The sequence below is a fragment of the Bactrocera dorsalis genome, unplaced genomic scaffold (assembly GCF_023373825.1).
Source record: "Bactrocera dorsalis isolate Fly_Bdor unplaced genomic scaffold, ASM2337382v1 BdCtg036, whole genome shotgun sequence".
NCBI classification, from domain to species: domain Eukaryota; kingdom Metazoa; phylum Arthropoda; class Insecta; order Diptera; family Tephritidae; genus Bactrocera; species Bactrocera dorsalis.
This window is the reverse complement of record NW_026038087.1, coordinates 19,209-91,297: the sequence shown is the minus strand read 5'-3', so window position 1 is coordinate 91,297 and position 72,089 is coordinate 19,209. Positions and strand designations below refer to the sequence as shown.

At 31.8% G+C, this 72,089-nt stretch overlaps 2 protein-coding genes across 2 annotated transcripts; one reads left to right on the top strand and one right to left on the bottom strand.

Annotated features, from left to right (window-relative positions):
- The first annotated feature begins 33,688 nt into the window (after positions 1–33,688).
- LOC125780017 (uncharacterized) lies at positions 33,689–34,108 on the top strand. Its single transcript, XM_049461456.1, has one exon. The coding sequence runs from the start codon at positions 33,689–33,691 to the stop codon at positions 34,106–34,108; it is 420 nt and encodes a 139-aa protein (XP_049317413.1).
- Positions 34,109–37,781: 3,673 nt separating this feature from the next.
- LOC125780016 (uncharacterized) lies at positions 37,782–39,901 on the bottom strand. Its single transcript, XM_049461455.1, has 2 exons — positions 38,590–39,901; positions 37,782–38,011 (listed from the first exon to the last, which is right to left on the bottom strand). Exons 1-2 carry the CDS (start codon positions 39,899–39,901, stop codon positions 37,782–37,784), a joined length of 1,542 nt encoding a protein of 513 aa, XP_049317412.1.
- Positions 39,902–72,089: the final 32,188 nt, after the last annotated feature.

The window sequence follows — 72,089 nt, the reverse complement described above, 5'->3', positions numbered from 1 at the left end:
TATAGTTCATATTTTTACGCAACTTGGTATCGATTGCTTAATGTATATGTACTAAAAAATCGATTCTACACCTTAATATAAGATTGTGAAATTTTTCCAAATACACTGTCGTTATGGCTATATGACAACTCCAATAACCTCAAAACGGTTAATTAGCATAAATATGTATAGTTCATATTTTTACGCAACTTGGTATCGATTACTTAGTGCATATGTACTAAAAAATCGATTCTACACCTTAATATAAGATTGTGAAATTTTTCCAAATACACTGTCGTTACGGCTATATGACATCTCCAATAACCTCAAAACGGTTAATTAGCATAAATATGTATAGTTCATATTTTTACGCAACTTGGTATCGATTGCTTAGTGCATATGTACTAAAAAATCGATTCTACACCTTAATATAAGATTGTGAAATTTTTCCAAATACACTGTCGTTACGGCTATATGATAACTCCAATAACCTCAAAACAGCTAATTAGCATAAATATGTATAGTTCATATTTTTACGCAACTTGGTATAGATTGCTTAGTGCATATGTACTAAAAAATCGATTCTACACCTTAATATAAGATTGTGAAATTTTTCCAAATACACTGTCGTTATAGCTATATGAAAACTCCAATAACCTCAAAACCTAATTAGCATAGATATGTATAGTTCATATTTTTACGCAACTTGGTATCGATTACTTAGTGCATATGTACTAAAAAATCGATTCTACACCTTAATATAAGATTGTGAAATTTTTCCAAATACACTGTCGTTACGGCTATATGACATCTCCAATAACCTCAAAACGGTTAATTAGCATAAATATGTATAGTTCATATTTTTACGCAACTTGGTATCGGCTACTTAGTGCATATGTACTAAAAAATCGATTCTACACCTTAATATAAGATTGTGAAATTTTTCCAAATACACTGTCGTTATGGCTATATGACAACTCCAATAACCTCAAAACGGTTAATTAGCATAAATATGTATAGTTCATATTTTTACGCAACTTGGTATCGATTGCTTAGTGCATATGTACTAAAAAATCGATTCTACACCTTAATATAAGATTGTGAAATTTTTCCAAATACACTGTCGTTATGGCTATATGACAACTCCAATAACCTCAAAACACCTAATTAGCATAAATATGTATAGTTCATATTTTTACGCAACTTGGTATCGATTGCTTAATGTATATGTACTAAAAAATGGATTCTACACCTTAATATAAGATTGTGAAATTTTTCCAAATACACTGTCGTTATGGCTATATGACAACTCCAATAACCTCAAAACGGTTAATTAGCATAAATATGTATAGTTCATATTTTTACGCAACTTGGTATCGATTGCTTAGTGCATGTGTACTAAAAAATCGATTCTACACCTTAATATAAGATTGTGAAATTTTTCCAAATACACTGTCGTTATGGCTATATGACAACTCCAATAACCTCAAAACGGCTAATTAGCATAAATATGTATAGTTCATATTTTTACGCAACTTTGTATCGATTGCTTAGTGCATCTGTACTAAAAAACCGATTCTACACCTTAATATAAGATTGTGAAATTTTTCCAAATACACTGTCGTTACGGCTATATGACAACTCCAATAACCTCAAAACGGTTAATTAGCATAAATATGTATAGTTCATATTTTTACGCAACTTGGTATAGATTGCTTAGTGCATATGTACTAAAAAATGGATTCTACACCTTAATATAAGATTGTGAAATTTTTCCAAATACTCTGTTGTTGTGGCTATATGACAACTCCAATAACCTCAAAACAGCTAATTAGCATAAATATGTATAGTTCATATTTTTACGCAATTTGGTATCTATTGCGTAGTGCATATGTACTAAAAAATCGATTCTACACCTTAATATAAGATTGTGAAATTTTTCCAAATACACTGTCGTTACGGCTATATGACATCTCCAATAACCTCAAAACGGTTAATTAGCATAAATGTGTATAGTTCATATTTTTACGCAACTTGGTATAGATTGCTAAGTGCATATGTACTAAAAATCGATTCTACACCTTAATATAAGATTGCGAAATTTTTCCAAATACACTGTCGTTATGGCTATATGACAACTCCAATAACCTCAAAACGGTTAATTAGCATAAATATGTATAGTTCATATTTTTACGCAACTTGGTATCGATTACTTAGTGCATATGTACTAAAAAATCGATTCTACACCTTAATATAAGATTGTGAAATTTTTCCAAATACACTGTCGTTATGGCTATATGACAACTCCAATAACCTCAAAACGGTTAATTAGCATAAATATGTATAGTTCATATTCTTACGCAACTTGGTATAGATTGCTTAGTGCATATGTACTATAAAATCGATTCTCCACCTTAATATAAGATTGTGAAATTTTTCCAAATACACTGTCGTTATGGCTATATGACAACTCCAATAACCTCAAAACGGTTAATTAGCATAAATATGTATAGTTCATATTTTTACGCAACTTGGTATAGATTGCTTGGTGCATATGTACTAAAAAATTGATTCTACACCTTAATATAAGATTGTGAAATTTTTGGAAATACACTGTCGTTATGGCTATATGACAACTCCAATAACCTCAAAACAGCTAATTAGCATAAATATGTATAGTTCATATTTTTACGCAACTTGGTATCGATTGTTTAGTGCATATGTACTAAAAAATCGATTCTACACCTTAATATAAGATTGTGAAATTTTTCCAAATACACTGTCGTTATGGCTATATGACATCTCCAATAACCTCAAAACGGCTAATTAGCATAAATATGTATAGTTCATATTTTTACGCAACTTGGTATCGATTGCTTAGTGCATATGTACTAAAAAATCGATTCTACACCTTAATATAAGATTGTGAAATTTTTCCAAATACACTGTCGTTATGGCTATATGACAACTCCAATAACCTCAAAAGGGTTAATTAGCATAAATATGTATAGTTCATATTTTTACGCAACTTGGTATCGATTGCTTAGTGCATATGTACTAAAAAATCGATTCTACACCTTAATATAAGATTGTGAAATTTTTCCAAATACACTGTCGTTATGGCTATATGACATCTCCAATAACCTCAAAACAGCTAATTAGCATAAATATGTATAGTTAATATTTTTACGCAACTTGGTATCGATTGCTTAGTGCATATGTACTAAAAAATCGATTCTACACCTTAATATAAGATTGGGAAATTTTTCCAAATACACTGTCGTTATGGCTATATGACAACTCCAATTACCTTAAAACGGCTAATTTGCATATATATGTATAGTTCATATTTTTACGCAACTTGGTATCGATTGCTTAATGTATATGTTCTAAAAAATGGATTCTACACCTTAATATAAGATTGTGAAATTTTTCCAAATACACTGTCGTTATGGCTATATGACAACTCCAATAACCTCAAAACGGTTAATTAGCATAAATATGTATAGTTCATATTTTTACGCAACTTGGTATCGATTGCTTAGTGCATATGTACTAAAAAATGGATTCTACACCTTAATATAAGATTGTGAAATTTTTCCAAATACACTGTCGTTATAGCTATATGACAACTCCAATAACCTCAAAACGGTTAATTAGCATAAATATGTATAGTTCATATTTTTACGCAACTTGGTATCGATTGCTTAGTGCATATGTACTAAAAAATGGATTCTACACCTTAATATAAGATTGTGAAATTTTTCCAAATACACTGTCGTTATAGCTATATGACAACTCCAATAACCTCAAAACGGTTAATTAGCATAAATATGTATAGTTCATATTTTTACGCAACTTGGTATCGATTGCTTAGTGCATGTGTACTAAAAAATCGATTCTACGCCTTAATATAAGATTGTGAAATTTTTCCAAATACACTGTCGTTATGGCTATATGACAACTCCAATAACCTCAAAACAGCTAATTAGCATAAATATGTATAGTTCATATTTTTACGCAACTTGGTATCGATTGCTTAGTGCATATGTACTAAAAAATCGATTCTACACCTTAATATAAGATTGTGAAATTTTTCCAAATACACTGTCGTTATGGCTATATGACAACTCCAATAACCTCAAAACAGCTAATTAGCATAAATATGTATAGTTCATATTTTTACGCAACTTGGTATCGATTGCTTAGTGCATGTGTACTAAAATATCGATTCTACACCTTAATATAAGATTGTGAAATTTTTCCAAATACACTGTCGTTATGGCTATATGACAACTCCAATAACCTCAAAACGGTTAATTAGCATAAATATGTATAGTTCATATTTTTACGCAACTTGGTATCGATTGCTTAGTGAATATGTACTAAAAAATCGATTCTACACCTTAATATAAGATTGTGAAATTTTTCCAAATACACTGTCGTTATGGCTATATGACAACTCCAATAACCTCAAAACGGCTAATTAGCATAAATATGTATAGTTCATATTTTTACGCAACTTGGTATCGATTGCTTAGAATATGTACTAAAAAATCGATTCTACACCTTAATATAAGATTGTGAAATTTTTCCAAATACACTGTCTTTATGGCTATACGACAACTCCAATAACCTCAAAACGGTTAATTAGCATAAATATGTTAAGTTCATATTTTTACGCAGCTTGGCATCGATTACTTAGTGCATATGTACTAAAAAATCGATTCTACACCTTAATATAAGATTGTGAAATTTTTCCAAATACACTGTCGTTATGGCTATATGACAACTCCAATAACCTCAAAACGGCTAATTAGCATAAATATGTATAGTTAATATTTTTACGCAACTTGGTATCGATTGCTTAGTGCATATGTACTAAAAAATCGATTCTACACCTTAATATAAGATTGTGAAATTTTTCCAAATACACTGTCGTTACGGCTATATGACAACTCCAATAACCTCAAAACAGCTAATTAGCATAAATATGTATAGTTCATATTTTTACGCAACTTGGTATAGATTGCTTAGTGCATATGTACTAAAAAATCGATTCTACACCTTAATATAAGATTGTGAAATTTTTCCAAATACACTGTCGTTATGGCTATATGACAACTCCAATAACCTCGAAACGGTTAATTAGCATAAATATGTATAGTTCGTATTTTTACGCAACTTGGTATCGATTTCTTAGTGCATATGTACTAAAAAATTGATTCTACACCTTAATATAAGATTGTGAAATTTTTCCAAATACACTGTCGTTATGGCTATATGACAACTCCAATAACCTCAAAACGGTTAATTAGCATAAATATGTATAGTTCATATTTTTACGCAACTTGGTATCGATTGCTTAGTGCATATGTACTAAAAAATCGATTCTACACCTTAATATAAGATTGTGAAATTTTTCCAAATACACTGTCGTTATGGCTATATGACAACTCCAATAACCTCAAAACGGCTAATTAGCATAAATATGTATAGTTCATATTTTTACGCAACTTGGTATCGATTGCTTAGTGCATATGTACTACAAAATCGATTCTACACCTTAATATAAGATTGTGAAATTTTTCCAAATACACTGTCGTTATGGCTATATGACAACTCCAATAACCTCAAAACAGCTAATTAGCATAAATATGTATAGTTCATATTTTTACGCAACTTGGTATCGAGTGCTTAGTGCATATGTACTAAAAAATCGATTCTACACCTTAATATAAGATTGTGAAATTTTTCCAAATGCACTGTCGTTATGGCTATATGACAACTCCAATAACTTCAAAACGGATAATTAGCATAAATATGTATAGTTCATATTTTTGCGCAAATTGGTATCGATTGCTCAGTGCATATGTACTAAAAAATCGATTCTACACCTTAATATAAGATTGTGAAATTTTTCCAAAAAAACTGTCGTTATGGCTATATGATAACTCCAATAACTTCAAAACGGATAATTAGCATAAATATGTATAGTTCATATTTTTACGCAACTTGGTATCGATTGCGTAGTGCATATGTACTAAAAAATCGATTCTACACCTTAATATAAGATTGTGAAATTTTTCCAAATACACTGTCGTTACGGCTATATGACATCTCCAATAACCTCAAAACGGTTAATTAGCATAAATATGTATAGTTCATATTTTTACGCAACTTGGGATCGATTGCTTAATGTATATGTACTAAAAAATGGATTCTACACCTTAATATAAGATTGTGAAATTTTTCCAAATACACTGTCGTTATGGCTATATGAAAACTCCAATAGCATCAAAACAGCTAATTAGAATAAATATGTATAGTTCATATTTTTACGCAACTTGGTATCGATTGCTTAGTGCATATGTACTAAAAAATCGATTCTACACCTTAATATAAGATTGTGAAATTTATCCAAATGAACTGTAGTTATGGCTATATGACAACTCCAATAACTTCAAAACGGTTAATTAGCATAAATATGTATAGTTCATATTTTTACGCAACTTGGTATCGATTGCTTAGTGCATATGAACTAAAAAATCGATTCTACACCTTAATATAAGATTGTGAAATTTTTCCAAATACACTGTCGTTATGGCTATATGACAACTCCAATAACCTCAAAACGGTTAATTAGCATAAATATGTATAGTTCATATTTTTACGCAACTTGGTATCGATTGCTTAGTGCATCTGTACTAAAAAATCGATTCTACACCTTAATATAAGATTGTGAAATTTTTCCAAATACACTGTCGTTATGGCTATATGACAACTCCAATAACCTCAAAACGGTTAATTAGCATAAATATGTAAAGTTCATATTTTTACGCAACTTGGTATCGATTGCTTAGTGCATATGTACTAAAAAATCGATTCTACACCTTAATATAAGATTGTGAAATTTTTCCAAATACACTGTCGTTATGGCTATATGACAACTCCAATAACCTCAAAACAGCTAATTAGCATAAATATGTATAGTTCATATTTTTACGCAACTTGGTATCGATTGCTTAATGTATATGTACTAAAAATGGATTCTACACCTTAATATAAGATTGTGAAATTTTTCCAAATACACTGTCGTTATGGCTATATGACAACTCCAATAACCTCAAAACAGCTAATTAGCATAAATATGTATAGTTCATATTTTTACGCAACTTGGTATCGACTACTTAGTGCATATGTACTACAAAATCGATTCTACACCTTAATATAAGATTGTGAAATTTTTCCTAATGCACTGTCGTTATGGCTATATGACAACTCCAATAACTTCAAAAAGGCTAATTAGCATAAATATGTTTAGTTCATATTTTTACGCAACTTGGTATCGTTTGCGTAGTGCATATGTACTAAAAAATCGATTCTACACCTTAATATAAGATTGTGAATTTTTTCCAAATACACTGTCGTTATGGCTATATGACAACTCCAATAACCTCAAAAGGGTTAATAAGCATAAATATGTATAGTTCATATTTTTACGCAACTTGGTATCGATGTCTTACTCCATATGTACTAAAAAATCGTTTCTACACCTTAATATAAGATTGTGAAATTTTTCCAAATACACTGTCGTTATGGCTATATGACAACTCCAATAACCTCAAAACGGTTAATTAGCATAAATATGTATAGTTCATATTTTTACGCAACTTGGTATAGATTGCTTAGTGCATATGTACTAAAAAATCGATTCTACACCTTAATATAAGATTGCGAAATTTTTCCTAATGCACTGTCGTTATGGCTATATGACAACTCCAATAACCTCAAAACGGCTTATTAGCATAAATATGTATAGTTCATATTTTTACGCAACTTGGTATCGATTGCTTAGTGCATATGTACTACAAAATCGATTCTAAAATTAATATAAGATTGTGAAATTTTTCCAAATACACTGTCGTTATGGCTATATGACAACTCCAATAACCTCAAAACGGTTAATTAGCATAAATATGTATAGTTCATATTTTTACGCAACTTGGCAACGATTGCTTAGTGCATATGTACTAAAAAATCAATTCTCCGCCTTAACATAAGATTGTGAAATTTTTCCAAATACACTGTCGTTATGGCTATATGACAACTCCAATAACCTCAAAACAGCTAATTAGCATAAATATGTATAGTTCATATTTTTACGCAACTTGGTATCGATTGCGTAGTGCATGTGTACTAAAAAATCGATTCTACTCCTTAACATAAGATTGTCAAATATTTTCAAATACACTGTCGTTATGGCTATATGAAAACTCCAATAACCTCAAAACGGTTAATTAGCATAAATATGTATAGTTCATCTTTTTACGCAACTTGGTATCGATTTCTTACTCCATATGTACTAAAAAATCGATTCCACACCTTAATATAAGATTGTGAAATTTTTCCAAATACACTGTTGTTATGGCTATATGACAACTCCAATAACCTCAAAACCGCTAATTAGCATAAATATGTATAGTTCATATTTTTAGGCAACTTGGTATAGATTTCTTAGTGCATGTGTACTAAAAAATCGATTCTACACCTTAATATAAGATTGTGAAATTTTCCCAAATACACTATCGTTACGGGTATATGACATCTCCAATAACCTCAAAACGGTTAATTAGCATAAATATGTATAGTTCATATTTTTGCGCAGCGTGGTATAGATTGCTTAGTGCATATGTACTAAAAAATCGATTCCACACCTTAATATAAGATTGTGAAATTTTTCCAAATACACTGTCGTTATGGCTATATGACAACTCCAATATTCTCAAAACGGTTAATTAGCATAAATATGTATAGTTCATATTTTTACGCAACTTGGTATCGAGTGCTTAGTGTATGTATGTTCTACACCTTAATATAAGATTGTGAAATTTTTCCAAATACACTGTCGTTATGGCTATATGACAACTCCAATAACCTCAAAACGGCTAATAAGCATAAATATGTATAGTTCATATTTTTGCGCAACTTGGTATCGATTGCGTAGTGCATAAATACTAAAAAATCAATTCTACACCTTAATATAAGATTGTGAAATTTTTCCAAATGCACTGTCGTTATGGCTATATGAAAACTCCAATAACATCAAACAGGTAATTAGCATAAATATGTATAGTTCATATTTTTACGCAACTTGGTATCGATTGCTTGGTGCATATGTACTAAAAAACCGATTCTACACCTTAATATAAGACTGTCAAATTCTTCCAAATGCACTGTCGTTATGGCTATATGACAACTCCAATAACCTCCAAACGGCTAACTAGCATAAATATGTATAGATCATATTTTGACGCATCTTGGTATCGATTGCTTAGTGCATATGTACTAAAAAATCGATTCTACTCCTTAATATAAGATTGCGAAATTTTTCCTAATGCACTGTCGTTATGGCTATATGACAACTCCAATAACCTCAAAACGGCTAATTAGCATAAATATGTATAGTTCATATTTTTACGCAACTTGGTATAGATTGCTTAGTGCATATGTACTAAAAAATCGATTCTACACCTTAATATAAGATTGTGAAATTTTTACAAATTCACTGTCGTTATGGCTATATGACATCTCCAATAACCTCAAAACGGTTAATTAGCATAAATATGTATAGTTCATATTTTTACGCAACTTGGTATCGATTGTTTAGTGCATGTGTACTAAAAAATCGATTCTACACCTTAATATAAGATTGTGAAATTTTTCCAAATACACTGTCGTTATGGCGACATGACAACTCCAATAGCTCAATACAGCTAATTAGCATAAATATGTTTAGTTCATATTTTTACGCAACTTGGAATCGATTGCTTAATGTATATGTACTAAAAAATGGATTCTACACCTTAATATAAGATTGTCAAATATTTCCAAATACACTGTCGTTATGGCTATATGACAACTCCAATAACCTCAAAACGGTTAATTAGCATAAATATGTATAGTTCATATTTTTACGCAACTTGGTATCGATTACTTAGTGCATATGGACTAAAAAATCGATTCTACACCTTAATATAAGATTGTGAAATTTTTCAAATACACTGTCGTTATGGCTATATGACATCTCCAATAACCTCAAAACAGCTAATTAGCATAAATATGTATAGTTCATATTTTTACGCAACTTGGTATCGATTGCTTAGTGCATATGTACTAAAAAATCGATTCTACACCTTAATATAAGATTGTGAAATTTTTCCAAATACACTGTCGTTATGGCTATATGATAACTCCAATAACCTCAAAACGGTTAATTAGCATAAATATGTATAGTTCATATTTTTACGCAACTTGGTATCGATTGCTTAGTGCATAGGTACTAAAAAATCGATTCTACACCTTAATATAAGATTGTGAAAATTTTCCAAATACACTGTCGTTATGGCTATATGACAACTCCAATAACCTCAAAACGGTTAATTAGCATAAATATGTATAGTTCATATTTTTACGCAACTTGGTATCGATTGCTTAGTGCATATGTACTAAAAAATCGATTCTACACCTTAATATAAGATTGTGAAATTTTTCCAAATACACTGTCGTTATGGCTATATGACAACTCCAATAACCTCAAAACGGCTAATAAGCATAAATATGTATAGTTCATATTTTTACGCAACTTGGTATCGATTGTTTAGTGCATATGTACTAAAAAATCGATTCTACACCTTAATATAAGATTGTGAAATTTTTCCAAATACACTGTCGTTACGGCTATATGACATCTCCAATAACCTCAAAACGGTTAATTAGCATAAATATGTATAGTTCATATTTTTACGCAACTTGGTATCGATTGCTTAGTGCATATGTACTAAAAAATCGATTCTACACCTTAATATAAGATTGTGAAATTTTTCCAAATACACTGTCGTTACGGCTATATGACAACTCCAATAACCTCAAAACAGCTAATTAGCATAAATATGTATAGTTCATATTTTTACGCAACTTGGTATCGATTGCTTAATGTGTGTACTAAAAAATGGATTCTACACCTTAATATAAGATTGTGAAATTTTTCCAAATACACTGTCGTTATGGCTATATGACATCTCCAATAACCTCAAAACGGTTAATTAGCATAAATATGTATAGTTCATATTTTTACGCAACTTGGTATCGATTGCTTAGTGCATATGTACTACAAAATCGATTCTACGCCTTAATATAAGATTGTGAAATTTTTCCAAATACACTGTTGTTGTGGCTATATGACAACTCCAATAACCTCAAAACGGTTAACTAGCATAAATATGTATAGTTCAAATTTTCACGCAACTTGGTATCGATTGCTTAGTGCATGCGTACTAAAAAATCGATTCTACACCTTAATATAAGATTGTGAAATTTTTCCAAATACACTGTCGTTATGGCTATATGACATCTCCAATAACCTCAAAACGGCTAATTAGCATAAATATGTATAGTTCATATTTTTACGCAACTTGGTATCGATTTCTTAGTGCATATGTTCTAAAAAATCGATTCTACACCTTAATATAAGATTGTGAAATTTTTCCTAATGCACTGTCGTTATAGCTATATGAAAACTCCAATAACCTCAAAAAGCCTAATTAGCATAAATATGTATAGTTCATATTTTTACGCAACTTGGTATCGGTTACTTAGTGCATATGTACTAAAAAATCGATTCTACACCTTAATATAAGATTGTGAAATTTTTCCAAATACACTGTCGTTATGGCTATATGACAACTCCAATAACCTCAAAACAGCTAATTAGCATAAATATGTATAGTTCATATTTTTACGCAACTTGGTATCGATTGCTTAATGCATATGTACTAAAAAATCGATTCTACACCTTAATATAAGATTGTGAAATTTTTCCAAATACACTGTCGTTATGGCTATATGACATCTCCAATAACCTCAAAACAGCTAATTAGCATAAATATGTATAGTTCATATTTTTACGCAACTTGGTATCGATTGCTTAGTGCATGTGTACTAAAAAATCGATTCTACACCTTAATATAAGATTGTGAAATTTTTCCAAATACACTGTCGTTATGGCTATATGACAACTCCAATAACCTCAAAACGGTTAATTAGCATAAATATGTATAGTTCATATTTTTACGCAACTTGGTATCGATTACTTAGTGCATATGTACTAAAAAATCGATTCTACACCTTAATATAAGATTGTGAAATTTTTCCAAATACACTGTCGTTATGGCTATATGACATCTCCAATAACCTCAAAACAGCTAATTAGCATAAATATGTATAGTTCATATTTTTACGCAACTTGGTATCGATTGCTTAGTGCATATGTACTAAAAAATCGATTCTACACCTTAATATAAGATTGTGAAATTTTTCCAAATACACTGTCGTTATGGCTATATGACATCTCCAATAACCTCAAAACGGTTAATTAGCATAAATATGTATAGTTCATATTTTTACGCAACTTGGTATCGACTACTTAGTGCATATGTACTAAAAAATCGATTCTACACCTTAATATAAGATTGTGAAATTTTTCCAAATACACTGTCGTTACGGCTATATGACAACTCCAATAACCTCAAAACGGTTAATTAGCATAAATATGTATAGTTCATATTTTTACGCAACTTGGTATCGATTGCTTAGTGCATATGTACTAAAAAATCGATTCTACACCTTAATATAAGATTGTGAAATTTTTCCAAATACACTGTCGTTATGGCTATATGACAACTCCAATAACCTCAAAACGGTTAATTAGCATAAATATGTATAGTTCATATTTTTACGCAACTTGGTATCGATTGCTTAGTGCATATGTACTAAAAAATGGATTCTACACCTTAATATAAGATTGTGAAATTTTTCCAAATACACTGTCGTTACGGCTATATGACATCTCCAATAACCTCAAAACGGCTAATAAGCATAAATATGTATAGTTCATATTTTTGCGCAACTTGGTATCGATTGCTTAGTGCATCTGTACTAAAAAATCGGTTCTACAACTTAATATAAGATTGTGAAATTTTTCCAAATACACTGTCGTTATAGCTATATGACATCTCCAAAAACCTCAAAACGGTTAATTAGCATAAATATGTATAGTTCATATTTTTACGCAACTTGGTATCGAGTGCTTAGTGCATATGTTCTAAAAAATCGATTCTACACCTTAATATAAGATTGTGAAATTTTTCCTAATGCACTGTCGTTATGGCCATTTGACAACTCCAATAACCTCAAAACAGCTAATTATCATAAATATGTATAGCTCATATTTTTACGCAACTTGGTATCGATTACTTAGTGCATATGTACTAAAAAATCGATTCTACACCTTAATATAAGATTGTGAAATTTTTCCAAATACACTGTCGTTATGGCTATATGACAACTCCAATAACCTCAAAACGGTTCATTAGCATAAATATATATAGTTCATAATTTTACGCAGCTTGGTATAGATTGCTTAGTGCATATGTAGTACAAAATCGATTCTTATAATATAAGATTGCGAAATTTTTCCAAATACACTGTCGTTATGGCTATATGACAACTCCAATAACCTCAAAACGGTTAATTAGCATAAATATGTATAGTTCATATTTTTACGCAATTTGGTATAGATTGCTTGGTGCATCTGTACTAAAAAATCGATTCTACACCTTAATATAAGATTGTGAAATTTTTCCAAATACACTGTCGTTATGGCTATATGACAACTCCAACAACCTCAAAACAGCTAATTAGCATAAATATGTATAGTTCATATTTTTACGCAACTTGGTATCGATTGCTTAGTGCATATGTACTAAAAAATCGATTCTACACCTTAATATAAGATTGTGAAATTTTTCCAAATACACTGTCGTTATGGCTATATGACAACTCCAATAACCTCAAAACGGTTAATTAGCATAATTATATATAGTTCATATTTTTACGTAGCTTGGTATCGATTACTTAGTGCATATGTACTAAAAAATCGATTCTACACCTTAATATAAGATTGCGAAATTTTTCCTAATGCACTGTCGTTATGGCTATATGACAACTCCAATAACCTCAAAACAGCTAATTAGCATAAATATGTATAGTTCATATTTTTACGCAACTTGGTATCGACTACTTAGTGCATATGTACTACAAAATGGATTCTACGCCTTAATATAAGATTGTGAAATTTTTCCAAATACACTGTCGTTATGGCTATATGACATCTCCAATAACCTCAAAACGGTTAATTAGCATAAATATGTATAGTTCATATTTTTACGCAACTTGGTATCGATTGCTTAGTGCATATGTACTACAAAATGGATTCTACACCTTAATATAAGATTGTGAAATTTTTCCAAATACACTGTCGTTATGGCTATATGACATCTCCAATAACCTCAAAACAGCTAATTAGCATAAATATGTATAGTTCATATTTTTACGCAACTTGGTATCGATTACTTAGTGCATATGTACTAAAAAATCGATTCTACACCTTAATATAAGATTGTGAAATTTTTCCAAATACACTGTCGTTATGGCTATATGACATCTCCAAAAACCTCAAAACAGCTAATTAGCATAAATATGTATAGTTCATATTTTTACACAACTTGGTATCGGCTGCTTAGTGCATATGGACTAAAAAATCGATTCTACACCTTAATATAAGATTGTGAAATTTTTCCAAATACACTGTCGTTACGGCTATATGACATCTCCAATAACCTCAAAACGGTTAATTAGCATAAATATGTATAGTTCATATTTTTACGCAACTTGGTATCGATTACTTAGTGCATATGTACTAAAAAATCGATTCTACACCTTAATATAAGATTGTGAAATTTTTCCAAATACACTGTCGTTACGGCTATATGACATCTCCAATAACCTCAAAACGGTTAATTAGCATAAATATGTATAGTTCATATTTTTACGCAACTTGGTATAGATTGCTAAGTGCATATGTACTAAAAAATCGATTCTACACCTTAATATAAGATTGCGAAATTTTTCCAAATACACTGTCGTTATGGCTATATGACAACTCCAATAACCTCAAAACAGCTAATTAGCATAAATATGTATAGTTCATATTTTTACGCAACTTGGTATCGATTACTTAGTGCATATGTACTAAAAAATCGATTCTACACCTTAATATAAGATTGTGAAATTTTTCCAAATACACTGTCGTTATGGCTATATGACAACTCCAATAACCTCAAAACGGTTAATTAGCATAAATATGTATAGTTCATATTTTTACGCAACTTGGTATCGATTGCTTAGTGCATATGTACTAAAAAATCGATTCTACACCTTAATATAAGATTGTGAAATTTTTCCAAATACACTGTCGTTATGGCTATATGACAACTCCAATAACCTCAAAACGGTTAATTAGCATAAATATGTATAGTTCATATTTTTACGCAACTTGGTATCGATTGCTTAGTGTATATGTACTAAAAAATGGATTCTACACCTTAATATAAGATTGTGAAATTTTTCCAAATACACTGTCGTTATGGCTATATGACAACTCCAATAACCTCAAAACGGCTAATTAGCATAAATATGTATAGTTCATATTTTTACGCAACTTGGTATCGATTACTTAGTGCATATGTACTAAAAAATCGATTCTACACCTTAATATAGGATTGTGAAATTTTTCCAAATACACTGTCGTTATGGCTATATGACAACTCCAATAACCTCCAAAAAGCTAATTAGCATAAATATGTATAGTTCATATTTTTACGCAACTTGGCATCGGTTACTTAGTGCATATGTACTAAAAAATCGATTCTACACCTTAATATAAGATTGTGAAAATTTTCCAAATACACTATCGTTACGGCTATATGACATCTCCAATAACCTCAAAACGGTTAATTAGCATAAATATGTATTGTCGGGGTTGTCGACGATATATTTGCCGGTGTGCCAAATAAAATAAAAACTATTAGAATTTGGATAACAATTCGGATGTGTATTTTTGAGGGTGTGTAATATATGTACATGTATGTTAATAAATACAATTGTGTGGGTTGGTATAATTAAGGGGTTATTTACATATATACAATATAAATATAAGTAAATTAATTAAACCTGATATGGGTACTTATTCCCGCGTTGATTTTCTGATGATTCTGCTGCTGTTGTTGCTCCTAATACTGCTGCTGCTGGTTGTTGTTGTAACTGCTGATGCTGCTGCTGTAAGGTATTGCGCCTGTATATGTCCGTCCGCTCTGGTGATTCGTTTTATTGTGTTTTGTTGGGTTCTTCGTTGTTATATTGGCGCTGTTGGGTGTTTTTTGCATTGTCCTCTAATTCGTATTTCGACGAGTTAGGAGGACAATGCAGGGATGTGTTCATTTGGTATGAACATGTATAGTTCATATTTTTACGCAACTTGGTATCGGCTACTTAGTGCATATGTACTACAAAATCGATTCTACACCTTAATATAAGATTGTGAAATTTTTCCAAATACACTGTCGTTACGGCTATATGACATCTCCAATAACCTCAAAACACCTAATTAGCATAAATATGTATAGTTCATATTTTTACGCAACTTGGTATCGGTTACTTAGTGCATATGTACTAAAAAATCGATTCTACACCTTAATATAAGATTGTGAAATTTTTCCAAATACACTGTCGTTATGGCTATATGACAACTCCAATAACCTCAAAACGGTTAATTAGCATAAATATGTATAGTTAATATTTTTACGCAGCTTGGTATAGATTGCTTAGTGCATCTGTACTAAAAAACAGATTCTACACCTTAATATAAGATTGTGAAATTTTTCCAAATACGCTGTCGTTATGGCTATATGACAACTCCAATAACCTCAAAACGGCTAATTAGCATAAATATGTATAGTTCATATTTTTACGCAAATTGGTTTCGATTGCTTAGTGCATATGTACTAAAAAATCGATTCTACACCTTAATATAAGATTGTGAAATTTTTCCAAATACACTGTCGTTATGGCTATATGGGAACTCCAATAACCTCAAAACCCCTAATTAGCATAAATATGTATAGTTCATATTTTTACGCAACTTGGTGTCGGTTACTTAGTGCATATGTTCTAAAAAATCGATTCTACACCTTAATATAAGATTGTGAAATTTTTCCAAATGCACTGTCGTTATGGCTATATGACATCTCCAATAACCTCAAAACAGCTAATTAGCATAAATATGTATAGTTCATATTTTTACGCAACTTGGTATCGATTGCTTAGTGCATATGTACTAAAAAATCGATTCTACACCTTAATATAAGATTGTGAAATTTTTCCAAATACACTGTCGTTACGGCTATATGACAACTCCAATAACCTCAAAACGGTTAATTAGCATAAATATGTATAGTTCATATTTTTACGCAACTTGGTATCGATTGCTTAGTGCATATGTACTAAAAAATCGATTCTACACCTTAATATAAGATTGTGAAATTTTTCCAAATACACTGTCGTTACGGCTATATGACATCTCCAATAACCTCAAAAGGGTTAATTAGCATAAATATGTATAGTTCATATTTTTACGCAACTTGGTATCGATTGCTTAGTGCATATGTACTAAAAAATCGATTCTACACCTTAATATAAGATTGTGAAATTTTTCCAAATACACTGTCGTTATGGCTATATGAACACTCCAATAACCTCAAAACGGCTTATTAGCATAAATATGTATAGTTCATATTTTTACGCAACTTGGTATCGATTGCTTAGTGCATATGTACTAAAAAATCGATTCTACACCTTAATATAAGATTGTGAAATTTTTCCAAATACACTGTCGTTATGGCTATATGACAACTCCAATAACCTCAAAACGGCTAATTAGCATAAATATGTATAGTTCATATTTTTACGCAACTTGGTATCGATTGCTTAGTGCATATGTACTAAAAAATCGATTCTACACCTTAATATAAGATTGTGAAATTTTTCCAAATGCACTGTCGTTATGGCTATATGACAACTCCAATAAATTCAAAAAGCCTAATTAGCATAAATATGTATAGTTCATATTTTTACGCAACTTGGTATCGGTTACTTAGTGCATATGTACTAAAAAATCGATTCTACACCTTAATATAAGATTGTGAAATTTTTCCAAATACACTGTCGTTATGGCTGTATGGCAACTCCAATAATCTCAAAACGGTTAATTAGCATAAATATGTATAGTTCATATTTTTACGCAACTTGGTATCGATTGCTTAGTGCATCTGTACTAAAAAATCGATTCTACACCTTAATATAAGATTGTGAAATTTTTCCAAATACACTGTCGTTATGGCTATATGACAACTCCAATAAACTCAAAACGGCTAATTAGCATAAATATGTATAGTTCATATTTTTACGCAACTTGGTATCGATTGCTTAGTGCATATGTACTAAAAAATCGATTCTACACCTTAATATAAGATTGTGAAATTTTTCCAAATGCACTGTCGTTATGGCTATATGACAACTCCAATAACCTCAAAACGGTTAATTAGCATAAATATGTATAGTTCATATTTTTACGCAACTTGGTATAGATTGCTTAGTGCATATGTACTAAAAAATCGATTCTACACCTTAATATAAGATTGTGAAATTTTTCCAAATACACTGTCATTATGGTTATGTGGCAACTCCAATAACTTCAAAACGGCTAATTAGCAAAAATATGTATAGTTCATATTTTTACGCAACTTGGTATCGATTGCTTAATGTATATGTACTAAAAAATCAATTCTACACCTTAAAATAAGATTGTGAAATTTTTCCAAATACACTGTCGTTATGGCTATATGACAACTCCAATAACCTCAAAACAGCTAATTAGCATAAATATGTATAGTTCATATTTTTACGCAACTTGGTATCGATTGCTTAGTGCATATGTACTAAAAAATCGATTCTACACCTTAATATAAGATTGTGAAATTTTTCCAAATACACTGTCGTTATGGCTATATGACAACTCCAATAACCTCAAAACGGTTAATTAGCATAAATATGTATAGTTCATATTTTTACGCAACTTGGTATCGATTGCTTAGTGCATATGTACTAAAAAATCGATTCTACACCTTAATATAAGATTGTGAAATTTTTCCAAATACACTGTCGTTACGGCTATATGACATCTCCAATAACCTCAAAACAGCTAATTAGCATAAATATGTATAGTTCATATTTTTACGCAACTTGGTATCGGTTACTTAGTGCATATGTACTAAAAAATCGATTCTACACCTTAATATAAGATTGTGAAATTTTTCCAAATACACTGTCGTTACGGCTATATGACAACTCCAATAACCTCAAAACGGTTAATTAGCATAAATATGTATAGTTCATATTTTTACGCAACTTGGTATCGGCTACTTAGTGCATATGTACTAAAAAATCGATTCTACACCTTAATATAAGATTGTGAAATTTTTCCAAATACACTGTCGTTACGGCTATATGACATCTCCAATAACCTCAAAACGGTTAATTAGCATAAATATGTATAGTTCATATTTTTACGCAACTTGGTATCGATTGCTTAGTGCATATGTACTAAAAAATCGATTCTACACCTTAATATAAGATTGTGAAATTTTTCCAAATACACTGTCGTTATGGCTATATGACAACTCCAATAACCTCAAAACGGTTAATTAGCATAAATATGTATAGTTCATATTTTTACGCAACTTGGTATCGATTACTTAGTGCATATGTACTAAAAAATCGATTCTACACCTTAATATAAGATTGTGAAATTTTTCCAAATACACTGTCGTTATGGCTATATGACAACTCCAATAACCTCAAAACAGCTAATTAGCATAAATATGTAAAGTTCATATTTTTACGCAACTTGGTATCGGTTACTTAGTGCATATGTACTAAAAAATCGATTCTACACCTTAATATAAGATTGTGAAATTTTTCCAAATTCACTGTCATTATGGTTATGTGGCAACTCCAATAACCTCAAAACGGTTAATTAGCATAAATATGTATAGTTAATATTTTTACGCAACTTGGTATAGATTGCTTAGTGCATCTGTACTAAAAAATCGATTCTACACCTTAATATAAGATTGTGAAATTTTTCCAAATACACTGTCGTTATGGCTATATGACAACTCCAATAATCTCAAAACGGTTAATTAGCATAAATATGTATAGTTCATATTTTTACGCAACTTGGTATCGATTGCTTAGTGCATATGTACTAAAAAATCGATTCTACACCTTAATATAAGATTGTGAAATTTTTCCAAATACACTGTCGTTATGGCTATATGACAACTCCAATAACCTCAAAACGGCTAATTAGCATAAATATGTATAGTTCATATTTTTACGCAACTTGGTATCGATTGCTTAGTGCATATGTACTAAAAAATCGATTCTACACCTTAATATAATATTGTACAATTTTTCCAAATGCACTGCCGTTATGGCTATATGACAACTCGAATAAATTCAAAAAGCCTAATTAGCATAAATATGTACAGTTCATATTTTTACGTAACTTGGCATCGGTTACTTAGTGCATATGTACTAAAAAATCGATTCTACACCTTAATATAAGATTGTGAAATTTTTCCAAATACACTATCGTTACGGCTATATGACATCTCCAATAACCTCAAAACGGTTAATTAGCATAAATATGTATAGTTCATATTTTTACGCAACTTGGTATCGATTACTTAGTGCATATGTACTAAAAAATCGATTCTACACCTTAATATAATATTGTGAAATTTTTCCAAATACACTGTCGTTATGGCTATATGACAACTCCAATAACCTCAAAACGGTTAATTAGCATAAATATGTATAGTTCATATTTTTACGCAACTTGGTATCGGTTACTTAGTGCATATGTACTACAAAATCGATTCTACACCTTAATATAAGATTGTGAAATTTTTCCAAATACACTGTCGTTATGGCTATATGACAACTCCAATAACCTCAAAACGGTTAACTAGCATAAATATGTATAGTTCATATTTTTACGCAACTTGGTATAGATTGCTTAGTGCATGTGTACTAAAAAATCGATTCTACACCTTAATATAAGATTGTGAAATTTTTCCAAATACGCTGTCGTTATGGCTATATGACAACTCCAATAACCTCAAAACGGCTAATTAGCATAAATATGTATAGTTCATATTTTTACGCAAATTGGTTTCGATTGCTTAGTGCATATGTACTAAAAAATCGATTCTACACCTTAATATAATATTGTGAATTTTTTCCAAATGCACTGCCGTTATGGCTATATGACAACTCACAATAACCTCCAAAAAAAACGGTTAATTAGCATAAATATGGTATAGTTCATATTTTTACGCAACTTGGGTTATCGACCTACTTAAGTGCATATGTACTAAAAAATCGATTCTTCGCCGTAAGATAAGATTGTGTAATTTTTTCCAAACGCACTGTTGTTATGGCTATATGGGAACACCAATAACCTCAAAACAGCTAATTAGTATAAATTTGTAAAGTTCATATTTTTACGCAACTTGGTATCGGTTACTTAGTGCATATGGACTAAAAAATCGATTCTACACCTTAATATAAGATTGTGAAATTTTTCCAAATACACTGTCGTTATGGCTATATGACAACTCCAATAACCTCAAAACGGTTAATTAGCATAAATATGTAAAGTTCATATTTTTACGCAACTTGGTATAGATTGCTTAGTGCATATGTACTAAAAAATCGGTTCGACACCTTAATATAAGATTGTGAAATTTTTCCAAACGCACTGTCGTTATGGCTATATGACATCTCCAAAAACCTCAAAACGGCTACGCTAATTAGCCATAAATATGTATTAGTTCATCATCTTTTACGCAACCTGGTATCGATTGCTTAATGTATATGTACTAAAAAATCGATTCTACCCCTTAATAGAAGATTGTGAAATTTTTCCAAATTCACTGTCATTATGGCTATGTGGCAACTCCAATAACTTCAAAGAGGCTAATTAACATAAACATGTAAAGTTCATATTTTTACGCAACTTGGGAATGATTACTTAGTGTATAATGTACTAAAAAAATCGATTCTACACCTTAACTAAGATTGTGAAAATTCTCCAAATTCACTCTCATTAAGGTTATGTGGCCCAACTCCAATAACTTCAAAACGGGTTAAACTAACATGAATATGTATAGTTTAATATTTTTAAGCAACTTGGTATAAGATTTGTTTACTGCATCTGTACTAAACAACCAGATTCTACACCCTTATATAAAAATTGTGGAAAAATTTTTTCCAAATACACTGTCGTTATGGCTATATGAATTACTACAATAACCTCAAAACAGCTAATTTTAGCATAAATATGGTATCGTTCATATTTTTACGCAACTTGGTATCGATTGCTTAGTGCATATGTAGCTAAAAAATGGATTCTACAACCTTAATATAAGATTGTGAAATTTTTCCAAAATACCACTGTCGTTATGGGCTATATGACAACTTCCAATAAACTCAAAACAGCCTAATTAGCATTATAAATAGTGTTATAGTTCATACTTTTTTTACGCAACTTGGTACTCGACTTACTTAGTAGCATATGTACTTACAAACTCGATTCTAAATCCTTAAATATCAAAGATTGTGTACTTTTTCCAAATGACACTGTCTTCTCGTTACGGCTATATGAAAGCATCTCCAATAACCTCAAAAACGGTTTTAATTAGCATAAAATAATGTATAGTTTTTTCATATTTTTTACGCAAACTTGGTATCGATTTGCCTTAATTATATGTACCTAAAAAAATGGATTCTACACATTAATATAAGATTTTGAAGTTTTTCCAAATACACTGTCGTTACGGCTATATGAAAACTCCAATAACCTCAAAACGGTTAATTAGCATAAATATGTATAGTTTCATATTTTTACGCAACTTGGATATCGATTGCTTAGTGCATATAGTAACTAAAAAATCGACTATACACCCTTAATATAGGATTGTGAAATTTTTGCCAAAATTCCACTGTCGCGTTACGGCTATATGACATCTCCAATAACCTCAAAACAGCTAATTAGCATAACATATGGTATAGTTCATATTTTTACGCAACTTGGTATCGACTACTTAGGTGCACTATGTACTAAAAAATCGCTATTCTCCACCTTAATATAAGATTGTGAAATTTTTCCAAATACCACTGTCGTTACGGCTAGAGTGACATCTCCAATAAACTTCAAAACGGTAAATTAGCATAAATCTGGATACTCATATTTTGTACGCAACTTGGGTATCGACTACTTAGTGCATATGGTACTAAAAAATCGATTCTACACGCTTAACTATAAGATTTGTGAACTTTTTCCAAATTCACTTGTCGTTATGGCTATATGAACAACTCCAATAACCTCAAAAACCGGCTAATTAAGCATAAATATGTATAAGTTCATATTTTTACGCAACTTGGGTTATCGGTTGCTTAGTGGCATATGTACTAAAAAATCGATTCTAACACCTTAATATACAGATTGTGAAAATTTTTCCAAATACACTGTCCTTATGGCTATATGACATCTCCAATAACCTCAAAACGGTTTTAATTAGCCCATTAAATATGTATAGTTCCTTATTTTTACGCAACTTGGTATCGACTGCTTAATGTATATGTACTAAAAAATGGATTCTACACCTTAATATAAGATTGTGAAATTTTTCCAAATACACTGTCGTTACGGCTATATGACATCTCCAATAACCTCGAAACAGCTAATTAGCATAAATATGTATAGTTCATACTTTTACGCAACTTGGTATCGACTACTTAGTGCATATGTACTACAAAATGGATTCTACACCTTAATATAAGATTTTGAATTTTTTCCAAATACACTGTCGTTACGGCTATATGACATCTCCAATAACCTCAAAACGGTTAATTAGCATAAATATGTATAGTTCATATTTTTACGCAACTTGGTATCGATTGCTTAATGTATATGTACTAAAAAATCGGTTCTACACCTTAATATAAGATTGTGAAATTTTTCCAAATACACTGTCGTTATGGCTATATGACGGCTAATTAGCATAAATATGTATAGTTCATATTTTTACGCAAATTGGTTTCGATTGCTTAGTGCATATGTACTAAAAAATCGATTCTACACCTTAATATAAGATTGTGAAATTTTTCCAAATACACTATCGTTACGGCTATATGACATCTCCAATAACCTCAAAACGGTTAATTAGCATAAATATGTATAGTTCATATTTTTACGCAACTTGGTATCGGCTACTTAGTGCATATGTACTACAAAATCGATTCTACACCTTAATATAAGATTGTGATATTTTTCCAAATACACTGTCGTTATGGCTATCTGACAACTCCAATAACCTCAAAACGGTTAATTAGCATAAATATGTATAGTTCATATTTTTACGCAACTTGGTATCGATTACTTACTGCATATGGACTAAAAAATCGATTCTACACCTTAATATAAGATTGTGAAATTTTTCCAAATACACTGTCGTTACGGCTATATGACATCTCCAATAACCTCAAAACACCTAATTAGCATAAATATGTATAGTTCATATTTTTACGCAACTTGGTATAGATTGCTTAGTGCATATGTACTAAAAAATCGATTCTACACCTTAATATAAGATTGTGAAATTTTTCCAAATACACTGTCGTTTTGGCTATGTGACAACTCCAATAACTTCAAAACGGTTAATTGGCATAAATATATACAGTTCATATTTATAATCAACTTGGTATCGATTGCTTAGTGCATATGTACTTAAAAAATGGATTCTACACCTTAATATAAGATTGTGAAATTTTTCCAAATTCACTGTCATTATGGTTATGTGGAAACTCCAATAACTTCAAAGAGGCTAATTAGCATAAATATGTATAGTTCATATTTTTACGCAACTTGGTATCGGTTAATTAGTGCATATGTACTAAAAAATCGAGTCTACACCTTACTATAAGATTGTGAAATTTTTCCAAATACACTGTCGTTAATTCTATATTACATCTCCAATAACCACAAAAAGGCTAATTAGCATAAATATGTAGATTTCATATTTTTACGCAACTTGGTATCGATTTCTTAGTGAATATGTACTACAAAATCGATTCTACACCTTAATATAAGATTGTGAAATTTTTCCAAATTCACTGTCATTATGGTTATATGACAACTCCAATAACTTCAAAGAGGCTTGTTAGCATAAATATGTATAGTTCATATTTTTACGCAACTTGGTATCGATTACTTAGTGCATATCTACTACAAAATTGATTCTACACCTTAATATAAGACTGTGAAATTTTTCCAAATTCACTGTCATTATGGCTATGTGGCAACTCCAATGACTTCAAAGAGGCTAATTAGCATAAATATGTATAGGTAATATTTTTACGCAACTTGGTATAGATTGCTTAGTGCATCTGTACTAAAAAACAGATTCTACACCTTAATATAAGATTGTGAAATTTTTCCAAATACACTGTCGTTATGGCTATATGACAACTCCAATAACCTCAAAACGGTTAATTAGCATAAATATGTATAGTTCATATTTTTACGCAACTTGGTATCGATTGCTTAATGTATATGTACTAAAAAATGGATTCTACGCCTTAATATAAGATTGTGAAATTTTTCCAAATACACTGTCGTTATGGCTATATGACAACTCCAATAACCTCAAAACGGCTAATAAGCACAAATATGTATAGTTCATATTTTTACGCAACTTGGTATAGATTGCTTAGTGCATATGTACTAAAAAATCGATTCTACACTTTAATATAAGATTGGGAAATTTATCCAAATGAACTGTCGTAATGGCTATAAGACATCTCCAATAACCTCAGAACGGTTAATTAGCATAAATATGTAAAGTTCATATTTTTACGCAACTTGGTATCGATTACTTATTGCATATGTACTAAAAAATCGATTCTACACCTTAATATAAGATTGTGAAATTTTTCCAAATACACTGTCGTTACGGCTATATGACATCTCCAAAAACCTTAAAACGGTTAATTAGCATAAATATGTATAGTTCATATTTTTACGCAACTTGGTATCGATTACTTAGTGCATATGGACTAAAAAATCGATTCTACACCTTAATATAAGATTGTGAAATTTTTCCAAATACACTGTCGTTACGGCTATATGACATCTCCAATAACCTCAAAACACCTAATTAGCATAAATATGTATAGTTCATATTTTTACGCAACTTGGTATCGGTTACTTAGTGCATATGTACTAAAAAATCGATTCTACACCTTAATATAAGATTGTGAAATTTTTCCAAATACACTGTCGTTATGGCTATATGTTAACTCCAATAACCTCAAAACGGTTAATTAGCATAAATATGTATAGTTCATATTTTTACGCAACTTGGTATAGATTGCTTAGTGCATATGTACTTAAAAAATGGATTCTACACCTTAATATAAGATTGTGAAATTTTTCCAAATTCACTGTCATTATGGTTATGTGGAAACTCCAATAACTTCAAAGAGGCTAATTAGCATAAATATGTATAGTTCATATTTTTACGCAACTTGGTATCGATTACTTAGTGCATATGTACTAAAAAATCGATTCTACACCTTAATATAAGATTGTGAAATTTTTCCAAATGCACTGTTGTTGTGGCTATATGACATCTCCAAAAACCTCAAAACGGTTAATTAGCAGAAATATGTATAGTTCATATTTTTACGCAGCTTGGTATCGGCTACTTAGTGCATTCGTACTAAAAAATCGATTCTACGCCTTAATATAAGATTGTGTAATTTTTTCAAATACACTGTCGTTATGGCTATGTGACAACTCCAATAACCTCAAAACGGTTAATTAGCATAAATATGTATAGTTCATATTTTTACGCAACTTGGTATCGATTGCTTAGTGCATATGAACTAAAAAATCGATTCTACACCTTAATATAAGATTGTGAAATTTTTCCAAATACACTGTCGTTATGGCTATATGGCAACTCCAATAACTTCAAAAAGGCTAATTAACATAAACATGTATAGTTCATATTTTTACTCAACTTGGTATCGATTGCTTAGTGCATATGAACTAAAAAATCGATTCTACATCTTAATATAAGATTGTGAAATTTTTCCAAATACACTGTCGTTATGGCTATATGACAACTCCAATAACCTCAAAACGGTTAATTAGCATAAATATGTATAGTTCATATTTTTACGCAACTTGGTATCGGTTACTTAGTGCATATGAACTAAAAAATGGATTCTACACCTTAATATAAGATTGTGTAATTTCTCAAAATACACTGTCGTTACGGCTATATGACATCTACAATAACCTCAAAACAGCTAATTAGCATAAATATGTATAGTTCATATTTTTACGCAACTTGGTATCGGCTACTTAGTGCATATGTACTAAAAAATGGATTCTACACCTTAATATAAGATTGTGAAGTTTTTCCAAATACACTGTCGTTACGGCTATATGACATCTCCAATAACCTCCAAACAGCTAATTAGCATAAATATGTATAGTTCATATTTCTACGCAACTCAGTATCGATTACTTAGTGCATATGTACTAAAAAATCGATTCTACACCTTAATATAAGATTGCGAAATTTTTCCTAATGCACTGTCGTTATGGTTATGTGGCAACTCCAATAACCTCGAAACGGTTAATTAGCATAAATATGTATAGTTCATATTTTTACTCAACTTGGTATAGATTGCTTTGTGCATTTGAACTAAAAAATAGATTTCTACGCCTTAATATAAGATTGTGAAATTTTTCGAAATGCACTGTCGTTTATGGCTATATGACATCTCCAATAACCTCAAAACAGCTAATTAACATAAATATGTATAGTTTAATATTTTTACAGCAACTTGGTATAGATTGCTTAGTGCATGTGTTCACTATAAAATCGATTCTACACCTTAATATAAGATTGTTGAAATTTTTCCAAAAAAATACACTGTCGTTTACGGCTATATGACATCTCCAATTAACCTCAAAACGGTTAAATTAGCATAAATATGTATAGTTCATATTTTTTACGCAACTTGGTATCGGTTAACTTAGGTGCATTCTGTACTAAAAAAATCGACTCTACACCTTAATATAAGATTGTGTAATTTTTCCAAATACACTGTCGGTACGGCTGTATGGACCATCTCCAATAACCTCGAAACAGCTTAATTAGCATAAATATGTATAGTTTCATACTTTTACTCAACTTGGTTATCGACTACTTAGTGCATATGTACTACAAAAATGGATTCTACAACCTTATATAAGAATTTTGATTTTTTTCCAAATACCACTGTACGTTACGGCCTATTATAGACATCATCCAATACCCTCAAAAAAACGGTTAAATTAGCATAAATACTGTATAGTTCATATTTTTTACGCAACTTGGTATCGATTGCTTAATGTATATGTACTAAAAAAGGATTTCTACACCTTAATATAAGATTGTGGAAATTTTTCCAAATACACTATCTGTTATGGCTATTATGACGGCTAATTAGCATTAAATATGTATAGTTTTCATATTTTTACGCAAAATTGGTATCGATTGCTACTAGTGCATATGTACTACAAATCGATTCTACACCTTAATATAAGATGTGTGATATTTTTCCAAATACACTGTCGTTTATGGCTATCTGGACAACTCCAATAACCTCAAAACGCTTAATTAGCATAAATATGTATTAGTTCATATTTTTAACGCAAACTTGGTATCGGACTACTTTAGTGGCATATGTAACTACAAAATGGATTCTACACCTTAATATAAGATTTTGGAATTTTTTCCAAATACACTGTTCGTTACGGCTATATGACATCTCCAATAACCTCAAATAGGCTAATTAACATTATATAATGTATAGTTTCATATTTTTACGCAACTTGGTTATCGACTACTTAGTGCATATGTACTACTAAAATGGACCTCTACCACACTGTAATATAAGATTGTGAAATTTTTCCAAATACACTGGTCGGTTATGGCTATATGACAACTCTCAATAACCTCAAAACGGCCTAATAAGCACAAATATGTATAGTTCATATTTTTTACGCCAAATTTGGTATCGATTGCTTGATGTATATGTACTAAAAAATGGATTCTACACCTTAATATAAGATTGTGAAATTTTTCCAAATACACTGTCGTTATGGCTATATGAAAACTCGCATAACCTCAAAACGGTTAGTTAGCATAAATATGTATAGTTCATCTTTTTACGCAACTTGGTATCGACTGCTTAATGTATATGTACTAAAAAATTGATTCTACACCTTAATATAAAATTGTGATTTTTTTCCAAAAACCTTAAAACGGCTAATTAGCATATATATGTATAGTTCATATTTTTACGCAACTTGGTATCGGTTACTTAGTGAATTTGTACTACAAAATCGATTCTACACCTTAATATAAGATTGTGATATTTTTCCAAATACACTGTCGTTATGGCTATCTGACAACTCCAATAACCTCAAAACGGTTAATTAGCATAAATATGTATAGTTCATATTTTTACGCAACTTGGTATCGGTAACTTAGTGCATATGGACTAAAAAATCGATTCTACACCTTAATATAAGATTGTGAAATTTTTCCAAATACACTGTCGTTACGGCTATATGACATCTCCAATAACCTCAAAAAGGCTAATTAACATATATATGTATAGTTCATATTTTTACGCAACTTGGTATCGGTTACTTAGTGCATATGTACTAAAAAATCGATTCTACACCTTAATATAAGATTGCGAAATTTTTCCAAATTCACTCTCATTATGGTTATGTGGCAACTCCAATAACTTCAAAACGGTTAATTAACATGAATATGTATAGTTAATATTTTTACGCAACTTGGTATAGATTGCTTACCGCATCTGTACTAAAAAACAGATTCTACACCTTAATATAAAATTGTGAAATTTTTCCAAATACACTGTCGTTATATATATATATATATTTTCCCGTAGTTCCTAGGTGGAACATAGGGCCTCAATAAACAAATTATAATTAATTTTATTTATAGCTAGAAATTTTATTTCTCTCCAAGAATAACCGCTTCTCTGTGCTTCTGCTTCCACTTCCCGTCTCCAGGTGTTGGCTGGTCTCCCGCGTCTTCGGCTCCCTTGCGGATTCCAATCTAGCGCTGTTCTGCTTATGTCGTCGTGAGGCTTTCGCAGAGTGTGGCCGATCCATTTCCATTTACGACGTCGAATTTCGATGTGAATCGGTAGCTGTTTGGTTACGGTCCAGAGGTTAGCATTGCTGATAACCTTAGGCCAGAATATCCGCAAAATTTTTCGAAGACATCGATTAAGAAAGGATTGCAGCGATTGCAAAACATTCGCTGCAATATTCCACGTCTCGCAGCCGTATAATACATCGGATTTCACGCTTGAATCGAATATTTTTAGCTTTGTACGTATGGATATATGTGTTGATCTCCATACTTTATCCAACATGCCGAAGGCAGCACGACCTTTCGATATACGGTTTCGTATATCGGCTGTTGATCCACCGTTTTTAGATATGATGCTACCTAAATAGCAAAACTCGTCGACTTCTTCGAGGCATGTTCCCGCGATCTGTAGATTTGGAGTTTCGGTTGTATTGATGCGCATGAATTTTGTCTTCGCTATATTAATTTTAAGTCCAGTTTGTGCAGCGATATCACTAACGCTTCAAGTTTCACGGAAATGTGCGAATATTTATGAGACAACAGACAGATATCATCCGCATTAGTCCAAATTCTTCAAGGCTACCGCTTAAACCCCAAGATATTCCTCTATTATTCGCACACGCTTGACGCATCACCAAATCCAATACCAAATTGAATAAAAGGGGAGATAGCACGCAACCCCTGCCTGACACCAGTCCTGACTTGGATGCCGCTACTTAAAATATTTCCACACCTTACTCGACAACTAGCTCCTGAGTACAGCTGTTTTATCAGATTAATTAATTTTTTCCGGAACTCCTTTGCATGACTAGGGCTCTCCAAATCGCATCATGTTTGAGAGTGTCGAACGCTTTCTCAAAATCGATAAAGCAAAGGTTAGAGAGGAGTTCGCCCACTCTGCCGACTGCTCTACAATCACTCGTAAGGTGTTGATGTGATCGACACATGAGCAATGGGGTCTGAAACCAGCTTGTTCTTTACGTAGCCCATGCATCAGCGACTCAGATAGCCTTTTGTGAATTATGTGCGCTATTATTTTATTCACCATACTCAGTAGTGTTATTCCTCTCCAATTTTTACATTCCGATAAATTTCCCTTCTTCGGAAGAAGAGTAATAACACCTTCCTTCAACTCGTCCGGTATCTTTTCTGAGGTCCAGATATCTTTAAGTAGAGGAAACAGTATCCGCGCAGTCGTCTGAGGATCAGCTTTTAGGAGTTCTGGGTTGATGTTATCCGGCCCAGGAGTTTTGTGTTCTTTAATGCTCTGATAGCAGTCATTATGGCAACCCATGGCGCCGAATAGGACGTGTTTGTGTTGAGTGCAATAGTGTAATTAAAGGAAATATTAGAAGTTTGAGCTGTATTAATTGTAAAAAGTGGTATCATATGAGCTGCAGTGGTCTGGATAAAAATGAGTTCGAATTTTTTTACCAGAAGTTTAAAGATACTAATGTAAATACATGGAACTGTGGCAAATGCGAATTGGAGGTTAGCTTCGTTGTCCCGGAGTCTGAAAGCGTGGCCGGTGAGGGTTATAGTGATGCTCCAGGCATGAATAAAATATTAGAACGCCTAGATAAATTATTGGATCAAAAGTTTGCAAAACATGTGGAACCTTTGCGTATGAAATTAGAGAATTAAAGACAAGTATCACTGTTATGGAGGAGGAAATTACTGAACTAAAAAAGGCTAGAGAAATGGATAAAAATGTATATGAAAATAAGGCAAAGACTCTGGACGACCTGGGGTAAACGTGTCTCTACGCGGAAAAAAAAGGTTTTGAAATAGACATGCAAGGAGTATTCAGAGAAGCTGAAGAACGGAAAAGTGAGGAATCCAGCATCAACGGGTACAACTTTAAAGAATCAGACAAGAATACTGGTGCGGAGAGACAGTTGGATGATAAAACAAAATTCATTCAACTGCTACCGGATGATTGTGGTATTGAGATGGATGATATCAAAATCAATAGAATTGGTAAAGCAGCAAAGGACAAGATTCGTCCAGTGAAAATCGCACTTCCGTCTAAAGAATGTGCTAGAAAGATATTGACAACGAAACTTAAAGCTGAGTCGGTCAAGCTCAAACAGGATTTGACATTAGCCCAGAGAGAAAAGATAAAGAAAATGCACAGTGAGTTGAAAGTGAGAGAAGAGAAAGGAGAAAAAAATCTGGTCATTAGGTACAAATTTGGGGAGCCGTTTATCGACAAAAATGTAAATTTTCGGCCAAGAATCCTAATATCGGAGGAGCATTAACAAATATCAACATTGTTTATCAGAATGTCAGGGGTTTACGCACTAAGCTGAGTCAGTTTTATACAATATCTGCGTCTAGTGATCCGGAGGTTGTGTGTGTTACTGAATCATGGTTGAACGATAGTATAAAAGACGGGGAGGTTATAAACAATACGTATCAGTTATTTAGGAAAGATCGTGAGGACTTTACGAAACGGCGTGGAGGAGGAGTGTTTATTGCAGTGAAGCGAATATTTCAGGCTGGCTTAATCAATGTTGTTCACTCAGGGCATTGAGTCAGTTATTTGTTAAGATTAAACTTAAGAATGATGATTTGATTGTAGGATGTGTTTTACATTCCACCGAATGGAGACTGCAATGTGTATGCTAAACACATACAGGACACGGTTAATATAGTGAATAGATATCCTGGTTGTAAAATCCTGCTTCTTGGTGACTACAACCTTCCGGACACTAAATGGATCAGGGACTGGAGGTGAGGAAGAATTTATTGGAGAATCTGAGCAGGCGGGTTTGGTGATTGAGGAGTATTCTCTCCTGGGTTTGACTCAAATTAATAAGATCTGTAATTCTGGTCGGTAAATTTCTGGATTTATGCTGTTACTAATTGTGATTTTTTTGCTAATAGAATAGCTCCTATGGTTCCAGAGGACAAATACCATCCCACTATTGGAATTGAAGTTACACTACATGAGGACTATCAGACAGAAAACGGTAGAATACTTGGACTTCAAAAAAGCCGACTACGGTGCTCTAAATAATTTTTTTCTTCAAACAAACTGGATTCCTATGTACGAATTGAAGGATATTGATAGTATGGTAGAACACTTTTACGGAATCATTTCTGAAGGGATTAATAACTATGTGCCGCACTCGGTAAGAAAGGATTACAATTATCCTTGTTGGTTTAGTAGACTTCTAATTCACAAGATTAAATTGAAAAGGACAGCGCATCACAGATATAAGTGCTCTGGAAGTTACTTGGACTACGAAATTTTTAGGAAACTGAGAAAAGAATGTAAAAGGTTATGTAGTCAATGCTATAGAAACTTTACCAAAGGCGCTGAGGAGAAGATTAAATCTGACCCTGTATATTTCTGGAAATTTATAAGAATGAAAAAAAGCACAGCCAAAGGAATACCGTCTAGTATGGAGTGGAATGACGTCAAGGCGGAAGGTGCGGATAGTGTATGTGACTTGTTTGCGGATTTCTTTAGCAGTATTTATCAGGAAGTGGACACATTACTACAAGAGGACATCACATTCTCATTGGAGCGACTGAAAAATTGTAATAGCAACTTGGAAGATCTTGAAATCACCTTTGATGAATTATTGAAAAGGATGTTAGCTCTTGATCCTAGCAAAGGCCCAGGCCCAGATGGTATTTCGAACTTCTTTCTAAGAGAATGTGCTGTGGGTTTGTGTGAACCACTGAGCTTTCTGTTAAACAAATCATTAAAATTGGGAATTTTTCCCAATTGCTGGAAAGATGCATACGTAGTACCTGTATTTAAGGCTGGAAGAAAGATTTGACGTGAGTAACTATAGACAAGTCTGCATTCAATCCGCATTACCCAAGCTGTTTGAAAAGTTGATATATGGTCAGATTGAAACATGGTTTAAGGATTCTCTGATCAGACAGCAACCATGGATTCGTTCAAGGGAAGATCAACCACCTCGAACCTCATGATGTACGTAGAATATATCTTACAGCATTGGTCTAAAAACCTTGAGGTCCATGCGCTATATACGGACTTTAGTAAAGCGTTTGATATGGTGAACCATGAAGTCCTGTTGCTGAAGCTGAAGAAATATGGTATCACGGGTTGTATATATGAATGGTTTGAATCGTACTTGAGTGGAAGAAGACTCCGTGTAAAGATTAATGACTCCATCTCTAGAGAGTTCAAGGTGACATCGGGTGTACCACAAGGGTCACATTTAGGGCCTCTACTGTTCTGTATCTTTGTTAATGATATTGGAGCGGAATTTACATCACGGTACTCACTCTTCGCTGATGATTCGAAAATCTATAGGGTGCATTGAGAACATCGGTGACACGTATGAACTTCAAGAAGATATAAACAAGCTGGTGAGATGGTGTGAGTTTAATAAATTGAAGCTTAACGTGGGGAAATGTGCAATCATTAAATATAGCCGTAAATCTGAAGTTAATCAACACCTTTATTATATGGGTAATGATATAGTTAAACAAGTAGGGTCGATAAAAGATCTTGGAATACATATGGACAGTAAACTCACATTTGTTGGTCACATAAATAATATTGTAGCCAAAGCCAATAAGATCCTAGGTAGCCTGTTGAGAACAAGTAAAGATTTTGAGAACGGTAGTACGCTGATTGGTCTGTTCAATGCACTAGTGAGGCCAGTGTTGGAGTATGGATGTGTAGTCTGGGATCCAATCTATAGTTATCAAATTGATAAATTGGAATCAGTACAAAAAAAGTTTAACAAACACTTAAAATATCGTCACAACATGAGTAAGGACTCAAGAGGTGCAACTGATGCACTAGAACCTAGTAATCCCACACTGGCCAATAGGAGAAAATATCTAACTTTCTGCACCGGAGCTAATATCATTAATGGACATTGGGACGTTCCAGAGTTGGTGGAAATATTTGACTTCGTGGAGTACAAAGTAAACTTGCGAAAGTCAAGAGTTATTAAAGTACCAATAGTTAGATCGAGATACAATACTCGTGCACCGACCTATAGGATCGCGAATGTAATTAATGAGTATGCTGACCGTACGGATGTTTTCAACATGTCTGCAGAAAAAATTAAAAGTGAAGCTAAACGTTTAATTCTTACCTGATATTCGGATAAAGAAAGATACTAATAAATAAAGAAGTGATATTGCTTAAGGTTTTCTGATTCTGATCTTAACTAATTCTAACATTTGTTATTATTTTCTTTTCTTCAAAGTATTATTATTCTTCCAAAATTTCTCTCTTAATACTCAACATGTAAAAGAAAAAAATCTATGTATAATTGCTGAGTGCGTTAATAAATAAATAAATAAATAAATATAAGATTTTGAATTTTTCCCAAATACACTGTCGTTACGGCTATATGACATCTCCAATAACCTCAAAACGGTTAAGCAGTAAATATGTATAGTTCATATTTTTACGCAACTTGGTATCGATTGCTTAATGTATATGTACTAAAAAATGGATTCTACACCTTAATATAAGATTGTGAAATTTTTCCAAATACACTATCGTTATGGCTATATGACGGCTAATTAGCATAAATATGTATAGTTCATATTTTTACGCAAATTGGTATCGGCTACTTAGTGCATATGTACTACAAAATCGATTCTACACCTTAATATAAGATTGTGATATTTTTCCAAATACACTGTCGTTATGGCTATCTGACAACTCCAATAACCTCAAAACGGTTAATTAGCATAAATATGTATAGTTCATATTTTTACGCAACTTGGTATCGACTACTTAGTGCATATGTACTACAAAATGGATTCTACACCTTAATATAAGATTTTGAATTTTTTCCAAATACACTGTCGTTACGGCTATATGACATCTCCAATAACCTCAAATAGGCTAATTAACATATATATGTATAGTTCATATTTTTACGCAACTTGGTATCGACTACTTAGTGCATATGTACTACAAAATGGATTCTACACCTTAATATAAGATTGTGAAATTTTTCCAAATACACTGTCGTTATGGCTATATGACAACTCCAATAACCTCAAAACGGCTAATAAGCACAAATATGTATAGTTCATATTTTTACGCAACTTGGTATCGATTGCTTGATGTATATGTACTAAAAAATGGATTCTACACCTTAATATAAGATTGTGAAATTTTTCCAAATACACTGTCGTTATGGCTATATGACAACTCCAATAACCTCAAAACGGTTAATTAGCATAAATATGTATAGTTCATATTTTTACGCAACTTGGTATCGACTGCTTAATGTATATGTACTAAAAAATGGATTCTACACCTTAATATAAAATTGTGAAATTTTTCCAAATACACTATCGTTATGGCTATATGACGGCTAATTAGCATAAATATGTATAGTTCATATTTTTACGCAAATTGGTATCGGCTACTTAGTGCATATGTACTACAAAATCGATTCTACACCTTAATATAAGATTGTGATATTTTTCCAAATACACTGTCGTTATGGCTATCTGACAACTCCAATAACCTCAAAACGGTTAATTAGCATAAATATGTATAGTTCATATTTTTACGCAACTTGGTATCGGTAACTTAGTGCATATGGACTAAAAAATCGATTCTACACCTTAATATAAGATTGTGAAATTTTTCCAAATACACTGTCGTTACGGCTATATGACATCTCCAATAACCTCAAAAAGGCTAATTAACATATATATGTATAGTTCATATTTTTACGCAACTTGGTATCGGTTACTTAGTGCATATGTACTAAAAAATCGATTCTACACCTTAATATAAGATTGCGAAATTTTTCCAAATTCACTCTCATTATGGTTATGTGGCAACTCCAATAACTTCAAAACGGTTAATTAACATGAATATGTATAGTTAATATTTTTACGCAACTTGGTATAGATTGCTTACCGCATCTGTACTAAAAAACAGATTCTACACCTTAATATAAAATTGTGAAATTTTTCCAAATACACTGTCGTTATATATATATATTTTCCCGTAGTTCCTAGGTGGAACATAGGGCCTCAATAAACAAATTATAATTAATTTTATTTATAGCTAGAAATTTTATTTCTCTCCAAGAATAACCGCTTCTCTGTGCTTCTGCTTCCACTTCCCGTCTCCAGGTGTTGGCTGGTCTCCCGCGTCTTCGGCTCCCTTGCGGATTCCAATCTAGCGCTGTTCTGCTTATGTCGTCGTGAGGCTTTCGCAGAGTGTGGCCGATCCATTTCCATTTACGACGTCGAATTTCGATGTGAATCGGTAGCTGTTTGGTTACGGTCCAGAGGTTAGCATTGCTGATAACCTTAGGCCAGAATATCCGCAAAATTTTTCGAAGACATCGATTAAGAAAGGATTGCAGCGATTGCAAAACATTCGCTGCAATATTCCACGTCTCGCAGCCGTATAATACAACGGATTTCACGCTTGAATCGAATATTTTTAGCTTTGTACGTATGGATATATGTGTTGATCTCCATACTTTATCCAACATTGCCGAAGGCAGCACGACCTTTCGATATACGGTTTCGTATATCGGCTGTTGATCCACCGTTTTTAGATATGATGCTACCTAAATAGCAAAACTCGTCGGACTTCTTCGAGGCATGTTCCCGCGATCTGAGATTTGGAGTTTCGGTTGTATTGATGCGCATGAATTTTGTCTTCGCTATATTAATTTTAAGTCCAGTTTGTGCAGCGATATCACTAACGGCTTCAAGTTTCACGGAAATGTGCGAATATTTATGAGACAACAGACAGATATCATCCGCATAGTCCAAATCTTCAAGGCTACCGCTTAAACCCCAAGATATTCCTCTATTATTCGCACACGCTTGACGCATCACCAAATCCAATACCAAATTGAATAAAAGGGGAGATAGCACGCACCCCTGCCTGACACCAGTCCTGACTTGGATGCCGCTACTTAAAATATTTCCACACCTTACTCGACAACTAGCTCCTGAGTACAGCTGTTTTATCAGATTAATTAATTTTTCCGGAACTCCTTTGCATACTAGGGCTCTCCAAATCGCATCATGTTTGAGAGTGTCGAACGCTTTCTCAAAATCGATAAAGCAAAGGTAGAGAGGAGTTCGCCACTCTGCCGACTGCTCTATATATATATCACTCGTAAGGTGTTGATGTGATCGACACATGAGCAATGGGGTCTGAAACCAGCTTGTTCTTTACGTAGCCCATGCATCAGCGACTCAGATAGCCTTTTGTGAATTATGTGCGCTATTATTTTATTCACCATACTCAGTAGTGTTATTCCTCTCCAATTTTTACATTCCGATAAATTTCCCTTCTTCGGAAGAAGAGTAATAACACCTTCCTTCAACTCGTCCGGTATCTTTTCTGAGGTCCAGATATCTTTAAGTAGAGGAAACAGTATCCGCGCAGTCGTCTGAGGATCAGCTTTTAGGAGTTCTGGGTTGATGTTATCCGGCCCAGGAGTTTTGTTGTTCTTTAATGCTCTGATAGCAGTCATTATCTCCGTCTCATTCGGGTGCGAGGTGTGAATGTCACGTCTTTGTAAATGACGTTGGCAACCGCATGACTGAATAGCCTCCGACGAGGTTGGTGAAAGCAATTTTTCATAATAACGCTCCCAGATGGTAGTCTGCTCATCTTTGGCCGTTGTCAATTTTCCATTTTCATCTTTTAGCGGTTTGGAGGTTTTGAGTGTTACGTTGGTCAGTTGCCGTATCGTTTGGTACAGGTCACGAGTGCGGTACGTTTCCGCGGCCTCCTGCGCTTTTCTAGCCAAATTGTCACTCCAGATTCGTTTATCCGTTCTCGCGCTTTTCTTTATCAGCTTGTCGGTTTTTGTGTAAGTGTTTTGTAATGCCGACTTGGCGGATCTCGTCTTTGCGGAATTAAGCTGATTTTTTATTTCTCTACGTTCGTTTATTAACCACCATGTGGAGTCTGAGATCCAGGATTTTCGTTTGTATTCTTTGAATCCAATATTGTATTCCGCTGCTTTTAGGAAAGTTTGTTTTATACTTTTCCAGTCGCTAGTTAGAGTATGTTCTGTTTCAACAGATGCATTTAACGATTCGATAAACCTTGCGCAGGTAGATTCATCTTTCAGTTTTTCTACGTCGAATTTTTTCTGCATCTTCTTTTTCGAGTTGCTAACTGCCGCAACTTTGAGTCTGACTGACGCAATTAGGAGATGATGATCACTTGCAATATCAGCTCCACGTTTATTCCGCGTGTCCATAAGGGAACCGCGCCATTTACGACTTATTGCTATGTGATCAATCTGATTTTCAGTCATTCTATCTGGAGATGTCCACGTTATTTTGTGGACGCGTTTATGATTAAATAGTGTTCCTCCTATAACAAGATTAAAATTAGCGCAAAGTTCGGTGAACATCTCGCCATTCTCAGTCATCGTGCCTAACCCGTGACGGCCCATCGTCGCCTCTAACCCCTTATTGTGATGACCAACTTGGGCATTCATATCACCCATTAAGATGACTATGTCACCCTTATTGATTTCACTCAATACTTTTGTGAGACAACTGTAAAAGGCTTCCTTAACTTCCACTTCTGCTACATTCGTTGGGGCATAGCTTTGTACTACAGTCATGTTTCTAGCTCTTGTGCGCAGCCTCACTGAGATGATTCTATCCGAGTGAGCTTTCCATTCTATAAGCGCCGCAGAGGCCGACTTAGAAAGAAGAAATCCGACGCCATTCTCTCTTCTTTGAGTGGGCTTGTTTCCAGAGAAAATTAGTTTTTCACCAGAGGTTGTTGTAACTTCGCCTGAGTCGGCCCATCTAACTTCGCAAAGACCAAGAAGAATGAGTTTGTAGCGGTTAAATTCTACACAAAGTTGCGGTAGCTTAGTTGGTTCTAGCAATGAACGTACATTCCAGGTTCCTATTCGTAATCCATTTTTCATGCTGAAGGTCGTCATCAATTTATCGTTCTTGATATTAACTTTGTTTATTTTGGTTTCGGTAATCAGCGGGTTTAAGATGAGTAGGTGATTAGCCTTCTGCATCCGAGCCTAGTTCCGGGGCTGCCGGTTTCGCCTCTAGGCAGGCAATGGCGTAGAAATTTCCTTCTCGCAGGTGCTAAGGTTATACCGCCTTTACTCGGTCGTCAGAGCCTCGTTCGTAGTGAACAGGGGGTACCGCGCGAAGGTGAGGTTGACGTTTGAGTGGGATAGGCTATATATTCGCATCACCAACCCCATTTGCCCATTTTTGGTATTAGCCAAATGGCCCCCCCCAACTGTCGTTATGGCTATATGAAAACTCCAATAACCTCAAAACAGCTAATTAGCAAAAATATGTATAGTTCATATTTTTACGCAACTTGGTATCGATTGCTTAATGTATATGTACTAAAAAATGGATTCTACACCTTAATATAAGATTGTGAAATTTTTCCAAATACACTGTCGTTACGGCTATATGACATCTCCAATAACTTCAAAAAGGCTAATTAGCATAAATATGTATAGTTCATATTTTTACGCAACTTGGTATCGGCTACTTAGTGCATATGGACTAAAAAATCGATTCTACACCTTAATATAAGATTGTGAAATTTTTCCAAATACACTGTCGTTATTGGCTGTATGGCAACTCTTATAATCTCAAAACGGTTAATTAGCATAAATATGTATAGTTCATATTTTTACGCAACTTGGTATCGGTTGTTTAATGTATATGTACTAAAAAATGGATTCTACACCTTAATATAAGATTGTGAAATTTTTCCAAATACACTGTCGTTATGGCTATATGACAACTCCAATAACCTCAAAACGGCTAATTAGCATAAATATGTATAGTTCATATTTTTACGCAAATTGTTTTTGATTGCTTAGTGCATATGTACTAAAAAATCGATTCTACCCCTTAATATAAGATTGTGAAATTTTTCCAAATTCACTGTCATTATGGCTATGTGGCAACTCCAATAACTTCAAAGAGGCTAATTAACATAAACATGTAAAGTTCATATTTTTACGCAACTTGGTATCGATTACTTAGTGTATATGTACTAAAAAATCGATTCTACACCTTAATATAAGATTGTGAAATTCTTCCAAATTCACTCTCATTATGGTTATGTGGCAACTCCAATAACTTCAAAACGGTTAATTAACATGAATATGTATAGTTAATATTTTTACGCAACTTGGTATAGATTGCTTAATGTATATGTACTAAAAAATCGATTCTACCCCTTAATAGAAGATTGTGAAATTTTTCCAAATTCACTGTCATTATGGCTATGTGGCAACTCCAATAACTTCAAAGAGGCTAATTAGCATAAATATGTATAGTTCATATTTTTACGCAACTTGGTATCGATTGCTTAGTGCATATGTACTAAAAAATCGATTCTACACCTTAATATAAGATTGTGAAATTTTTCCAAATACACTCTCGTTTTGGCTATGTGACAACTCCAATAACTTCAAAACGGTTAATTAGCATAAATATGTATAGTTCATATTTTTACGCAACTTGGTATAGATTGCTTAGTGTATATGTACTAAAAAATCGATTCTACACCTTAATATAAGATTGTGAAATTTTTCCAAATACACTGTCGTTATGGCTATATGACAACTCCAATAACCTCAAAACGCTTAATTAGCATAAATATGTATAGTTCATATTTTTACGCAACTTGGTATCGATTACTTAGTGCATATGTACTAAAAAATCGATTCTACACCTTAATATAAGATTGTGAAATTTTTCCAAATACACTGTCGTTACGGCTATATGACATCTCCAATAACCTCAAAACGGCTAATTAGCATAAATATGTATAGTTCATATTTTTACGCAACTTGGTATCGGTTACTTAGTGCATATGTACTAAAAAATCGATTCTACACCTTAATATAAGATTGTGAAATTTTTCCAAATACACTGTCGTTATGGCTATATGACAACTCCAATAACCTCAAAACGGTTAATTAGCATAAATATGTATAGTTCATATTTTTACGCAACTTGGTATCGATTGCTTAGTGCATATGTACTAAAAAATCGATTCTACACCTTAATATAAGATTGTGAAATTTTTCCAAATTCACTGTCATTATGGCTATGTGGCAACTCCAATAACTTCAAAGAGGCTAATTAGCATAAATATGTATAGTTCATATTTTTACGCAACTTGGTATCGGCTACTTAGTGCATATGTACTACAAAATCGATTCTACACCTTAATATAAGATTGTGAAATTTTTCCAAATACACTGTCGTTATGGCTATATGACAACTCCAATAACCTCAAAACGGCTAATTAGCATAAATATGTATAGTTCATATTTTTACGCAACTTGGTATCGATTGCTTAATGTATATGTACTAAAAAATGGATTCTACACCTTAATATAAGATTGTGAAATTTTTCCAAATACACTGTCGTTATGGCTATATGACAACTCCAATAACCTCAAAACGGCTAATTAGCATAAATATGTATAGTTCATATTTTTACGCAAATTGGTTTCGATTGCTTAGTGCATATGTACTAAAAAATCGATTCTACACCTTAATATAAGATTGTGAAATTTTTCCAAATACACTGTCGTTATGGCTATATGACAACTCCAATAACCTCAAAACGGCTAATTAGCATAAATATGTATAGTTCATATTTTTACGCAACTTGGTATCGACTACTTAGTGCATATGTACTAAAAAATCGATTCTACACCTTAATATAAGATTGTGAAATTTTTCCAAATACACTGTCGTTATGGCTATATGACAACTCCAATAACCTCAAAACGGCTAATTAGCATAAATATGTATAGTTCATATTTTTACGCAACTTGGTATCGGTTACTTAGTGCATATGTACTAAAAAATCGATTCTACACCTTAATATAAGATTGTGAAATTTTTCCAAATACACTGTCGTTATGGCTATATGACATCTCCAATAACCTCAAAACGGCTAATTAGCATAAATATGTATAGTTCATATTTTTACGCAACTTGGTATCGATTACTTAGTGCATATGTACTAAAAAATCGATTCTACACCTTAATATAAGATTGTGAAATTTTTCCAAATACACTGTCGTTATGGCTATATGACAACTCCAATAACCTCAAAACGGCTAATTAGCATAAATATGTATAGTTCATATTTTTACGCAACTTGGTATCGATTGTTTAGTGCATATGTACTAAAAAATCGATTCTACACCTTAATATAAGATTGTGAAATTTTTCCAAATACACTGTCGTTATGGCTATATGACAACTCCAATAACCTCAAAACGGCTAATTAGCATAAATATGTATAGTTCATATTTTTACGCAAATTGGTTTCGATTGCTTAGTGCATATGTACTAAAAAATCGATTCTACACCTTAATATAAGATTGTGAAATTTTTCCAAATACACTGTCGTTACTGCTATATGACAACTCCAATAACCTCAAAACGGCTAGTTAGCATAAATATGTATTGTTCATATTTTTACGCAACTTGGTATCGATTGCTTAGTGCATATGTACTAAAAAATCGATTCTACACCTTAATATAAGATTGTGAAATTTTTCCAAATACACTCTCGTTTTGGCTATGTGACAACTCCAATAACTTCAAAACGGTTAATTAGCATAAATATGTATAGTTCATATTTTTACGCAACTTGGTATCGATTGCTTAGTGCATATGTACTAAAAAATCGATTCTACACCTTAATATAAGATTGTGAAATTTTTCCAAATACACTGTCGTTAGGGCTATATGACAACTCCAATAACCTCAAAACGGCAAATTAGCATAAATATGTATAGTTCATATTTCTACGCAACTTGGTATAGATTGCTTAGTGCATATGTACTACAAAATCGATTCTACACCTTAATATAAGATTGTGAAATTTTTCCAAATACACTGTCGTTATGGCTATATGACAACTCCAATAACCTCAAAACGGCTAATTAGCATAAATATGTATAGTTCATATTTTGACGCAACTTGGTATCGATTGCTTAGTGCATATGTACTAAAAAATCGATTCTACACCTTAATATAAGATTGTGAAATTTTTCCAAATGCACTGTCGTTATGGCTATATGACAACTCCAATAACCTCAAAACGGTTAATTAGCATAAATATGTATAGTTCATATTTTTACGCAACTTGGTATCGATTGCTTAGTGCATATGTACTAAAAAATCGATTCTACACCTTAATATAAGATTGTGAAATTTTTCCAAATGCACTGTCGTTATGGCTATATGACAACTCCAATAACTTCAAAACGGCTAATTAGCATAAATATGAATAGTTCATATATTGACGCAACTTGGTATCGATTGCTTAGTGCATATGTACTAAAAAATCGATTCTACACCTTAATATAAGATTGTGAAATTTTTCCAAATGCACTGTCGTTATGGCTATATGACAACTCCAATAACCTCAAAACGGCTAATTAGCATAAATATGTATAGTTCATATTTTTACGCAACTTGGTATCGATTACTTAGTGCATATGTACTAAAAAATCGATTCTACACCTTAATATAAGATTGTGAAATTTTTCCAAATACACTGTCGTTGTGGCTATATGACAACTCCAATAACCCTAAAAAGGCTAATTAGCAAAAATATATATAGTTCATATTTTTACGCAACTTGGTGTCGATTGCTTAGTGCATATGTACTACAAAATGGATTCTACACCTTAATATAAAATTGTGAAATTTTTCCAAATACACTGTCATTATGGCTATATGACAACTCCAATAACCTCAAAACGGCTAATTAGCATAAATATGTATAGTTCATATTTTTACGCAACTTGGTATCGATTGCTAAGTGCATATGTACTAAAAAATCGATTCTACGCCTTAATATAAGATTGTGAAATTTTTCCAAATACACTGTCGTTACGGCTATATGACATCTCCAATAACTTCAAAAAGGCTAATTAGCATAAATATGTATAGTTCATATTTTTACGCAACTTAGTATCGGTTGCTTATTGCATATGTACTAAAAAATCGATTCCACACCTTAATATAAGATTGTGAAATTTTTCCAAATACACTGTCGTTATGGCTATATGACAACTCCAATAACCTCAATACAGCTAATTAGCATAAATATGTATAGTTCATATTTTTACGCAACTTGGTATCGATTACTTAGTGCATATGTACTAAAAAATGGATTCTACACCTTAATATAAGATTGTGAAATTTTTCCAAATACACTGTCGTTATGGCTATATGACAACTCCAATAACCTCAAATCGGATAATTAGCATAAACATGTACAGTTCATATTTTTACGCAACTTGGTATCGATTGCTTAGTGCATGTGTACTAAAAAATGGATTCTACACCTTAATATAAGATTGTGAAATTTTTCCAAATACACTGTCGTTATGGCTATATGACAACTCCAATAACCTCAAAACGGATAATTAGCATAAATATGTATAGTTCATATTTTTACGCAACTTGGTATCGTATACTTAGTGCATATGTACTAAAAAATCGATTCTACACCTTAATATAAGATTGTGAAATTTTTCCAAATACACTGTCGTTATGGCTATATGACAACTCCAATAACCTCAAAACGGTTAATTAGCATAAATATGTATAGTTCATATTTTTACGCAACTTGGTATCGATTGCTTAGTGCATATGTACTAAAAAATCGATTCTACACCTTAATATAAGATTGTGAAATTTTTCCAAATACACTGTCGTTACGGCTATATGACAACTCCAATAACCTCAAAACAGCTAATTAGCATAAATATGTATAGTTCATATTTTTACGCAACTTGGTATCGATTACTTAGTGCATATGTACTAAAAAATCGATTCTACACCTTAATATAAGATTGTGAAATTTTTCCAAATACACTGTCGTTATGGCTATATGACAACTCCAATAACCTCAAAACGGTTAATTAGCATAAATATGTATAGTTCATATTTTTACGCAACTTGGTATCGATTGCTTAGTGCATATGTACTAAAAAATCGGTTCTACACCTTAATATAAGATTGTGAAATTTTTCCAAATACACTGTCGTTATGGCTATATGACAACTCCAAAAACCTTAAAACGGCTAATTAGCATAAATATGTATAGTTCATATTTTTACGCAACTTGGTATCGGTTACTTAGTGCATATGTACTAAAAAATCGATTCTACACCTTAATATAAGATTGTGAAATTTTTCCAAATACACTGTCGTTATGGCTATATGACAACTCCAATAACCTCAAAACGGTTAATTAGCATAAATATGTATAGTTCATATTTTTACGCAACTTGGTATCGATTACTTAGTGCATATGGACTAAAAAAACCATTCTACACCTTAATATAAGATTGTGAAATTTTTCCAAATACACTGTCGTTACGGCTATATGACATCTCCAATAACCTCAAAACACCTAATTAGCATAAATATGTATAGTACATATTTTTACGCAACTTGGTATCGGTTACTTAGTGCATATGGACTAAAAAATCGATTCTACCCCTTAATAGAAGATTGTGAAATTTTTCCAAATTCACTGTCATTATGGCTATGTGGCAACTCCAATAACTTCAAAGAGGCTAATTAACATAAACATGTAAAGTTCATATTTTTACGCAACTTGGTATCGATTACTTAGTGTATATGTACTAAAAAATCGATTCTACACCTTAATATAAGATTGTGAAATTCTTCCAAATTCACTCTCATTATGGTTATGTGGCAACTCCAATAACTTCAAAACGGTTAATTAACATGAATATGTATAGTTAATATTTTTACGCAACTTGGTATAGATTGCTTACTGCATCTGTACTAAAAAACAGATTCTACACCTTAATATAAAATTGTGAAATTTTTCCAAATACACTGTCGTTATGGCTATATGAAAACTCCAATAACCTCAAAACAGCTAATTAGCAAAAATATGTATAGTTCATATTTTTACGCAACTTGGTATCGATTGCTTAGTGTATATGTACTAAAAAATGGATTCTACACCTTAATATAAGATTGTGAAATTTTTCCAAATACACTGTCGTTATGGCTATATGACAACTCCAATAACCTCAAAACAGCTAATTAGCATAAATATGTATAGTTCATATTTTTACGCAACTTGGTATAGATTGCTTAGTGCATATGTACTAAAAAATCGATTCTACACCTTAATATAAGATTGTGAAATTTTTCCAAATACACTGTCGTTACGGCTATATGACATCTCCAATAACCTCAAAACGAATAATTAGCATAAATATGTATAGTTCATATTTTTACGCAACTTGGTATCGATTACTTAGTGCATATGTACTAAAAAATCGATTCTACACCTTAATATAAGATTGTGAAATTTTTCCAAATACACTGTCGTTACGGCTATATGACATCTCCAATAACCTCAAAACGGTTAATTAGCATAAATATGTATAGTTCATATTTTTACGCAACTTGGTATCGATTGCTTAGTGCATATGTACTAAAAAATCGATTCTACACCTTAATATAAGATTGTGAAATTTTTCCAAATACACTGTCGTTATGGCTATATGACAACTCCAATAACCTCAAAACGGTTAATTAGCATAAATATGTATAGTTCATATTTTTACGCAACTTGGTATCGATTGCTTAGTGCATATGTACTAAAAAATCGATTCTACACCTTAATATAAGATTGTGAAATTTTTCCAAATACACTGTCGTTATGGCTATATGACAACTCCAATAACCTCAAAACAGCTAATTAGCATAAATATGTATAGTTCATATTTTTACGCAACTTGGTATCGACTGCTTAATGTATATGTACTAAAAAATGGATTCTACACCTTAATATAAGATTGTGAAATTTTTCCAAATACACTGTCGTTATGGCTATATGACAACTCCAATAACCTCAAAACAGCTAATAAGTATAAATATGTATAGTTCATATTTTTACGCAACTTGATATCGATTGCTTAATGTATATGGACTAAAAGATCGATTCTACACCTTAATATAAGATTGTGAAATTTTTCCAAATACACTGTCGTTATGGCTATATGACAACTCCAATAACCTCAAAACAGCTAATTAGCATAAATATGTATAGTTCATATTTTTACGCAACTTGATATCGATTGCTTAGTGCATATGTACTAAAAAATGGATTCTACACCTTAATATAAGATTGTGAAATTTTTCCAAATACACTGTCGTTATGGCTATATGACAACTCCAATAACCTCAAAACAGCTAATTAGCATAAATATGTATAGTTCATATTTTTACGCAACTTGGTATCGATTACTTAGTGCATATGTACTAAAAAATCGATTCTACACCTTAATATAAGATTGTGAAATTTTTCCAAATACACTGTCGTTATGGCTATATGACAACTCCAATAACCTCAAAACGGTTAATTAGCATAAATATGTATAGTTCATATTTTTACGCAACTTGGTATCGGTTACTTAGTGCATATGTACTAAAAAATCGATTCTACACCTTAATATAAGATTGTGAAATTTTTCCAAATACACTGTCGTTATGGCTATATGCTAACTCCAATAACCTCAAAACGGCTAATAAGCATAAATATGTATAGTTAATATTTTTACGCAACTTGGTATCGATTGCTTAGTGCATATGTACTACAAAATCGATTCTACACCTTAATATAAGATTGTGAAATTTTTCCAAATACACTGTCGTTATGGCTATATGACAACTCCAATAACCTCAAAACAGCTAATTAGCATAAATATGTATAGTTCATATTTTTACGTAAGTTGGTATCGATTACTTAGTGCATATGTACTAAAAAATCGATTCTATACCTTAATATAAGATTGTGAAATTTTTCCAAATACACTGTCGTTATGGCTATATGACAACTCCAATAACCTCAAAACGGCTAATTAGCATAAATATGTATAGTTCATATTTTTACGCAACTTGGTATCGACTACTTAGTGCATATGTACTAAAAAATCGATTATACACCTTAATATAAGATTGTGAAATTTTTCCAAATACACTGTCGTTATGGCTATATGACAACTCCAATAACCTCAAAACGGCTAATTAGCATAAATATGTATAGTTCATATTTTTACGCAACTTGGTATAGATTGCTTAGTGCATGTGTACTAAAAAATCGATTCTACACCTTAATATAAGATTGTGAAATTTTTCCAAATACACTGTCGTTATGGCTATATGACAACTCCAATAACCTCAAAACAGCTAATTAGCATAAATATGTATAGTTCATATTTTTACGCAACTTGGTATCGGTTACTTAGTGCATATGTACTAAAAAATCGATTCTACACCTTAATATAAGATTGTGAAATTTTTCCAAATACACTGTCGTTATGGCTATATGACAACTCCAATAACCTCAAAACGGTTAATTAGCATAAATATGTATAGTTCATATTTTTACGCAACTTGGTATCGATTGCTTAGTGCATATGTACTAAAAAATCGATTCTACACCTTAATATAAGATTGTGAAATTTTTCCAAATACACTGTCGTTATGGCTATATGACAACTCCAATAACCTCAAAAAGGCTAATTAGCATAAATATGTATAGTTCATATTTTTACGCAACTTGGTATCGATTGTTTAGTGCATATGTACTAAAAAATCGATTCTACACCTTAATATAAGATTGTGAAATTTTTCCAAATTCACTGTCATTATGGTTATGTGGCAACTCCAATAACTTCAAAACGGTTAATTAGCATAAATATGTATAGTTCATATTTTTACTCAACTTGGTATCGATTGCTTAGTGCATATGTACTACAAAACAGATTCTACACCTTAATATAAGATTGTGAAATTTTTGGAAATACACTGTCGTTATGGCTATATGACAACTCCAATAACCTCAAAACAGCTAATTAGCATAAATATGTATAGTTCATATTTTTACGCAACTTGGTATCGGTTACTTAGTGCATATGTACTAAAAAATCGATTCTACACCTTAATATAAGATTGTGAAATTTTTCCAAATACACTGTCGTTATGGCTATATGACAACTCCAATAACCTCAAAACGGTTAATTAGCATAAATATGTATAGTTCATATTTTTACGCAACTTGGTATCGATTACTTAGTGCATATGTACTAAAAAATGGATTCTACACCTTAATATAAGATTGTGAAATTTTTCCAAATACACTGTCGTTATGGCTATATGACAACTCCAATAACCTCAAAACGGCTAATTAGCATAAATATGTATAGTTCATATTTTTACGCAACTTGGTATCGATTGCTTAGTGCATATGGACTAAAAAATCGATTCTACACCTTAATATAAGATTGTGAAATTTTTCCAAATTCACTGTCATTATGGCTATGTGGCAACTCCAATAACTTCAAAGAGGCTAATTAGCATAAATATGTATAGTTCATATTTTTACGCAACTTGGTATCGATTACTTAGTGTATATGTACTAAAAAATCGATTCTACACCTTAATATAAGATTGTGAAATTCTTCCAAATTCACTCTCATTATGGTTATGTGGCAACTCCAATAACTTCAAAACGGTTAATTAACATGAATATGTATAGTTAATATTTTTACGCAACTTGGTATAGATTGCTTACTGCATCTGTACTAAAAAACAGATTCTACACCTTAATATAAAATTGTGAAATTTTTCCAAATACACTGTCGTTATGGCTATATGAAAACTCCAATAACCTCAAAACAGCTAATTAGCAAAAATATGTATCGTTCATATTTTTACGCAACTTGGTATCGATTGCTTAATGTATATGTACTAAAAAATGGATTCTACACCTTAATATAAGATTGTGAAATTTTTCCAAATACACTGTCGTTATGGCTATATGACAACTCCAATAACCTCAAAACAGCTAATAAGCACAAATATGTATAGTTCATATTTTTACGCAACTTGGTATAGATTGCTTAGTGCATATGTACTAAAAAATCGATTCTACACTTTAATATAAGATTGGGAAATTTATCCAAATGAACTGTCGTTACGGCTATATGACATCTCCAATAACCTCAAAACGAATAATTAGCATAAATATGTATAGTTCATATTTTTACGCAACTTGGTATCGGTTACTTAGTGCATCTGTACTAAAAAATCGATTCTACACCTTAATATAAGATTTTGAATTTTTTCCAAATACACTGTCGTTACGGCTATATGACATCTCCAATAACCTCAAAACGGTTAATTAGCATAAATATGTATAGTTCATATTTTTACGCAACTTGGTATCGATTGCTTAATGTATATGTACTAAAAAATGGATTCTACACCTTAATATAAGATTTTGAATTTTTTCCAAATACACTGTCGTTACGGCTATATGACATCTCCAATAACCTCGAAACAGCTAATTAGCATAAATATGTATAGTTCATACTTTTACGCAACTTGGTATCGACTACTTAGTGCATATGTACTACAAAATGGATTCTACACCTTAATATAAGATTTTGAATTTTTTCCAAATACACTGTCGTTACGGCTATATGACATCTCCAATAACCTCAAAACGGTTAATTAGCATAAATATGTATAGTTCATATTTTTACGCAACTTGGTATCGACTACTTAGTGCATATGTACTACAAAATGGATTCTACACCTTAATATAAGATTGTGAAATTTTTCCAAATACACTGTCGTTATGGCTATATGACAACTCCAATAACCTCAAAACAGCTAATTAGCATAAATATGTATAGTTCATATTTTTACGCAACTTGGTATCGATTACTTAGTGCATATGTACTAAAAAATCGATTCTACACCTTAATATAAGATTGTGAAATTTTTCCAAATACACTGTCGTTATGGCTATATGACAACTCCAATAACCTCAAAACGGTTAATTAGCATAAATATGTATAGTTCATATTTTTACGCAACTTGGTATCGATTACTTAGTGCATATGTACTAAAAAATCGATTCTACACCTTAATATAAGATTGTGAAATTTTTCCAAATACACTGTCGTTATGGCTATATGACAACTCCAATAACCTCAAAACGGCTAATTAGCATAAATATGTATAGTTCATATTTTTACGCAACTTGGTATCGATTGCTTAGTGCATATGTACTAAAAAATGGATTCTACACCTTAATATAAGATTGTGAAATTTTTCCAAATACACTGTCGTTATGGCTATATGACAACTCCAATAACCTCAAAACAGCTAATTAGCATAAATATGTATAGTTCATATTTTTACGCAACTTGGTATCGATTGCTTAGTGCATATGTACTAAAAAATCGATTCTACACCTTAATATAAGATTGTGAAATTTTTCCAAATACACTGTCGTTACGGCTATATGACATCTCCAATAACCTCAAAACGGCTAATAAGCATAAATATGTATAGTTCATATTTTTACGCAACTTGGTATCGACTACTTAGTGCATATGTACTAAAAAATCGATTCTACACCTTAATATAAGATTGTGAAATTTTTCCAAATACACTGTCGTTATGGCTATATGACAACTCCAATAACCTCAAAACGGTTAATTAGCATAAATATGTATAGTTCATATTTTTACGCAACTTGGTATCGATTGCTTAGTGCATATGTACTAAAAAATCGATTCTACACCTTAATATAAGATTGTGAAATTTTTCCAAATACACTGTCGTTATGGCTATATGACAACTCCAATAACCTCAAAACGGCTAATTAGCATAAATATGTATATCATATTTTTACGCAACTTGGGTACTAAAAATAAATTTTTCCAAATACACTAAATTTCATAAATCCCAACTTGTCAATATCCAATATTCAAAAATTATTAGCATAAAAATATATATAGTTCATATTTTTACGCAACTTGGTATCGATTGCTTAGTGCATATGTACTAAAAAATCGATTCTACACCTTAATATAAGATTGTGAAATTTTTCCAAATACACTGTCGTTACGGCTATATGACAACTCCAATAACCTCAAAACGGTTAATTAGCATAAATATGTATAGTTCATATTTTTACGCAACTTGGTATCGGCTACTTAGTGCATATGTACTACAAAATCGATTCTACACCTTAATATAAGATTGTGAAATTTTTCCAAATACACTGTCGTTATGGCTATATGACAACTCCAATAACCTCAAAACGGTTAATTAGCATAAATATGTATAGTTCATATTTTTACGCAACTTGGTATCGATTACTTAGTGCATATGGACTAAAAAATCGATTCTACACCTTAATATAAGATTGTGAAATTTTTCCAAATACACTGTCGTTACGGCTATATGACATCTCCAATAACCTCAAAACACCTAATTAGCATAAATATGTATAGTTCATATTTTTACGCAACTTGGTATCGGTTACTTAGTGCATATGTACTAAAAAATCGATTCTACACCTTAATATAAGATTGTGAAATTTTTCCAAATTCACTGTCATTATGGTTATGTGGCAACTCCAATAACTTCAAAACGGTTAATTAACATAAATATGTATAGTTAATATTTTTACGCAACTTGGTATAGATTGCTTAGTGCATCTGTACTAAAAAACAGATTCTACACCTTAATATAAGATTGTGAAATTTTTCCAAATACACTGTCGTTATGGCTATATGAAAACTCCAATAACTTCAAAAAGGCTAATTAGCATAAATATGTATAGTTCATATTTTTACGCAACTTGGTATCGATTACTTAGTGCATATGTACTAAAAAATCGATTCTACACCTTAATATAAGATTGTGAAATTTTTCCAAATACACTGTCGTTACGGCTATATGACATCTCCAATAACCTCAAAACGGTTAATAAGCATAAATATGTATGTATTGTTCATATTTTTACGCAGCTTGGTATCGATTTCTTAGTGCATATGTACTAAAAAATCGATTCTACACCTTAATATAAGATTGTGAAATTTTTCCAAATTCACTGTCATTATGGATATGTGGCAACTCCAATAACTTCAAAGAGGCTAATTAGCATAAATATGTATAGTTCATATTTTTACGCAACTTGGTATCGATTACTTAGTGCATATGTACTAAAAAATCGATTCTACACCTTAATATAAGATTGTGAAATTTTTCCAAATTCACTCTCATTATGGTTATGTGGCAACTCCAATAACTTCAAAACGGTTAATTAACATAAATATGTATAGTTAATATTTTTACGCAACTTGGTATAGATTGCTTACTGCATCTGTACTAAAAAACAGATTCTACACCTTAATATAAGATTGTGAAATTTTTCCAAATACACTGTCGTTATGGCTATATGAAAACTCCAATAACCTCAAAACAGCTAATTAGCAAAAATATGTATAGTTCATATTTTTACGCAACTTGGTATCGATTGCTTAATGTATATGTACTAAAAAATGGATTCTACACCTTAATATAAGATTGTGAAATTTTTCCAAATACACTGTCGTTATGGCTATATGACAACTCCAATAACCTCAAAACGGCTAATAAGCATAAATATGTATAGTTCATATTTTTACGCAACTTGGTATAGATTGCTTAGTGCATATGTACTAAAAAATCGATTCTACACCTTAATATAAGATTGTGAAATTTTTCCAAATACACTGTCGTTACGGCTATATGACATCTCCAATAACCTCAAAACGGTTAATTAGCATAAATATGTATAGTTCATATTTTTACGCAACTTGGTATCGATTACTTAGTGCATATGTACTAAAAAATCGATTCTACACCTTAATATAAGATTGTGAAATTTTTCCAAATACACTGTCGTTATGGCTATATGACAACTCCAATAACCTCAAAACGGTTAATTAGCATAAATATGTATAGTTCATATTTTTACGCAACTTGGTATCGATTGCTTAGTGCATATGTACTAAAAAATCGATTCTACACCTTAATATAAGATTGTGAAATTTTTCCAAATACACTGTCGTTATGGCTATATGACAACTCCAATAACCTCAAAACGGTTAATTAGCATAAATATGTATAGTTCATATTTTTACGCAACTTGGTATCGACTACTTAGTGCATATGTACTAAAAAATCGATTCTACACCTTAATATAAGATTGTGAAATTTTTCCAAATACACTGTCGTTATGGCTATATGACAACTCCAATAACCTCAAAACGGTTAATTAGCATAAATATGTATAGTTCATATTTTTACGCAACTTGGTATCGATTACTTAGTGCATATGTACTAAAAAATCGATTCTACACCTTAATATAAGATTGTGAAATTTTTCCAAATACACTGTCGTTATGGCTATATGACAACTCCAATAACCTCAAAACGGCTAATTAGCATAAATATGTATAGTTCATATTTTTACGCAACTTGGTATCGATTACTTAGTGCATATGTACTAAAAAATCGATTCTACACCTTAATATAAGATTGTGAAATTTTTCCAAATACACTGTCGTTATGGCTATATGGCAACTCCAATAACCTCAAAACGGTTAATTAGCATAAATATGTATAGTTAATATTTTTACGCAACTCGGTGTCGATTGCAAAGTGCATATGTACTAAAAAATCGATTCTACACCTTAATATAAGATTGTGAAATTTTTCCAAATACACTGTCGTTATGGCTATATGACAACTCCAATAACCTCAAAACGGCTAATTAGCATAAATATGTATAGTTCATATTTTTACGCAACTTGGTATCGATTACTTAGTGCATATGTACTAAAAAATCGATTCTACACCTTAATATAAGATTGTGAAATTTTTCCAAATACACTGTCGTTATGGCTATATGACAACTCCAATAACCTCAAAACAGCTAATTAGCATAAATATGTATAGTTCATATTTTTACGCAACTTGGTATCGGTTACTTAGTGCATATGTACTACAAAATCGATTCTACACCTTAATATAAGATTGTGAAATTTTTCCAAATACACTGTCGTTACGGCTATATGACAACTCCAATAACCTCAAAACGGCTAATTAGCATAAATATGTATAGTTCATATTTTTACGCAACTTGGTATCGGTTGCTTAGTGCATATGTACTACAAAATCGATTCTACACCTTAATATAAGATTGAGAAATTTTTCCAAATACACTGTCGTTACGGCTGTATGATAACTCCAAAAACCTTAAAACGGCTAATTAGCATAAATATGTATAGTTCATATTTTTACGCAACTTAGTATCGGTTGCTTATTGCATATGTACTAAAAAATCGATTCTACACCTTAATATAAGATTGTGAAATTTTTCCAAATACACTGTCGTTATGGCTATATGACAACTCCAATAACCTCAAAACGGTTAATTAGCATAAATATGTATAGTTCATATTTTTACGCAACTTGGTATCGATTTCTTAGTGCATATGTACTACAAAATCGATTCTACACCTTAATATAAGATTGTGAAATTTTTCCAAATACACTGTCGTTATGGCTATATGACAACTCCAATAACCTCAAAACGGCTAATTAGCATAAATATGTATAGTTCATATTTTTACGCAACTTGGTATCGGTTACTTAGTGCATATGTACTAAAAAATCGATTCTACACCTTAATATAAGATTGTGAAATTTTTCCAAATACACTGTCGTTATGGCTATATGACAACTCCAATAACCTCAAAACGGCTAATAAGCATAAATATGTATAGTTCATATTTTTACGCAACTTGGTATCGATTACTTAGTGCATATGTACTAAAAAATCGATTCTACACCTTAATATAAGATTGTGAAATTTTTCCAAATACACTGTCGTTATGGCTATATGACAACTCCAATAACCTCAAAACGGCTAATAAGCATAAATATGTATAGTTCATATTTTTGCGCAACTTGGTATCGATTGCTTAGTGCATATGTACTAAAAAATGGATTCTACACCTTAATATAAGATTGTGAAATTTTTCCAAATACACTGTCGTTACGGCTATATGACAACTCCAATAACCTCTAAAAGCCTAATTAGGGTAAATATGTATAGTTCATATTTTTACGCAACTTGGTATCGATTGCTTAGTGCATATGTACTAAAAAATGGATTCTGCACCTTAATATAAGATTGTGAAATTTTTCCAAACACACTGTCGTTATGGCTATATGACATCTCCAATAACCTCAAAACGGTTAATTAGCATAAATATGTATAGTTCATATTTTCACGCAACTTGGTATCGATTGCTTAGTGCATATGTACTAAAAAATCGATTCTACACCTAAATATAAGATTGTGAAATTTTTCCAAATACACTGTCGTTATGGCTATATGACAACTCCAATAACCTCAAAACGGTTAATTAGCATAAATATGTATAGTTCATATTTTTACGCAACTTGGTATCGACTACTTAGTGCATATGTACTACAAAATCGATTCTACACCTTAATATAAGATTGTGATATTTTTCCAAATACACTGTCGTTATGGCTATATGAAAACTCCAATAAATTCAAAACAGCTAATTAGCATAAATATGTATAGTTCATATTTTTACGCAACTTGGTATCGATTGCTTAATGTATATGTACTAAAAAATCGGTTCTACACCTTAATATAAGATTGTGAAATTTTTCCAAATACACTGTCGTTATGGCTATATGACGGCTAATTAGCATAAATATGTATAGTTCATATTTTTACGCAAATTGGTTTCGATTGCTTAGTGCATATGTACTAAAAAATCGATTCTACACCTTAATATAAGATTGTGAAATTTTTCCAAATACACTATCGTTACGGCTATATGACATCTCCAATAACCTCAAAACGGTTAATTAGCATAAATATGTATAGTTCATATTTTTACGCAACTTGGTATCGACTACTTAGTGCATATGTACTAAAAAATCGATTCTACACCTTAATATAAGATTGTGAAATTTTTCCAAATACACTGTCGTTATGGCTATATGACAACTCCAATAACCTCAAAACGGTTAATTAGCATAAATATGTATAGTTCATATTTTTACGCAACTTGGTATCGATTACTTAGTGCATATGGACTAAAAAATCGATTCTACACCTTAATATAAGATTGTGAAATTTTTCCAAATACACTGTCGTTACGGCTATATGACATCTCCAATAACCTCAAAACACCTAATTAGCATAAATATGTATAGTTCATATTTTTACGCAACTTGGTATCGGTTACTTAGTGCATATGTACTAAAAAATCGATTCTACACCTTAATATAAGATTGTGAAATTTTTCCAAATTCACTGTCGTTATGGCTATATGACATCTCCAATAACCTCAAAACGGTTAATTAGCATAAATATGTATAGTTCATATTTTTACGCAACTTGGTATAGATTGCTTAGTGCATCTGTAATAAAAAACAGATTCTACACCTTAATATAAGATTGTGAAATTTTTCCAAATACACTGTCGTTACGGCTATATGACATCTCCAATAACTTCAAAGAGGCTAATTAGCATAAATATGTATAGTTCATATTTTTACGCAACTTGGTATCGATTACTTAGTGCATATGTACTAAAAAATCGATTCTACACCTTAATATAAGATTGTGAAATTTTTCCAAATACACTATCGTTACGGCTATATGACATCTCCAATAACCTCAAAACGGTTAATTAGCATAAATATGTATAGTTCATATTTTTACGCAACTTGGTATCGGCTACTTAGTGCATATGTACTAAAAAATCGATTCTACACCTTAATATAAGATTGTGAAATTTTTCCAAATTCACTGTCATTATGGTTATGTGGCAACTCCAATAACTTCAAAGAGGCTAATTAGCATAAATATGTATAGTTCATATTTTTACGCAACTTGGTATCGATTACTTAGTGCATATGTACTAAAAAATCGATTCTACACCTTAATATAAGATTGTGAAATTTTTCCAAATTCACTCTCATTATGGTTATGTGGCAACTCCAATAACTTCAAAACGGTTAATTAACATAAATATGTATAGTTAATATTTTTACGCAACTTGGTATAGATTGCTTACTGCATCTGTACTAAAAAACAGATTCTACACCTTAATATAAGATTGTGAAATTTTTCCAAATACACTGTCGTTATGGCTATATGAAAACTCCAATAACCTCAAAACAGCTAATTAGCAAAAATATGTATAGTTCATATTTTTACGCAACTTGGTATCGATTGCTTAATGTATATGTACTAAAAAATGGATTCTACACCTTAATATAAGATTGTGAAATTTTTCCAAATACACTGTCGTTATGGCTATATGACAACTCCAATAACCTCAAAACGGCTAATAAGCACAAATATGTATAGTTCATATTTTTACGCAACTTGGTATAGATTGCTTAGTGCATATGTACTAAAAAATCGATTCTACACTTTAATATAAGATTGGGAAATTTATCCAAATGAACTGTCGTTACGGCTATATGACATCTCCAATAACCTCAAAACGGTTAATTAGCATAAATATGTATAGTTCATATTTTTACGCAACTTGGTATCGATTACTTAGTGCATATGTACTAAAAAATCGATTCTACACCTTAATATAAGATTGTGAAATTTTTCCAAATACACTGTCGTTACGGCTATATGACATCTCCAATAACCTCAAAACAGCTAATTAGCATAAATATGTATAGTTCATATTTTTACGCAACTTGGTATCGACTACTTAGTGCATATGTACTAAAAAATCGATTCTACACCTTAATATAAGATTGTGAAATTTTTCCAAATACACTGTCGTTATGGCTATATGACAACTCCAATAACCTCAAAACGGTTAATTAGCATAAATATGTATAGTTCATATTTTTACGCAACTTGGTATCGATTACTTAGTGCATATGTACTAAAAAATCGATTCTACACCTTAATATAAGATTGTGAAATTTTTCCAAATACACTGTCGTTATGGCTATATGACAACTCCAATAACCTCAAAACAGCTAATTAGCATAAATATGTATAGTTCATATTTTTACGCAACTTGGTATAGATTGCTTAGTGCATATGTACTTAAAATATCGATTCTACACCTTAATATAAGATTGTGAAATTTTTCCAAATACACTGTCGTTATGGCTATATGACAACTCCAATAACCTCAAAACGGTTAATTAGCATAAATATGTATAGTTCATATTTTTACGCAACTTGGTATCGATTGCTTAGTGCATATGTACTACAAAATCGATTCTACACCTTAATATAAGATTGTGAAATTTTTCCAAATACACTGTCGTTATGGCTATATGACAACTCCAATAACCTCAAAACAGCTAATTAGCATAAATATGTATAGTTCATATTTTTACGCAACTTGGTATCGATTACTTAGTGCATATGTACTAAAAAATCGATTCTACACCTTAATATAAGATTGTGAAATTTTTCCAAATACACTGTCGTTATGGCTATATGACAACTCCAATAACCTCAAAACGGTTAATTAGCATAAATATGTATAGTTCATATTTTTACGCAACTTGGTATCGATTACTTAGTGCATATGTACTAAAAAATCGATTCTACACCTTAATATAAGATTGTGAAATTTTTCCAAATACACTGTCGTTATGGCTATATGACAACTCCAATAACCTCAAAACGGCTAATTAGCATAAATATGTATAGTTCATATTTTTACGCAACTTGGTATAGATTGCTTAGTGCATATGTACTAAAAAATCGATTCTACACCTTAATATAAGATTGTGAAATTTTTCCAAATACACTGTCGTTATGGCTATATGACAACTCCAATAACCTCAAAACGGTTAATTAGCATAAATATGTATAGTTCATATTTTTACGCAACTTGGTATCGATTACTTAGTGCATATGTACTAAAAAATCGATTCTACACCTTAATATAAGATTGTGAAATTTTTCCAAATACACTGTCGTTATGGCTATATGACAACTCCAATAACCTCAAAACGGCTAATTAGCATATATATGTATAGTTCATATTTTTACGCAACTTGGTATCGATTGCTTAGTGCATATGTACTAAAAAATCGATTCTACACCTTAATATAAGATTGTGAAATTTTTCCAAATACACTGTCGTTATGGCTATATGACATCTCCAATAACCTCAAAACGGTTAATTAGCATAAATATGTATAGTTCATATTTTTACGCAACTTGGTATAGATTGCTTAGTGCATATGTACTAAAAAATCGATTCTACACCTTAATATAAGATTGTGAAATTTTTCCAAATACACTGTCGTTATGGCTATATGACAACTCCAATAACCTCAAAACAGCTAATTAGCATAAATATGTATAGTTCATATTTTTACGCAACTTGGTATCGACTACTTAGTGCATATGTACTAAAAAATCGATTCTACACCTTAATATAAGATTGTGAAATTTTTCCAAATACACTGTCGTTATGGCTATATGACAACTCCAATAACCTCAAAACGGCTTATTAGCATAAATATGTATAGTTCATATTTTTACGCAACTTGGTATCGATTGCTTAGTGCATATGTACTAAAAAATCGATTCTACACCTTAATATAAGATTGTGAAATTTTTCCAAATACACTGTCGTTACGGCTATATGACATCTCCAATAACCTCAAAACGGTTAATTAGCATAAATATGTATAGTTCATATTTTTACGCAACTTGGTATCGGCTACTTAGTGCATATGTACTAAAAAATCGATTCTACACCTTAATATAAGATTGTGAAATTTTTCCAAATACACTGTCGTTATGGCTATATGACAACTCCAATAACCTCAAAACGGTTAATTAGCATAAATATGTATAGTTCATATTTTTACGCAACTTGGTATCGACTGCTTAGTGCATATGTACTAAAAAATCGATTCTACACCTTAATATAAGATTGTGAAATTTTTCCAAATACACTGTCGTTACGGCTATATGACATTTCCAATAACCTCAAAACACCTAATTAGCATAAATATGTATAGTTCATATTTTTACGCAACTTGGTATCGGTTAATTAGTGCATATGTACTAAAAAATCGATTCTTCTTCTTCTTTACTGGCGTAGACACCGCTTACGCGATTATAGCCGAGTCAACAACAGCGCGCCAGTCGTTTCTTCTCTTCGCTACGTGGCGCCAATTGGATATTCCAAGCGAAGCCAGGTCCTTCTCCACTTGGTCCTTCCAACGGAGTGGAGGTCTTCCTCTTCCTCTGCTTCCCCCGGCGGGTACAGCGTCGAATACTTTCAGAGCTGGAGTGTTTTCGTCCATTCGGACAACATGACCTAGCCAGCGTAGCCGCTGTCTTTTAATTCGCTGAACTATGTCAATGTCGCCGTATATCTCGTACAGCTCATCGTTCCATCGAATGCGATATTCGCCGTGGCCAACGCGCAAAGGACCATAAATCTTTCGCAGAACTTTTCTCTCGAAAACTCGCAACGTCGACTCATCTGTTGTTGACATCGTCCAGGCCTCTGCACCATATAGCAGGACGGGAATTATGAGTGACTTATAGAGTTTGGTTTTTGTCTGTCGAGAGAGGACTTTGCTTCTCAATTGCCTACTCAGTCCGAAGTAGCACCTGTTGGCAAGAGTTATCCTGCGTTGGATTTCAAAGCTGACATTGTTGGTGGTGTTTACGCTGGTTCCAAGATAGACGAAATTATCTACAACTTCAAAGTTATGACTGTCAACAGTGACGTGAGTGCCAAGTCGCGAGTGCGACGACTGTTTGTTTGATGACAGGAGATATTTCGTCTTGCCCTCGTTCACTGCCAGACCCATTTGCGTTGCTTCCTTGTTCAGTCTGGAGAAAGCAGAACTAACGGCGCGGGTGTTGAGACCGATGATATCAATATCATCGGCATACGCCAGCAGCTGTACACTCTTATAAAAGATTGTACCTGCTCGATTAAGTTCTGCAGCTCGAACTATTTTCTCCAGCAGCAGATTGAAGAAATCGCACGATAGGGAGTCGCCTTGTCTGAAACCTCGTTTGGTATCGAACGGCTCGGAGAGGTCCTTCCCGATCCTGACGGAGCTTTTGGTCCCGCTCAATGTCAGTTTACACAGCCGTATTAGTTTTGCGGGGATAATATATATATGACATCTCCAATAACCTCAAAACGAGTAATTAGCATAAATATGTAAAGTTCGTATTTATACGCAACTTGGTATAGATTGCTTAGTGCATCCGTACTAAAAAATCGATTCTACACCTTAATATAAGATTGTGAAATTTTTCCAAATGCACTGTTGTTGTGGCTATATGACAACTCCAATAACCTCAAAACGGTTAATTAGCATAAATATGTATAGTTCATATTTTTACGCAACTTGGTATCGATTGCTTAATGTATATGTACTAAAAAATCGATTCTACACCTTAATATAAGATTGTGAAATTTTTCCAAATACACTGTCGTTATGGCTATATGACAACTCCAATAACCTCAAAACAGCTAATTAGCATAAATATGTATAGTTCATATTTTTACGCAACTTGGTATCGATTGCTTAATGCATATGTACTAAAAAATCGATTCTACACCTTAATATAAGATTGTGAAATTTTTCCAAATACACTGTCGTTACGGCTATATGACATCTCCAATAACCTCAAAACGGCTAATTAGCATAAATATGTATAGTTCATATTTTTACGCAACTTGGTATAGATTGCTTAGTGCATATGTACTAAAAAATCGATTCTACACCTTAATATAAGATTGTGAAATTTTTCCAAATGCACTGTTGTTGTGGCTATATGACAACTCCAATAACCTCAAAACAGCTAATTAGCATAAATATGTATAGCTCATATTTTTACGCAACTTGGTATCGATATCTTACTGCATATGTACTAAAAAATCGATTCTACACCTTAATATAAGATTGTGAAATTTTTCCAAATACACTGTCGTTATGGCTATATGACAACTCCAATAACCTCAAAACGGTTAATTAGCATAAATATGTATAGTTCATATTTTTACGCAACTTGGTATCGGCTACTTAGTGCATATGTACTAAAAAATCGATTCTACACCTTAATATAAGATTGTGAAATTTTTCCAAATACACTGTCGTTATGGCTATATGACAACTCCAATAACCTCAAAGAGGCTAATTAGCATAAATATGTATAGTTCATATTTTTACGCAACTTGGTATCGATTACTTAGTGCATATGTACTAAAAAATCGATTCTACACCTTAATATAAGATTGTGAAATTTTTCCAAATACACTGTCGTTATGGCTATATGACAACTCCAATAACCTCAAAACGGTTAATTAGCATAAATATGTATAGTTCATATTTTTACGCAACTTGGTATCGAGTGCTTAGTGCATATGTACTAAAAAATCGATTCTACACCTTAATATAAGATTGTGAAATTTTTCCAAATACACTGTCGTTATGGCTATATGAAAACTCCAATAACCTCAAAACAGCTAATTAGCATAAATATGTATAGTTCATATTTTTACGCAACTTGGTATCGATTGCTTAGTGCATATGTACTAAAAAATCGATTCTACACCTTAATATAAGATTGTGAAATTTTTCCAAATACACTGTCGTTATGGCTATATGACAACTCCAATAACCTCAAAACGGCTAATAAGCATAAATATGTATAGTTCATATTTTTACGCAACTTGGTATCGATTGCTTAGTGCATATGTACTAAAAAATCGATTCTACACCTTAATATAAGATTGTGAAATTTTTCCAAATACACTGTCGTTATGGCTATATGACAACTCCAATAACCTCAAAACAGCTAATTAGCATAAATATGTATAGTTCATATTTTTACGCAACTTGGTATCGATTGCTTAGTGCATATGTACTAAAAAATCGATTCTACACCTTAATATAAGATTGTGAAATTTTTCCAAATACACTGTCGTTACGGCTATATGACATCTCCAATAACCTCAAAACGGTTAATTAGCATAAATATGTATAGTTCATATTTTTACGCAACTTGGTATCGATTGCTTAGTGCATATGTACTAAAAAATCGATTCTACACCTTAATATAAGATTGTGAAATTTTTCCAAATACACTGTCGTTATGGCTATATGACAACTCCAATAACCTCAAAACGGTTAATTAGCATAAATATGTATAGTTCATATTTTTACGCAACTTGGTATCGATTACTTAGTGCATATGGACTAAAAAATCGATTCTACACCTTAATATAAGATTGTGAAATTTTTCCAAATACACTGTCGTTACGGCTATATGACATCTCCAATAACCTCAAAACACCTAATTAGCATAAATATGTATAGTTCATATTTTTACGCAACTTGGTATCGGTTACTTAGTGCATATGTACTAAAAAATCGATTCTACACCTTAATATAAGATTGTGAAATTTTTCCAAATTCACTCTCATTATGGTTATGTGGCAACTCCAATAACTTCAAAACGGTTAATTAACATAAATATGTATAGTTAATATTTTTACGCAACTTGGTATAGATTGCTTACTGCATCTGTACTAAAAAGCAGATTCTACACCTTAATATAAGATTGTGAAATTTTTCCAAATTCACTGTCATTATGGTTATGTGGAAACTCCAATAACTTCAAAGAGGCTAATTAGCATAAATATGTATAGTTCATATTTTTACGCAACTTGGTATCGATTACTTAGTGCATATGTACTAAAAAATCGATTCTACACCTTAATATAAGATTGTGAAATTTTTCCAAATACACTATCGTTACGGCTATATGACATCTCCAATAACCTCAAAACGGTTAATTAGCATAAATATGTATGTATAGTTCATATTTTTACGCAACTTGGTATCGGCTACTTAGTGCATATGGACTAAAAAATCGATTCTAGACCTTAATATAAGATTGTGAAATTTTTCCAAATTCACTGTCATTATGGTTATGTGGCAACTCCAATAACTTCAAAGAGGCTAATTAGCATAAATATGTATAGTTCATATTTTTACGCAACTTGGTATCGATTACTTAGTGCATATGTACTAAAAAATCGATTCTACACCTTAATATAAGATTGTGAAATTTTTCCAAATTCACTCTCATTATGGTTATGTGGCAACTCCAATAACTTCAAAACGGTTAATTAACATAAATATGTATAGTTAATATTTTTACGCAACTTGGTATAGATTGCTTACTGCATCTGTACTAAAAAACAGATTCTACACCTTAATATAAGATTGTGAAATTTTTCCAAATACACTGTCGTTATGGCTATATGAAAACTCCAATAACCTCAAAACAGCTAATTAGCAAAAATATGTATAGTTCATATTTTTACGCAACTTGGTATCGATTGCTTAATGTATATGTACTAAAAAATGGATTCTACACTTTAATATAAGATTGTGAAATTTTTCCAAATACACTGTCGTTATGGCTATATGACAACTCCAATAACCTCAAAACGGCTAATAAGCACAAATATGTATAGTTCATATTTTTACGCAACTTGGTATAGATTGCTTAGTGCATATGTACTAAAAAATCGATTCTACACTTTAATATAAGATTGGGAAATTTATCCAAATGAACTGTCGTTACGGCTATATGACATCTCCAATAACCTCAAAACGGTTAATTAGCATAAATATGTATAGTTCATATTTTTACGCAACTTGGTATCGGTTACTTAGTGCATCTGTACTAAAAAATCGATTCTACAAATCGAATCTACACCTTAATATAAGATTGTGAAATTTTTCCAAATACACTGTCGGTACGGCTATATGACATCTCCAATAACCTCGAAACAGCTAATTAGCATAAATATGTATAGTTCATACTTTTACGCAACTTGGTATCGACTACTTAGTGCATATGTACTACAAAATGGATTCTACACCTTAATATAAGATTTTGAATTTTTTCCAAATACACTGTCGTTACGGCTATATGACATCTCCAATAACCTCAAAACGGTTAATTAGCATAAATATGTATAGTTCATATTTTTACGCAACTTGGTATCGATTGCTTAATGTATATGTACTAAAAAATGGATTCTACACCTTAATATAAGATTGTGAAATTTTTCCAAATACACTATCGTTATGGCTATATGACGGCTAATTAGCATAAATATGTATAGTTCATATTTTTACGCAACTTGGTATCGGCTACTTAGTGCATATGTACTACAAAATCGATTCTACACCTTAATATAAGATTGTGAAATTTTTCCAAATACACTGTCGTTATGGCTATATGACAACTCCAATAACCTCAAAACGGTTAATTAGCATAAATATGTATAGTTCATATTTTTACGCAACTTGGTATCGATTACTTAGTGCATATGGACTAAAAAATCGATTCTACACCTTAATATAAGATTGTGAAATTTTTCCAAATACACTGTCGTTACGGCTATATGACATCTCCAATAACCTCAAAAAGGCTAATTAACATAAATATGTATAGTTCATATTTTTACGCAACTTGGTATAGATTGCTTAGTGCATATGTACTAAAAAATCGATTCTACACCTTAATATAAGATTGTGAAATTTTTCCAAATACACTGTCGTTATGGCTATATGACAACTCCAATAACCTCAAAACGGTTAATTAGCATAAATATGTATAGTTCATATTTTTACGCAACTTGGTATAGATTGCTTAGTGCATCTGTACTAAAAAATCGATTCTACACCTTAATATAAGATTGTGAAATTTTTCCAAATACACTGTCGTTATGGCTATATGACAACTCCAATAACTTCAAAGAGGCTAATTAGCATAAATATGTATAGTTCATATTTTTACGCAACTTGGTATCGATTACTTAGTGCATATGTACTAAAAAATCGATTCTACACCTTAATATAAGATTGTGAAATTTTTCCAAATACACTGTCGTTATGGCTATATGACAACTCCAATAACCTCAAAACGGTTAATTAGCATAAATATGTATAGTTCATATTTTTACGCAACTTGGTATCGATTGCTTAGTGCATATGTACTAAAAAATCGATTCTACACCTTAATATAAGATTGTGAAATTTTTCCAAATACACTGTCGTTATGGCTATATGACAACTCCAATAACCTCAAAACGGTTAATTAGCATAAATATGTATAGTTCATATTTTTACGCAACTTGGTATAGATTGCTTAGTGCATCTGTACTAAAAAATCGATTCTACACCTTAATATAAGATTGTGAAATTTTTCCAAATACACTGTCGTTATGGCTATATGACAACTCCAATAACCTCAAAACAGCTAATTAGCATAAATATGTATAGTTCATATTTTTACGCAACTTGGTATCGATTGCTTAGTGCATATGTACTAAAAAATCGATTCTACACTTTAATATAAGATTGTGAAATTTTTCCAAATACACTGTCGTTATGGCTATATGACAACTCCAATAACCTCAAAACGGCTAATTAGCATAAATATGTATAGTTCATATTTTTACGCAACTTGGTATCGATTGCTTAGTGCATATGTACTAAAAAATCGATTCTACACCTTAATATAAGATTGTGAAATTTTTCCAAATACACTGTCGTTACGGCTATATGACATCTCCAATAACCTCAAAACGGCTAATTAGCATAAATATGTATAGTTCATATTTTTACGCAACTTGGTATCGACTACTTAGTGCATATGTACTAAAAAATCGATTCTACACCTTAATATAAGATTGTGAAATTTTTCCAAATACACTGTCGTTATGGCTATATGACAACTCCAATAACCTCAAAACAGCTAATTAGCATAAATATGTATAGTTCATATTTTTACGCAACTTGGTATCGACTACTTAGTGCATATGTACTAAAAAATCGATTCTACACCTTAATATAAGATTGTGAAATTTTTCCAAATACACTGTCGTTATGGCTATATGACATCTCCAATAACCTCAAAACGGCTAATTAGCATAAATATGTATAGTTCATATTTTTACGCAACTTGGTATAGATTGCTTAGTGCATATGTACTAAAAAATCGATTCTACACCTTAATATAAGATTGTGAAATTTTTCCAAATACACTGTCGTTATGGCTATATGACATCTCCAATAACCTCAAAACAGCTAATTAGCATAAATATGTATAGTTCATATTTTTACGCAACTTGGTATCGATTGCTTAGTGCATATGTACTAAAAAATCGATTCTACACCTTAATATAAGATTGTGAAATTTTTCCAAATACACTGTCGTTATGGCTATATGACATCTCCAATAACCTCAAAACAGCTAATTAGCATAAATATGTATAGTTCATATTTTTACGCAACTTGGTATCGACTACTTAGTGCATATGTACTACAAAATCGATTCTACACCTTAATATAAGATTGTGAAATTTTTCCAAATACACTGTCGTTATGGCTATATGACATCTCCAATAACCTCAAAACGGCTAATAAGCATAAATATGTATAGTTCATATTTTTACGCAACTTGGTATCGATTGCTTAGTGCATATGTACTAAAAAATCGATTCTACACCTTAATATAAGATTGTGAAATTTTTCCAAATACACTGTCGTTACGGCTATATGACATCTCCAATAACCTCAAAACAGCTAATTAGCATAAATATGTATAGTTCATATTTTTACGCAACTTGGTATCGACTACTTAGTGCATATGTAATACAAAATCGATTCTACACCTTAATATAAGATTGTGAAATTTTTCCAAATACACTGTCGTTATGGCTATATGACATCTCCAAAAACCTCAAAACGGCTAATTAGCATAAATATGTATAGTTCATATTTTTACGCAACTTGGTATAGATTGCTTAGTGCATATGTACTAAAAAATCGATTCTACACCTTAATATAAGATTGTGAAATTTTTCCAAATACACTGTCGTTATGGCTATATGACAACTCCAATAACCTCAATACAGCTAATTAGCATAAATATGTATAGTTCATATTTTTACGCAACTTGGTATCGGCTACTTAGTGCATATGCACTACAAAATCGATTCTACACCTTAATATAAGATTGTGAAATTTTTCCAAATGCACTGTCGTTATGGCTATATGACAACTCCAATAACCTCAAAACGGCTAATAAGCATAAATATGTATAGTTCATATTTTTACGCAACTTGGTATCGGCTACTTAGTGCATATGAACTACAAAATCGATTCTACACCTTAATATAAGATTGTGAAATTTTTCCAAATACACTGTCGTTATGGCTATATGACATCTCCAATAACCTCAAAACAGCTAATTAGCATAAATATGTATAGTTCATATTTTTACGCAACTTGGTATCGACTACTTAGTGCATATGTAATACAAAATCGATTCTACACCTTAATATAAGATTGTGAAATTTTTCCAAATACACTGTCGTTATGGCTATATGACAACTCCAATAACCTCAAAACGGTTAATTAGCATAAATATGTATAGTTCATATTTTTACGCAACTTGGTATAGATTGCTTAGTGCATATGTACTAAAAAATCGGTTCTACACCTTAATATAAGATTGTGAAATTTTTCCAAATACACTGTCGTTATGGCTATATGACAACTCCAATAACCTCAAAACAGCTAATTAGCATAAATATGTATAGTTCATATTTTTACGCAACTTGGTATCGGTTACTTAGTGCATATGTACTAAAAAATCGATTCTACACCTTAATATAAGATTGTGAAATTTTTCCAAATGCACTGTTGTTGTGGCTATATGACAACTCCAATAACCCCAAAACAGCTAATTAGCATAAATATGTATAGTTCATATTTTTACGCAACTTTGTATAGATTGCTTAGTGCATCTGTACTAAAAAACCGATTCTACACCTTAATATAAGATTGTGAAATTTTTCCAAATGCACTGTCGTTATGGCTATATGACAACTCCAATAACTTCAAAAAGGCTAATTAGAATAAATATGTATAGTTCATATTTTTACGAAACTGGGTATCGATTGCTTAGTGCATATGTACTAAAAAATCGATTCTACGCCTTAATGTAATATTGTGAAATTTTTCCAAATACACTGTCGTTACGGCTATATGACATTTCCAATAACCTCAAAACAGCTAATTAGCATAAATATGTATAGTTCATATTTTTACGCAAATTGGTTTCGATTGCTTAGTGCATATGTACTAAAAAATCGATTCTACACCTTAATATAATATTGTACAATTTTTCCAAATGCACTGCCGTTATGGCTATATGACAACTCCAATAAATTCAAAAAGCCTAATTAGCATAAATATGTATAGTTCATATTTTTACGCAACTTGGTATCGATTTCTTAGTGCATATGTACTACAAAATCGATTCTACACCTTAATATAAGATTGTGAAATTTTTCCAAATACACTGTCGTTATGGCTATATGACAACTCCAATAACCTCAAAACGGTTAATTAGCATAAATATGTATAGTTCATATTTTTACGCAGCTTGGTATAGATTGCTTAGTGCATCTGTACTAAAAAAATCGATTCTACACCTTAATATAAGATTGTGAAATTTTTCCAAATACACTGTCGTTACGGCTATATGACATCTCCAATAACCTCAAAACTGCTAATAAGCATAAATATGTATAGTTCATATTTTTACGCAACTTGGTATCGGTTACTTAGTGCATATGTAAGTTATTTTTAATCTTCTTGTTATAACTCCTTTGGTGCTGCGACGGTGTTGTCGACAAGCCAGAGATATATTGAAGATGATATTGACAAGTCACTTTCACTCTATTT

Coding starts and splice junctions, on each gene's coding strand:
- LOC125780016 (XM_049461455.1), bottom strand. CDS start 39,901: ATGACTGTAGTACAAAGCTATGCCCCAACGAATGTAGCAGAAGTGGAA. Junction 38,012..38,589: donor GAAGGGAAATTTATCGGAAT/GTAAAAATTGGA, acceptor TGAAACTTGAAG/CCGTTAGTGATATCGCTGCA.
- LOC125780017 (XM_049461456.1), top strand. CDS start 33,689: ATGAAAAAAAGCACAGCCAAAGGAATACCGTCTAGTATGGAGTGGAAT.